Below are 72089 nucleotides of genomic sequence, written 5' to 3' on the forward strand. Positions count from 1 at the left end.
AAATGGGGTTAAAATAGTAAATTGACAAAAATAATAAATTCCTACTTCTACGTTGAAATGTCTTCCTGCTTCTAATAAACTCATACTTTTACGTTAATTTAAATTTCCACTTCTACTCTCTAACTCTCTACAAAATAAGATCACTCTTTTGTTAGTTTTAAAACTCCTCCAATCTACAAAACTCATCTCACGAATTCGTTTTTTTTTTTTTTTTTTTTTTGATTAGAAAAAGTAAAAATCTCAAATTATAATAAATGCAAATTATTAATCTTTACCCAAAAAATAGAAGAGTCTCACGCGCGTGTTCAAATTGTTTACTCTATTTTTTTTCCCATCAAATTGAATATATTTTATGTATTTGTTTAAATTGATTTCCTTAAGTTTAATCCAATTTAGAGAATTGTTATGGATTGTCAATTGATTTTTTTTTTTTTTTATAATGTTAGTTTGATTGTTAAGAAATTATATAAGAAATTGAGCTTTCATGTCAAATTAACTAAGAAATTAATTTTTTTAGTTTTGCGGTAACTCTTAGTCGATTAACTATGTTTTCTTAATTATATATTATAATTTGTTTTTAATTTTTAATTGCCGCTAAAGGGCTTGAATCAGGTTAGTGCCTCCATGGAAACATAACTTGCTCGGACCAATGATGCCGCATTTAACAAAAATATTATTTTTTAAATATATTATACTCTTTGTAATTGTTGTGCATCTTATTAATTTGTTATTATGTTTGCATAATAAAAGTTAGGTTTAGACGCCGTGGTTACGCCATGTGGCTTCACCAAATTATAGAAATTTTATTAAATTTTTAGACTTTTAAAGAACTAAAAAGGAATAGTATACTACCAGGACTCTAATTCATTTTTATCATTAAGTATTTTATCTCTTTAAAAAAAATAAAGAAATAATTAATCAAAAAAATATTTTATAGTAAGCGTAAAATAAAAACTTCTTCATGTAAGATTGTAGGTAAATTAATATTAGATTAATCAGGACTCTAATTCATTATTATCTCAAATTCATTGTTATCTTAAAGTAAGTGTATCTCTAAAAAAAATGAAATAAAAAACTGCAGATTAATATTAGATTAATCAGGACTTTAATTCATTCTTATCTCTAATTCATTGTTATCATAAAGTAAGTTGAATCACCTCTATTTCTTTTTGAAATCTCAATATTTGGAGTTGTCACCATTATACATCAATGAATCCGTGTTCCTATCACACGTAAGAGACTAAAATGTTTCTTTGTTAAATCTATTGCAGGTGGAGAAGAAAGCAGTGCTAGAAGATTTCCAGAATAGAAGAGTGTTGCAAAGGATTCAGCAGTGTCTAAAGATGCTAAGGTAGAGTAAGTGACTATTGTCAAATCTAACAGTTGAATTATCTGTTTCACTAGAGCCATACTTCATAAAATTTGTTGAACTACAATTAAATTATAGTGTTGTATCTCAAAAAAAAAAAAAAATTCAAACACATAGATGCATTGAATTTAATGTTCTTTGGGAAAGATAACTTTGTTTGTATCATATTGTTCAATACAATTATGTGTTTGAATTTAATTAGAGAACCTAAGACACATTATCTAAGGAAATGTATCTAAGTCTTAGATCAAACATAAGAAAATTACCCCTCAAAAAAAGAAAAATATAAGGAAATTAGCCTAAACAAAAGGCAACAAATACATAAAACGTATTTAATTGATACAATACTTAATATTGTAAAGGTTTGATCCAATTTAATTATTTTGTTGTCCAATATATATGTAAGTTGTCGTAGTAAATTCCAACTTATAGACTATTAAATTTACATACAATTTTGCAATCTATATGGTACTTTGTTTTTTTAACTCTGTTTATTTATTTATTTTATTATTATTATTATTTTTTTTTTAGGTTTGTCAAAATAGATTTCAAGCATCCTAAGAAAGGTTTGTAATCTAGATGTAAAACTTTGCAATTTTTTTTAATTAGAAAAAATGTTTTATTCCTCCAATAGTTCTATCTTTAAAAAGTGGCTAATTTTATGTTACTTTGTCTAAATATTTTAATCATTAATATTAGAACAAAGTTTAGCTACAAAACCATTTGTAGCCTAAGGCTACAAAGTGCTCTAATAAATTGACATGTGTAAAAAATGGCATGTGCATTGCACATGATTACTTAAGTAAACTTAACCCAACTAACCCTAGTTAACTACACCACCTATTAAAAAAATAAAAAAAATAAAAACTAAAATAGATACGTACTCTCTCTCTCTCTCTCTCTCTCTCTCTCTCTCTCTCTCTCTCTCTCTCTCTCTCTCTCTCTCTGCGACTTCTCTTCAAACCCAGAAACCAAATCTCTCTCACCACTGGTCACCCCTTAATCTCCATCTACCGTTACCACGTGACTCTCTCTCTCTTTCTATTGTTCCGTTCTGCATTTATTTTTCAATGCCATCAACTGTTTTTTCAATGCCAACAACTGTTTGAAACAATGTCTAAATCAACATGTTTTTATTTTTCATCGTTGTTATTGATTGAAAACCTTTTCAAAGTGATTATGACACATTTCGATGGATATTAAAGGTTTTGATTGGTTTAATGGATATTGTATTATTGTTGTAGAATGGGTCGTATAGTGGTTTCAAGGGTGCAGAAACTAAATTAATATCTGACTTTAGGAAGAAACTAAAATCATATGCGCTGAATATACACTGAAAAAAGTGAAAGAAAAATGGGCCATTGTTAAGGATGGGGAAGACTCAGCCTCTAAGTTAAAGGTGAAAGGTTTTCCTTTCCAGAAGTCCTGCACTATCTACAGAGGCAATGATATTATGGCTCAGGTACAAATAATTTATAAATGTTGCTAGCATTGAAAACTGAAGCCTCAATGATTCAGATTTGCTTTGTGTTCTGTGGAATTTACTGAAAATGCAACAAATATATATTGTTTTAAGCCTGATCAGTAACTTTGCAAAACCATATTTTGTTATTTACTAGAGGTTTAAGTACATGTTCAACGTGTGTGATTTGTGTATAGACTAAAAATTATTGAAGATTTTTAACAACAGCATACATTTGATGACTAGACAAAGAAATATGTACTTGGTACAAACTTAATAGATGAACTTTTAAACCATGCTTTTCTTTTGTGGCCTTAATTTATCTTGTTGATCTCTCGACTTGAACGGTTGAACTACATTACTCTTGCCAGGGAATTAGTTATATGTATAGGTTATAGAATGACATGATTTTTAGGTCTTGTTCATCTCTCAATAGATTCATCTAATTTCTCATGCATGATTTTTTTATTTCATTCCTTGAATTTATGTCTCATAGATTTGTTAAGAGCCACTAGCTACTGCAATGTAAGTGTTGAAGATTGGTTATATTTTTTTTCTCTTAATTTTATAATTACAATTTTATTCATTGTGGTTTTCAACATAAGGTCTCACTCTTATGTTTTGATGTAGGTACAAGTTGCGGCAGTTTATGCTAAAAGGAATAAATTTCAACTAACCATATTTCCTAGATCTGATGATCATGCTTTGGTTGTAGCATTAGTGGTAATATTTCTAGATTGAAGATAATAGAATGGTTGTAATATTTCTAGATTGAAGATAACACTTACGATAAAGCACCCTCCATAGTGCTATGTTTCAAGAATTAGACATGGTTGTATTTAAGCTACAACTTCAGCAATAAAAGGCAGCAAATATTTTCCATTTAAACTACTCTTTTCTCGTCTATTAATTTCTTGGAGGGTTGTCGCCTCGAATACAACTAATTCCTTTCAAACTCACTGGTTCACAGCACATAGCCTCTGGGGTATAGAACTAGACCAATTCTGATTAATCTACAAACAATAAATTGACAGATTCTAGAGGATCCACATAGCTATATGATAAAATAAATATAATTAATTAAATAAAAATCAAGCTTCCAATAATCTGCACCAAGTCATGTGCACATAAAGATAGCATTGTAATTTGTAGGGAAATCAATAAACAAAAACAGAGTTTTCTTGGTTTCCTATCAAGTTTAAACTAGGAATGCAGAAAAAGTGGTACCATTTTGCACCACATACTTTATCTCTCACAATAGCCAAAATAAATTTAGCCTAAACTGTAAATATACTTAACCTTTTTGTTTATAAACTTTATATCAAACAATAACTCAATGCATTTCAAATGGTACAATAGTAAGAAATAGTCATCAATCTGCCAATGGTTTGACAATAAAAAAACCAGCTTCAATCTGCCAATGGTCTAACAATAAAAAAATAATAAAAAGTTAACAATTTGCCAATGGTTCTGAAAAACCAGCTTTAATCTGCCAATGGTCTAACGATAAAAAAAAATACTAAAAAGTTAATAGTTTGCCAATGGTCTAACAATAAAAAATAGTCTTCAATCTGCTAATGATCTGACAAAAATATATAGTTTTCAATCTCTAACAAATAAATTTGCATAGTCTTGTCTAACGATAAAAAAAAATACTAAAAAGTTAATAGTTTGCCAATGGTCTAACAATAAAAAATAGTATTCAATCTACTAATGATCTGACAAAAATAAATAGTTTTCAATCTCTAACAAATAAATTTGCATAGTCTTCAATCTCCACCCAAAATTCTTGCACCCTAACTCCAGTTTATTTAGTGCTTTTGCCAATATGATGCTCTTCTTGGATAACATCAGAAGTAGCTATTGAAACCTGTAAATAATAGCAAAGAATAATTGACAAATTATAGTGGAATGTAACATATCTTACTTTATTTAGGCTTCCAAGTGATTCAACTTGTCTCGCCTCACAATCTTTTTTTTGTAAGCCACTAGCATGTTTTTTAGCATGTGTTGTTTTACTTCAAGATTTACCATTTTTCTTCTCTAATGCAGATTTCAACCTTCTCTTTGGACGCCCAACAGTAGGTTTTGTTTTAATCCTACATATGCTATCACCTTGTAAAACATCTATAGTAACATCACCATGGATCTCTATGCAACTTTCCATATTATTCGAATGACATTTTTTTCTAATCTCTTGCAATTCCTGTATCAATTTTTCAAAACTTCTTTGGTATGTTCATACATTATCTTATTCTCTGCTGCAAGTATAGAAATTTCACGAGCATTGTGACTCAAATAAGAGTAGTGTTTTCCTATTGACTCTTGAGCATTACTTTTAATATCAATGCCATGATGGTCCTTGATAGAACTAGCTTTTGCATCTTGCGTCCATCTTTTCAATACATAATGAACAGAAAGTCTCTTAACATTTTTATGTTCAAGAACTTTCAAAGCATGGGCACACAGAATTCCTACAAAGCTGAACTTCTTGCAACTACATTCCACCGAAGTATTTGAGGCTTCATATTTAACTAGGTGCTCTTGAATTCTTTGACTATATTTGACCTTGTATTCTGTGATAGTATCAGATTTATTAGCCTTGTAAATAGTACAATCAGCAATCTTCATATATTCATCTTGAAACATTTGAAACATTTCTGGGGAGTACAGCTCTACAACATGTCTCAACATCTCTACATTAGACTGTAAAATCAGTTTTGTTTGCCTCATTTTGAACTCTGCTTGTAATTCTTGATGTCTCTTATCAACCAAAACTCTAGAGTAATGTCCTAAAAAGCGCACAAAATCATGTTTTGGTTTCAAATATTTCTTCAACACATTGTTTATTGACTCACTACGTTGGGTGCTTTTCATATCGACAATGAACATGTGTCGACCATAGACAATAGCCCATTTTTCTTTCACATCAAATATGCTACACAACCATTTATTATCAGTAAGACTATATTCCTTAAGCATATAATCCCATGAAACAAGCCATTCATCTTCATCTTCATACTCATATAAAAAATCACTAAAATCTTTTGCAAATTGCTTAGATGAATGAAATACATGATGTAGATTCTTAGCAGCATTCTAATAAATATGCCATACACACAAACGATGATTAGATTTAGGAAATACCTCTGTTATTGCTTTAGCCATTGCAGCAAATTGATGGCGTAAATGCACTTTTAGTCCCTACATTTTGACGTTTTTCCATTTTAGTCCCTACATTTTATTTTTTCCACTTTTAGTCCCTAAAACCAATTTGCGCTTTCCGTTTTAGTCCTTAAAGCCTCATTCCGTCACCAATTAACGGGAAAACTAACGGGATTAATAAAATATTATTTTTTTTACACGCTGGTGAATAAAATAAGGAAGGAATGAGATTAATAACTCACGTGAGTGTCACGTGAAGCACTTATCCTGAATTTACCTTCCACTGGCGCGCAGGTAATGAGATAAGTCCAGCCCCCACATGTGTGTACTTACCCACCCCTCATCCCTGGTGCGCACCTTTTCTTCCAAATCAAACTTAATCCCTAGTGAAGTGAAGCGAAGTGAAGCTCTGCCTCTGCCGAAACGCCACCATCATCAAGCTAAGGAAAAATCACACTTCTCTCTCAAACCACCATCATCATCAACCATCTCAAGAAAAATCTCACTCCTTTCACGAAGCCCATCTCTGAAAGAGAGACACGAGAGACACTAACTTGATACCCACACGAGAGACACTTCTTTCTCAAAGCCCATCTCCGAAAAATCCCACTTGATACCCACACTGTGGTGCCTGGCAGTGGAGAAAATGAAAGCTTAGAGGCCTCTGTCTTTGTGAAAAGGTCTTCTCTCTGTCCTTATTTATAGCTTTACAAGAAGCTTGTTGGCTTTTTCCTAGTAGGGGCCACAAAGTTTTTGTATATTTTGGCTTTTTGACTGTTTGTTGGTCTTTGTCTGCATGTATTTGTTTGTGGTTTACATTGTGGTCCTTGTGTTCCCCGAGTATGACAAAAGTGCTTTCTCTGTTCCTTTTAGTATGACAAAATTATTGAAATGTTGTATTGTTAATTAAATATTTGATTAAGTGTTGTGTTGCCTTTTTGTATATTTTGGCTTTTTGACTGTTTGTTGGTCCTTATCTGCATGTGTTTGTTTGTGGTTTACTGTGTGGTCCTTGTGTTCCCCGTGTATGACAAAAGTGCTTTCTCTGTTTCTTTTAGTATGATTTTTACTTAAATATTTGATTAAGTGTTGTGTTGTCTGCATGCATAATAGAATATTTTATTAGGAATGAGTGTTGTTTTGTTAAATATAATATATATTTTGTTCTGTACCTAGCATTGTTTAATTGGTTTTGGTGTTATGTTGCATGCAGAATGGATAACCTATTTAGTATATCCGTGCATCATGGTGGCCATTTTACCGAGCATGGTCGAAAATATGTGGGAGGTGCAGTAGATATAGTTGATAATTGTGATCCTGATAGGTGGTCTAAGGTTGAGATAGAGAGTATATGTAGGGATTTTGGGTACACATCTATTAGCAGGCTGTGGTATAAAATGCCTGGAGTGGACCAAGAACTGGCAGACTTCCATTTGATTGTTGATGATAGTGATGCCATGTACCTGACAGAATTAGTGAGGAGTCATCAAGATATTCATGTGTATGTAGAGCACCCAATACATGAGCCTATATTAGTTGATGAAGGAGAGGATGCTAGTGAGGGTGTGCAGCCATTGGCATTGGAGCAAGACTTACAGGTTATTATGACAATGATGATGGCAGTGAAGATGATGGGGATGATTTTTATGATAGTGATAGTGATGACATGTATTTTAATGATCAAACTTTTAAAATGAGGATGAGTTTGAGGTTAATGTTGGTGTTCCTACTAAGGTGGCTGCTTCTCAAGCGGGTTCAAGAAGAGTAGGTAAAGAACCTATCACTGAGCATCCACCTGAGGTCATTCATATTAGTGATAGCAGTGATAGTGTGGGAAGTGATGGTGGGGGAAGTGGCCTAGAAGATGATGTAGAGTTGGACCATGGTGTTAGGGACTTTGTTGAGGATAGTAGTGACAGTTGGGATGGTAAGGATGATGCTGAAGTTAATGAACCAGGCCAAATGGGTGTTGGTATAATGAATTCTGATTATGAGAGTGAGGAATTGCACAGTCTTGTAGAATCATCATCTGATGATGAGTTTGGGTATGATAGTGATGATAAGTCTGAGGATGATAACAAGACACATGTGGGAGATGAAAGGGAACAGAAAAAAGAGCAAGTGAGGAAATTCCCTATGTTTAAGCCAGTGGCTAAGGCTGAGCATATTTATTTTGAGAAAGATATGCTATTTACTACACTTAAGCAATTCAAGGAAGCGATAACAGATTATGCAGTTTCTGGTGGATAGGGGATCAAATTTGTTAAAAATGATTTACAAAGGGTAAGAGCTGTCTGCCAAGAAGGGTGTAAGTTTTTTGCATATCTAACAAAAGTGCCAAGGGAGAGGAGCTACCAATTAAGGACTTTGACATTGGAACACACCTGCTCTAGAACTTATAAGAATCCTAGGTGTGCTTCATCATACATTGGGAAGAAGTTGATGAAGAAGGTGAAAAGACAGCCTGATATCAAGCTGAAAGACATCCAAGAGGCTGTCCATGACAAGTATACCCTAAACATAAGTGTAGGAAAAGCAGGTAGGGCTAGGGAAAAGGCTCGAGAATATGTTGATGAGGCTTATACACAACAGTACAACCAGCTGTGGGAGTACTGTGAGGAATTAAGAAGAGCTAGTCCTGGTAGTACCATACTTATGAAGGTACATACCTTCCATGATGGTGATTTAGCGGCTGAGATGGATTTAGTGTGTGGGGTGCCTTATTTTTAGAGGCTATACATATGTTTGGAGGGCTGCAAGAAGGGGTTTTTGTCTGGATGCAGGCCATTCATTGGTTTGGATGCCTGCCATTTGAAGAACAAGTCTGGGGGACAGTTGATTACTGCAGTATGTAGAGATCCTAATGAGGAGTATTTTCCACTTGCATATGCAGTGGTAGAGGCTGAAACCAAGGACTCTTGGACTTGGTTCATCAATTTGTTGCTTGCAGACATAGGTCAGGATAGGAGATGGGTGTTTATGTCAGACCAGCAAAAGGTGTGTAATTTATTCTCTATTTGGTTTTTTTTTTCTTCATTTATGCATTGTATTTATCTCTAAGACAAATTAAGGACATTGGTACTATTTGTGACAGGGGTTGGTGCATACTTTTATTGATAACTGGCCACAGTATGAGCATAAAATTTGTTGTAGGCACCTCTACAACAACTTTAGGAAGAACCATCCTGGTGTTTTGATTAGAGAATTCTTTTGGAGGGCAGCCAAAGCAACTTATAAAGAAGAGTTTGATAGGGTGATGGATGAATTGAAGGGCATTGATGTTGATGCACACGGCTGGTTGGATACTCATTCAACAACAAAATGGGCCAAACACATGTTTAGTGAGGATGCCTTGACTGACACTATAGTAAATAATATGTGTGAGAGTTTCAACAGTAGGATTCTTAAATTCAGGTCTAAGCCTATAATTAGCATGGTATGAGTCTTTGTGATTACCTACATTTAATTAGGTTCATTGTTTGGTACTGTTTTTAGTAGATTTTGCAATTAATATCACATGTTTTATTTTACTTGTATGTACTTGCAGCTTGAGTGTATCAGGCTGATTCTGCAGAAATTTGTTTGATTTCTGCAGCAAATTTCTGCTGCAATAAAAATTTCTATGTCTTTCGAACAAATTTCTGCAACAAATTTCTGCAGAAATTTGTTGGATTGCTGCAATCCAACAAGTTTCTGCACAAAATTTCTTGCTGCAATACCCATTTCTGCTGCAATCCAACAAGTTTCTGCACAAAATTTCTTGCTGCAATACCCATTTCTGCTGCAATCCAACAAGTTTCTGCATAAAATTTCTGCAATACAAATTGCTGCAGCAAATTTGTTGGGCTGCTGCAATACAAATTTCTGCTGCAATCCAACAAATTTCTGCAATACAAATTTCTGCAACAAATTTTGCTGCAATGCAACAAATTTCTGGAAAAAAATTTCTACAGCAAATTTTTGCAATAACAATTTCTGTAGCAAATTTCTACTGCATATTTCTGCAGTTCTACTGCATACAGTCACAGTTCTACTGCATATTTCTGCTACGCACAGTCACAGCTCACAACACACAGCACACAGTAACAACTCACAAATTTCTGTTGCATATTAATAGTACAAACACTTACAGCAAACACAGTAACAACTCACAATTTAGTAGATTTTGCAATTAATATCTAATGTTTTATTTTACTTGTATGTACTTGCAGCTTGAGTGTATCAGGCTGTATATCATGACTCGGTTTCAAGAGAACAGAGAGAAGATTCAGAGAGTAGAGTCAGATATTTGTGCCAAGGTTCTGAAAAGGTTGCACAAGGAAAAATTGGCAGCCAATAGGTGGGTAGCTTGTTGGGCAGGACAAACCCAATTTGAAGTAAAAAATGGTCTGCAAAGTTTCACCGTTGACTTGGCCACAGCACACTGTAGTTGTAGAAAATGGAATATAAGTGGCATACCTTGTGCTCATGCAATCAGCTGCATATTTTTTAACAGACAAGATGCTGAGCAGTATGTTCATCCATGTTACCATGTCTCTACATACAAGACTTGCTATGAACCAATCATAACACCAATCAATGGAGCCAATATGTGGAGACCTAGTGGTGTTACCCCAGTTCAGCCTCCCATCAAAAGAAGACCACCTGGCAGACCAAAGAAGAAGAGAGCAAGGGAATCTAATGAGCCAACAAGAAGTGCCGGCATCTCTAAGCAATGCAAGACCTGTGGTAAGTTAGGGCATAATAAAAGAAGTTGCAAGGGTGAGATTGGAGGGAACTCCACAAATAGAACCGGTTCATCTAAAAAGGTAATATATGTGAAATACAATTGTAGATGAGCTTGTCATAGTAATTTATTTGCCTGGCCCCAAAAACAAAACCAAAAAAAAAAATAAAATAAAATAATTCTGGCCGGTTGTCATTTACATTTTACAGTAAACTCATGCTTACATATGTGCTTTTCCATGACTCTCATTAGCCATTGCATGCCCTGTGACTTGTTCATAACACATCTGATATGCTTGTTAGAGAATGGCTTGCTTTGCTAGCCATTTATTAAAACAGATTTTTCTAATCCTATGAACACACAGCATTAATCCAACTATTAGTTGCTGTTTGTAGGCCAGCATGCATAGCTTCAGCTCCACTCCAGGTGCACCACCTCAGTTTAGAATGCATAGCCGAGCCACTCCAAGTGCACCACGCCAATCCAGCAAGCCCAGCTTCAGGCCAGGTGCACCATCTCATGCCAAGACAAGCTCAGCCACTCAATTTGCACCATCTCAGACCAGGATGCACCAATCCAGTCCAAATGTAACACCTCATGCCAGGACCAGAAGCACATATACCCAACAGCACAGCTCCACTGAAGCTGCACCACACTAGTCAGGCAGCACCACACAGAATGTACGTGCACATCAAAACTCCAGCAGCAGCAACCCAAAGCCAAGGCAGAAAAAGGCAAGGGTGGTCACATCAGAGACTGTAAAGGCTTCTAAGAATGCATCCAGATACATGGAAGCAATCAGTCATAGTGGGAGTCAATCATCATCTGTGCATGGTCCAAGAAAGTGAAGAGAGCACAAGTTCATTTTTTTGCTTGTTTTGTGTAGTTATGGTGATAGGATTAATTATGGAACATTGCCCTTTATTTTGTAGAAAGTGATAACCGTGACTGTGGTCTAGTGCTGATATTTGTAGAACTGACTGTGTTCTGATATTTTGTAGTGTTGCTGTAAGTGTTTGTATTTGTTTGACTGTGTTTGCTGTAAGTGTTTGTACAAACTGTGACTTAGTTGGCACAAGCTGAAAGTTGTGAGTTGTTACTGTGTTTGCTGTAAGTGTTTGTACTATTAATATGCAGCAGAAATTTGTGAGTTGTTACTGTGTGCTGTGTGCTGTGAGTTGTGACTGTGTGCAGCAGAAATATGCAGTAGAACTATGATTTTATGCAGTAGAACTGCAGAAATATGCAGTAGAAATTTGCTACAAAAATTGTTATTGCAAAAATTTGCTGCAGAAATTTGTTGCATTGCAGCAAAATTTGTTGCAGAAATTTGTATTGCAGAAATTTGTTGGATTGCAGCAAAAATTTGTATTGCGGCAACCCAACAAATTTGCTGCAGCAATTTTGTATTGCAGAAATTTTGTGCAGAAACTTGTTGGATTGCAACAGAAATGGGTATTGCAGCAAGAAATTTTGTGCAGAAACTTGTTGGATTGCAGCAGAAATTTGTATTGCAGCAATTCAACAAATTTCTGCAGAAATTCGTTGCAGAAATTTGTTCGAAAGACATAGAAATTTTTATTGCTGCAGAAAACAAACAAATTTCTGCAGAAATTTGCTGCAGACATTTGTTGGTAGAAATTTGCAAAAAGTTTGGTTCATCAAGTCTGGATAGTGTGCCTTAAGTCAATCTGTCAAAAGATTTTACCACCCTGAATATATTTGCAGTTTTGCACACCTGGCTCTGTGGCTGCCATGGAACATAGCAAAACAAGGCATGCCCAACAGTGGAACCAGAAGGGTCACCTGGCCTTTGTCTATCTATCCCTAATATTGGAGTCTGATGTTATATAAGTTGCAATATCCAAAAAGACAAAACAATATAATAAGATTTATAAACTTTTTGGATATAGCTTGGTCAAAACTCTTTAATTCATAATCTATTCTTTTTGTGGCTTTGGGATTGTTTTTTGTCACATTGGTAACATTTGGTAACATTGGTAACACATGAAATTTCTGATCTTTTAAGTAGCCTGTCTGTGCCAACATGCCTTGAATTGTCATCATTTACTCTCTTTGACTTTGAAATTATAAAATTTCATATTCACATCTCTTTTTTCCAATTGGTTATTTAACTTTGTATTTTTTATTTTATTAAACTGAAACCAGTATGAATACAGTTCATAAACACATTCCAGCAGCCCCACATTGATGAATACTAAACAAATGTCAAGCACACACAATTCCATATCATTCAATGTGGGGAAAAAGTTACAAAGGAGAGAATGGATCATTATTAATACTAGTCACAGACCCGCGCGTTGCGCGTGATTATTTTTTATGGCGATCTCATTATTATTATTATTATTTTGTAATTTGAACTAATTTAATGAAAAGTAATGCATTTCATAATCATATTTACCACAAAATAATTTTTTATTATTGTAGAATTGTTTTATTTAAAATTTGAAACTTTAATTCTACCATAGTTGGTTGACTAATTTTTACATCTCTAAATCAATTAAACACGTTTTGCATGCTACATGTAAACCTTCTTTTCCATAAGGGTTGAAATAATGTGCGTAACATTTTTTTTTCTATGGAAGTTAAAAAGAATAAAATTCACCTTGTCTTGATGTTTTCTAAAAATTAAATTTGGAGATTCTCTTTCAATAATTGTGAAAATTCCAAGCAATAATTCAGAAGGTAATACATGTTACATGTTCATACTTTGATTGTGTAATTGTATGATTGATTTGGGTTGTAATTTATAAGTTGAATATGGTAGTGTATATCCAAAAGGGCCTAACTATGTTGTTTAGGATATCGAATATAGTGTTGTGTGTGATTTATAGAGTAGCGACGGTTGTAGTAATTAAAAATTGGTTTTTCATTGTCTTTTAAGTTAATAAAAACCTTACATCTACTTTTTTTTTTTCAAAAAACCTTTACATATTTTTTTAACGTGAATCTTTATATATACCTTAATAAGTAAACCCTATACAGTTCATTTTCTTAGATGCATAAAAAAAAGACATCTATTCCATAGTAATAGTGGCAAATTAGTTTTTTCATGTTCTCATTTATAATGTTTCTTACTATTATCATATTTTACTGGCTATTGATTTTCATAATAGAGGCATTAAATGAGAGTTAAATTCTTCAAACCTTTCATTAGATTTTAAAAGTCATGGTGTCTGAAGAATATAAGCATTTAAGGACTTTTTTATATATTTTATTATTTATAAATAATGTTAAATGAAACGTCAAAAAAAAAAGATTTTGAAAATTTGCATCTTTATTTCTTATATATTTCTATTATTACTGAAGAATGTTTTCCTTTTAGTTTTGATAATAAATATGAATTTCTAGATTAGAGTTTGATTAGTTTCAAGTTTAAATTTTGTATGATTTTATTTAATTGTTGATTATATGATTTAATTAAGTGAATTTAACGATTTATTTATTTGCATTGTAAAGTTTATAATAACATTCGTAGGGTCATCTTTAATTAATTTTTTACTCCTTTAGCCGTCGGTCTCTTTGTTTTCCAATTAACGGTTACTAATTAATTTATTTAATTGACGTTTGATTTCTTTTACAAATCTCTTTCTCTCCCTCTTTGTTAACATCCTATTGTTTTCCCAAATTTGATGATAATTCTAATATACTAAATATGCATATTGTAACTGTGGGGCCCAATAATTTATGGGCCAGGCCCACTTGCCCGTGGGGAGTCTAAAGGCCCAAGCCGAAAAAAGGTAATGGCCCGGAGATGCAGCGAGCACAGTTTCGTCCTCGGCAGACCCAAAGCCCCATTGAGGGTAGGGGTAAAAAAAATATATATATATATAATAATAATAATAATAATAATAAAGGGATAAATATGGAAGGAGATCTAAAATATCTGGGGAGAATTATCCCTACACTACCCCTCCCAGATAAGGCTCTGCACCTAACAAGAGCTGTATTCTTCAGCTTTATCAACCATCCCCCACAATTCTGGGACTAGACTGATGGGACAAATATCAGTCTAATAAAAGATCGGCCCTACACGTGGACGAAGGACAGCGGACGTAAACTAGTATAAAAGAAAAAGTAAGTGAACCTAGAAGAGGACGCTGGATCCCACCTCCAAGAGAGGGAGGGGATCTGGGTGAGAACATCTCAACAACACCTGAGATTACAGAAAAAACCCATCGTCGGGTAACCGGGGTAAGACCCCAATGGTCCTCGGATCAAGTCCGAGGAGGCCCATCCCATAGGATCCGATGCCGTAGGGTTCAAATGTTCAGGCCCAAATCCTTTTTCTACATGAATTCCTCTAAAACCATGATCGGGCATCGCCCCGTGACCAACGGCTAAGCTTTTCAAGCCCACTCTCTACAAATCATATTGTGAGGGATCTTTCACGCGCGAGCCCAACATCCTTATTGGGCCGCCAAAGAATTGTGTCCTTACAATTGGCGCCGTCTGTGGGAAAGCTTGCGCGTTGGCGCAGGTGGCGGTGGAGTCAGCTCTCTAGCGAGCAGAAATTCCTAGGGCTTCCTCCGACTCCGGCGACATACAGTTGTTGCTCCGGCATAAGCTTCTACTAGGGGCTACGCCTTGCAGTGCCAAGGGCGCGGGCATCTCTAGGGGCTTCCGGCCTCAAGCCAACTTTCCCCGCCCTGGTATAGGGGCTTATGGTCGAAAAATAAACAAAAAAGAAAATCTGATAAGTTTTGGACAGAACCAAGGCCTTGCATGGTCCTCGGACTCAAGCCTATGGGGAAACCAAGTACAAAAAAGAAATCTTATAAGTTTTGGACAGAACCAAGGCTTGCATGGTCCTCGGACTCAGCCTATGCCTTGCAGAACCAAGGCCTTGCATGTCCTCGGACTCAAGCCTATGGGGAAACCAAGTACAAAAAAGAAATCTTATAAGTTTTGGACAGAACCAAGGCCTTGCATGGTCCTCGGACTCAAGCCTATGGGGAAACCAAGTACAAAAAAGGAAAATCTTATAAGTTTTGGACAGAACCAAGGCCTTGCATGGTCCTCGGACTCAAGCCTATGGGGAAACCAAGTACAAAAAAGAAATCTTATAAGTTTTGGACAGAACCAAGGCCTTGCATGGTCCTCGGACTCAAGCCTATGGGGAAACCAAGTACATAAAAGAAATCTTAAGTTTTGGACAGAACCAAGGCCTTGCATGGTCCTCGGACTCAAGCCTATGGGGAAACCAAGTACAAAAAAGAAATCTTACAAGTTTTGGACAGAACCAAGGCCTTGCATGGTCTCGGACTCAAGCCTATGGGGAAACCAAGTACAAAAAGAAATCTTACAAGTTTTGGTTTTGGACAGAACCAAGGCCTTGCATGGTCCTCGGACTGCCTATGGGGAAACCAAGTACAAAAAAGAAGAAATCTTATAAGTTTTGGACAGAACCAAGGCCTTGCATGGTCCTCGGACTCAAGCCTATGGGGAAACCAAGTACAAAAAAAGAAATCTTATAAGTTTTGGACAGAACCAAGGCCTTGCATGGTCCTCGGACTCAAGCCTATGGGGAAACCAAGTACAAAAAAGAAAATCTTATAAGTTTTGGACAGAACCAAGGCCTTGCATGGTCCTCGGACTCAAGCCTATGGGGAAACCAAGTACAAAAAAGAAAATCTTATAAGTTTTGGACAGAACCAAGGCCTTGCATGGTCCTCGGACTCAAGCCTATGGGGAAACCAAGTACAAAAAAGAAAATCTGATAAGTTTTGGACAGAACCAAGGCCTTGCATGGTCCTCGGACTCAAGCCTATGGGGAAACCAAGTACAAAAAAGAAAATCTGATAAGTTTTGGACAGAACCAAGGCCTTGCATGGTCCTCGGACTCAAGCCTATGGGGAAACCAAGTACAAAAAAAGAAAATCTGATAAGTTTTGGATAGAACCAAGGCCTTGCATGGTCCTCGGACTTAAGCCTATGGGGAAACCAAGTACAAAAAAAGAAATCTTATAAGTTTTGGACAGAACCAAGGCCTTGCATGGTCCTCGGACTCAAGCCTATGGGGAAACCAAGTACAAAAAAAAAGAAATCTAATAAGTTTTGAACAGAACCAAGGCCTTGCATGGTCCTCGGACTCAAGCCTATGGGGAAACCAAGTACAAAAAAAAGAAAATCTGATAAGTTTTGGACAGAACCAAGGCCTTGCATGGTCCTCGGACTCAAGCCTATGGGGAAACCAAGTACAAAAAAGAAATCTTATAAGTTTTGGACAGAACCAAGGCCTTGCATGGTCCTCGGACTCAAGCCTATGGGGAAACCAAGTACAAAAAAAAAGAAATCTTATAAGTTTTGGACAGAACCAAGGCCTTGCATGGTCCTCGGACTCAAGCCCGTGGGGAAACCAATTACTTAAAAGAAAAATCACGTTACATGAACCTTAGAATCTATCCGGGATCTACCCATTAACAGTTGGGTTAATCCCCATACTGAATGGATTCCCCAGTTTACCCTCGGATCCTCAGTACCAAAGGGACTGATGCTACATAAAGCGATATGTTACCAAAAACACGATTGAGGTCCCTCATTGCTCGGCTACCTCCTCGGATGAATTATTTAGGAGTTTATCGTTCTTGGACATTGGCCTAGCGTACATCGCGCAGCACTCAGCAGTTATCCCGGTTAGTTCCAAAAGTTTAATTTATTAAGGATTATCATTGTTATACTTGATAATATTTATGAGTTTAAACTAGTACGAATCTGTGTTAAGGCATTTTTCTGCCCGGAATATCATTAAGGGCAAGCTTAGATTTAATATTCATGCACAAAGTAGTTGTTGCAGAGAAGAAAAGTATGTATAAAGAGGTAAACACATCTTTTATTAAGGCAAAGGAGCAGTACAATGTACAATGACAAGCTGAAACAAGCTTACATCCAAGTTAACTACGTAAGTAAAAAAAAAAATATATACAAGAGAGTGAAGATAAAGCCGAGGAGGTGACTCAGAGGAGAGGTTGGCTACTGCTTCGAGACCTTATTCCTCCTCAATACTTTTGCACGCCCATAACTCAGGCAGCAAAAGAACCCAACTTGAGCCTGACACCGGTGAAGAAAAGGTGCAGGGAATCTGACCTCAGGCTAACACCATCTACAGAAAAGGTGCAGGGGGCCGGAAGTTGGGAAGCTCCCGCAAAAATTTGCCTGCTACAAGGCAGACGGCGCTGATGGCGGAAATTCCTTCTTCTGACATACCAAAAATCTGGCATGACCAGAACCTGCTTCGGATTTTGACTAAAAGAGGGAGGAATACCCTCTTCCTCCCGTCAAGACGGAGGACTGGCTTGAATCTGTGCCATCCTTGTCCATACCGTATCACCTTGAGGGTTCGGTGCCTCTGAAGCGTGCGGAGATCTTTCATCCCCATCCACGCCTCTAACATCTTGCTTTGAGGCAGTGGCACTAGAAAAGAGATCGTGGGTATGGAAGATATATGGTTCTGAAAGGAACAGGAGAGTTCATGTGCAAGTGAAGTGATCCCCTATCCTATTTGTACCCAGAACTGAACTGGTAGCATTTAATTCATGCAAGTTCCCAAGGAACGCTACGGATGAAGCAGACTTGGCTCAATTTCCAACTTCATCCTCAGCCGTAGGATTTGAAGATCCTCGAGAAGGCGCACCTCGAACACCGGGACACCAAAAAGTACCGCGTGACCCAAGAGTACGGAAATGCCTCTCAATTCCTGGGCCTAGTAAATTCGCGGCCCAGGCCCGTACAGCATAGGGGCCCAGGGACAGAACCAAGGCCTTGCATGGTCCTCGGACTCAAGCCTATGGGGAAACCAAGTACAAAAAAGAAAACCTTACAAGTTTTGGACAGAACCAAGGCCTTGCATGGTCCTCGGACTCAAGCCTATGGGGAAACCAAGTACAAAAAAGAAAACCTTACAAGTTTTGGACAGAACCAAGGCCTTGCATGGTCCTCGGACTCAAGCCTATGGGGAACTGCTCAAGATAGGGAAAGTCCCCAGCTCAAATACTGTAAAGTGTTAAGGCCGATCAAAGTGTTAAGATGATGGCGAGACACTCCACCATTCGGAAGCCTAAGGGGGCTGTTCACTTTGGCGGATGATATGTCTTTGAATAATTACTTCCTACACCACATAGAACATCCAGTTCTAATCTCGGCTTCGTTTCGGACAAGTATCGCTATTTACAGGTGCGCATTGATATGTCAATCAATTCTATTAACGTTATAGTGACATCTTTTTATTAGCAAGTATTTTGGCTTTAGTTATTATTGATTCAAATGGTATATTATTGCGCCGAGCAGCGCTTGCAAATTTGTAAAAACATAGACAGAACATGCGAAGTAAAATAACAACTTTTATTAATATGAAAAATCATTACAACGTACAAAGAGGGGCTCAAACAAGCCTATACAAAATGTGAACTGCCTAAGCAACGGTAACATCCGCAGTACAGATAAGTAAACAGTCAGGCGTCTTTTAAACTCGTCTTCAAAGTCTCTCCAATCTCTGCCTCGATGCTGCTCATATTATGATAAGAACCTTCTTTGGAAAAAAGATGAAAGGAGAAGGAAATAGTAAGGAAGAAATCAATGAAGAAGATGGAGGACATGAGTAAAGAAGGAGGAGAAGAAGAGAGAAGAGATGAAAAGAAAGAAAAGGAGCAAAAGAGGGAGAAGAGAAAGCACCAGAATGGATCTGGTGCTGGGAAGACTAAGAAAGGGAAGCGGAGAGGGCCACCAGTGAACGAAGAGAGGAAGAAGCAGAGACACTTAGTCCCTGCCTCGTTCCTGACTCCTAACACACTGGAGCCATATTAGGTATGCTCGTAAGAGAGCGGTTGGTTACGATGATGGGAATTCTCGGCTCAGTCACGCCGAAAATTTGACGTGATGAGCCCCTGCTTCGGATTTTGGCTGAAAGGAAGGGGGGACAAATCTTAAGTCTCCGCCATCCTTGCCCTGACCGAGTCATTTCGAGCTTTGTTAAGACAGGGCGTTTCTGGGAAGGGAATGGTTTTTTCATCGCTTACTGCTAAGGAGAGTGTATTTCAGGCTAAGGAATAATCGGAGAGTAAAAGTAAATTCCGGAAGGAATTTAAGGGGTTTTCAAATCTTAAAGGGATTCATCTGTGGGAGAAACGATTCTTGTTTCTCCTCTTTATATAGGGGACGAAGAGGGGAATACTTAATGTGTTCAGATCCTCGAGGAAGTCTGCAGACAAGAATACACCCGATCCGTTCCCCCATGCCATCCATAACCATTGAATCTGGGAAGTCTCGTGAAGGGAAGATATTAAAGACGCGCTTCGGATAACCAAACGGCCTAAACGCATCATGAAAAAATTAAGAGGAGCACCTTGTAGACCGGTACACTTCTTGGGCAGGTGAAGAGTCGCCAGCGTCAGTCAAAGACCGAATTAAGTGAGTCACAATAAGGGCCTGGTATTACCAAAACCCCCCATTCCAATCAGGATGTTGGACAGCAGGGTTTTGAGGGGCTATTGTGGGGCCTAATAATTTATGGGCCAGGCCCACTTGCCCGTGGGGAGTCTAAAGGCCCAAGCCCAAAAAAGGTAATGGCCCGGAGATGCAGCCGAGCACAGTTTCGTCCTCGGCAGACCCAAAGCCCCATTGAGGGTAGGGGTAAAAAAAAATATATATATAATAATAATAATAATAATAATAATAATAATAATAATAAAGGGATAAATATGGAAGGAGATCTAAAATATCTGGGGAGAATTATCCCTACACTACCCCTCCCAGATAAGGCTCTGCACCTAACAAGAGCTGTATTCTTCAGCTTTATCAACCATCCCCCACAATTCTGGGACTAGACTGATGGGACAAATATCAGTCTAATAAAAGATCGGCCCTACACGTGGACGAAGGACAGCGGACGTAAACTAGTATAAAAGAAAAAGTAAGTGAACCTAGAAGAGGATGCTGGATCCCACCTCCAAGAGAGGGAGGGGATCTGGGTGAGAACATCTCAACAACACCTGAGATTACAGAAAAAACCCATCGTCGGGTAACCGGGGTAAGACCCCAATGGTCCTCGGATCAAGTCCGAGGAGGCCCATCCCATAGGATCCGATGCCGTAGGGTTCAAATGTTCAGGCCCAAATCCTTTTTCTACATGAATTCCTCTAAAACCATGATCGGGCATCGCCCCGTGACCAACGGCTAAGCTTTTCAAGCCCACTCTCTACAAATCATATTGTGAGGGATCTTTCACGCGCGAGCCCAACATCCTTATTGGGCCGCCAAAGAATTGTGTCCTTACAGTAACGTTTATTTTTATTTTTATTTTACTCCATTTTGCTGCCATGAAGTTAGTACATCCATAACTATTAGTTTATTATTTTATGATATGTTTGGTTTGATATTATTATTATTATTATTATTATTATTATTATAAATTTAGTGTTTCTAAAATAGCATGTTTTTTGTATTCTCTTTTTCTATTAATGCATTGTAACTTTTTATGGGAATACTTTATAAGAAAAAATTTTATTCTTTTTATTTATTTATTTATTATTATTATTATTTTTATAAATTGAGTGTTTCTAAATTGATATTTGTTTTGTATTTCATTTTTCCATTGATGCATTGTAACATTTCATGGGAAGACTTTATAAGAACAATTTTTATTTATTGAATAAAATATTATACGTTTAATTTTAAAAAAAAATGAGACAAAATATAAATAATTATGATATGAAGGATGTTGCTAAATTTAAATGTTGAATAAAATAAGATGAGAATAAAATAATAAAAATGAAATGTATAGCAATAAACACCATATTATTTTAGTTATGCTATGTAATAAAATAATATTATATTTTTATATACTGTCTTTATAATGCAATAATATAACATTTAACAACCAATGTGAATAAAAAAGATAACAACATAAAATATAAAACTAAATCGTATCAAGCTGGATTACCTGTCAATTCCAATTTTAGCAAACTAACTGACTTCTAGTAGTCTAAAACTGATTTCTGCGATGCATTTGGTGGAGCTTTCAATACTGCATCAGTATGTTTTGATGGTCAACCTGTTACACTAAAATTAAAAATATATATATACCAAAAATTGAAGGAAAATATATATATATATATATAGAGAGAGAGAGAGAGAAAGAGAGAGAGAGAGGGCTTTTGTGTGTGGAAAAATAGAAATTATGCATGGAATAAGAGGGAGAATGAAAATTTTATAGCATGAGGATAAGAATAAGAAGAGTAAAAAATAAAGGAAGATAAAAAGATAGAATAATATTAATATTGAGAGTAGTGGGGATATGAAAAGTTGAAATGGAATGAGAAAGGTTGAAGAAAGTTAAGGTAGAGAGTAGTGGGAATATGAAAAGTTAAAATGGAATTGAAAATTTAATAATAAATAAGAATAATTAAAAATAAGATAAATTAAATATGATATTTTGATTGTAATATAATTGTAATATAATAGAGTTTTTAATTCACTTTAAATGTTAAAAAATTGATAATGACATAGCTGCTGATGTGGCTCAATAGAAGCGTAGCAACATTAAATGCTACGCTTCATCTTTTAGTAATATATTGATTTTACCATTGAACAACACAGTTAGAAAACAGGGGTATTCATTTCATTCCAGGAATGGTACCAAAAAAAAAGCCAGCAGGTGTTTCCATGCTAACTACCTAACCAAAAAATTTACACACTGCCAGCCCGCTAGCCCTATGCATTAGCATTTACAGGATATTGAAACTCCCCTATCTATGTAACATGCTAACCAAACATAAACACTTCCACACTACCCAGTTGCTGCCTAATCAAACTACCACTACTTGTCTAACGACCCATACAATTAAAGACACAAATCCCACATATCACCAATAAGAATGCCAAAGCCACAGTGTAAAACTTCTCTCTCCTTTAGCATCTTGCAACCTCGGCCTCTAGTCTGATAATCCGTTGCCTTTGCTCTGGGATGAGCACCTTACCACGTTCACATATCTCATCATCACGCCATTGGAAGAATTTGCACTTTCGCCCAACCTGAAATGCAAACCAATTTCTTTATCCATCAAGCTACTTAATGACCAATAAGGACTTTATAATACAATTGCCATGAAATTGAAAAGGAAAATATTCTCCACTTGCAACAATTGTCAAGGAAAATAATACAATTGTCAACAAAAGGAAAATATTCCCCAGCTAATTCTATAAACATTACCATACTAATGATAATTCTCCACTTGCACACTGGTTTCCTCTTTATAAGTACAAACATACCATTAAATTCTCCACTTGCTTAATAATTTGGCATGTTGCCAGCCCAAGTAAACATATAAAGTAGCTAGTCTTATCAGCAGAACCATTATCATACAATTGCCAATCTCTTAGATAAATAAACAGTATAATTCCTTGAATTTTCCCTAGCAATTAGCTACCAGGACACGGTTACAACATCTACTAGAAAACTCACAGATATATCAACACAATTCCCCACCATTTTTTACACCACCAAACAGCTTAGTAAAACAAGAAAAGAAAAAACCCAAAATTATTCCTTCCAAACCCAAGAAAACGAAATAAATGCAAAACACGAAAACCCCAATGCAAAACAGAATTCCTCCCTTTCTCTTAACCCCAATGAAATAAAAATAAAAATAAAAACATGAAAACCCCATGATTCAAAATCAATTTTCCTAGATTTTCCCTTGTTTTATCAGAAAATAATAGACATTGGAAAAAAAAAAAAAAAATCAAAAACAATGAAGAGGAAGTAAACCCCATCTCACTAAAATAGAGTAACATCAATAACCCACCAACAGTAACAAAGCTTGTAGTACCCAGTAGAAAAAACATGATTAATTAAAAAGAATACTCAAATATTGAAATACCCAGTAGTTTATACAGCCATAAAACCTTCTGCCAGGGTTTTCTGGTGTCCACGAAACCACTAACATTGGTTTTTCACCACAGTAGCACCTAAATGGAGCTCTCCTTCTCAAGCTTGAACTGGATGAAAAGCTTGCTTCCATCTGATCAGGGACTTCGAAATGGTTGAAGATCTTGAGATGGTTGAAGATGATGGTGGTTTGAGAGAGAAGTGTGATTTTTCCTTAGGTTGATGATGATGGCTGTTTCGGCAGAGGCAGAGCTTCACTTCACTTCACTTCACTAGGGATTTAGTCTGATTTAGGAGAAAGGTGCGCGCCATGGGTGGGTAAGTACACACGTGTGGGGGCTGGACGTGTCAAGTGCTGTGTGATTATCTCATTACCTGCACGCTAGTGGAAGGTAAATTCAGGATAAGTGCTTCATGTGACACTCACGTGAGTTATTAATCTCATTCCTTCCTTATTTTATTCACCAGCGTGTAAAAAAAATAATATTTTATTAATCCCGTCAGTTTCCCCGTTAATTGGTGACGGAATGAGGCTTTAAGGACTAAAACAGAAAGCGTAAATAGGTTTTAGGGACTAAAAGTGGAAAAAATAAAATGTAGGGACTAAAATGGAAAAACGTCAAAATGTAGGGACTAAAAGTGCATTTACGCCCAAATTGATCTGTAAGTATAGTTCTTGGCTGTTTTTCTGACATTGCAATTAAAATAGTTTCAAACAACCACTTAAATGACTCTATAGTCTTATCATAAAGTAAAGCTGCACCGAAGATAATTGATTGTTTGTGATGATTAATCCTAACGAATGGAGCAAAAGGACGATCATTTCTATTTGTTCGATAAGTTGTGTCAAAACAAATAATATCTCCAAAGTTCCCATAATCAACTATTGATCTAGCATCAGCCCAAAAAATGTTCATGATTTAACCATCATCATCATCTTGTATTGAATAAAAATAAGATGGATCTGCCAATTGCATCTTATGAAAGTACTCCATCATTGCAAGTCCATCTCCTTTCCTCAAAGCCATCTTTCTCTCATTATGTACATGATTCTTATAGTCAACATCCATAAACCCAAGATTTTCACGACCCCCAGCTTGCATGCTTAATAATTCAATGGTTTGTTTTATTGATATTCCAGACCTCTCTGCATCATTTGCAATGGCTTTTTGAGCAAGTGAAAATTTTCTCTTCGATCTTAACATATGTTTCATTGGCGAAGGAGCAAACTCATGATTATTAAGGCCGTGAAAAGAAACAACATGTAACATACCATCCTTCTGAAGATGATAGGTCATCTGTGCTAAACAACCTGTTTGTGAAATTGGACAACGATAAGATGCATTTTCGCGACGTTTGTCAAAAACTCGTTCACCCTCTTTTGAGCAACTAAATGTTCTCCTTATAATTTGCCCCACATTTCCTCGCTTTACAGAATGTTTCCGTACAGTAAAGCTGATTCGGTGAGCATAGTCTTGTAAAATTCATATGCACTATCATCACAATCAAATTTCATGCCAATTGCTGGAGTATTCCATTTGTTTGGACTTCCAAGAGTAATTTCTACTTTAGCCTTCTCTTGTTGATCAGGTATCCAACCAATGAATTGATCTTCCAACACAATTTCTTTGCTATATTTACTTGGAGTATTTGATTTGTTTGGGCTTCCATGAGTAGGTTCTACTTGAGCCTTATCTTATTGATCAGCTATGCAACCATTCAATTCATCTTCCAATAAAATGATTTGACTAGTATCCATAATCTATAGTCAAGAAACATATTCAAAATCAAATCAAAAAAAGGAAAAATTTTATAAACAATATTAAAAAAGTAGTATTCCAATATTCTGGACCCATTAAAGAATACTCTCAATGAATTACTTAAAAACATTACAATTTTAGAATGTCTAAGTCTAGAAGCCTATAAAGTTAACTTACCCTCAGTTGCTTATATTTTTTAAAATCAAGTCAATATGAACAAGAAAAACAAACTTTTTTAGATGAATCAAAGATAAATTCAAATTTAAATGAAAAAGGAATACAATTTCTACAACTCAGCTAAATTTAGTATCTCAAAAACTACAACAAAACCACAGTACAAGATAGCAAATAGCAGCACTATTACATATTAGAGAAGAAGAAATACACAATTTCATTTTTTTATAAGAAAATTGAACAAGATTTGGTAACTTATAAACTACAGCTAGCAAATCCTCTTCCATTTTTTAAGGAATCAAGGTTAGGAACAATAGCGAAACTCATTTACACCTAAATCTAGAAGCTGTGATGCACTTGGAACATATATACCTGTAACCTGAAACACTTGCACAAAACACATTAGACCCTCAAGGTAAAGCAAGTAATAAAAAGATAAGTATAACGTAACAAGTAAATTACGATCAAGTAAACATGATGTGAAACATATAAGCAACTTGATCATACACCAAAATAATCATAAAGAAATTACTACAATGATCACATAGCAAAGTAAATGATCATTCAAACATGCATTCAATGAAGCACAATAACATAAGGATGTATGCATGTCCAACACTCAACCGATGCAAGAACACTAAAGTAAAAAGCATTAGGTTTAAATTGCACCAAGGATACAAAATCCAACAAGAGCACAAGAGTGATGTACTAAAGAAAATGCAAAATATTAACTAAAGGTACTAAGCTACAAAATAAAGGTACATAAAGAAAAAACAAACAAAATAAAGTTTTCTTATAATCAAAGTCTTCTCCCCCTTAGTATATGCATCTCTCCTATGGTAATCTCTCCCCCTATGAATGTGCATGAGATAGAATTTTTCCCCCTAAGGATGTGCACAAGAGTCATTTAGAAATAACAAAACTCTCCAGAGTATACTCTCTCCCTTTTTTTCACGAATAGAAAAAGGGTCAAGGAGAAACGAGGGCAAGAGATAAAGGTACGAATAATGATAATGATACATGAGGGGTGTGAGATGAATGAAAAAATGAAACTCAAACCTAAGACAAAACAAAATGCTACAAAGTATAACGTAAACATGATATGTTAGGATGAAGAAACAAGGTATAGACCAATGCATGACAAGGGTAGCAAAGATGTGAGTAAAAGGTGGCTATATGCAATGCATGACCAAAGCATAAAAAGTCGACATGTGGGACAAGGTGTGTTAAATACACAACCAATGAATCAAACATGTTTATAATGAGGAAACATGAGAAACCCCAAAGTTTGTTACTCATCAAAGTCCAAAAAAGTGAGAAAATGCCTAAGAGGCATTTTATCAAACACCTAACGTGCACACTATGAACAACAATGTAAAACAATGCATGAAACATCATGAAATCCACCCTTAATACATATTCTTTTTGCTACAAGGGGCCAACATCCAAAACAAATCATCAAAAGAAACCAATCCCTTCCAAAAAAATTGACAAAAATTAAATTTCCCTAACCCCTATAATGAAAATCCCAACCAAGAGTACAAAACTCTTCAAAACATAATCTAAGAATCCAAATGTTAATGGAATGAAAAACCATTCAAATTGATTGGGTTTTGATGTAAAAATATTGAAAGAGGGGTTTAAAAGAGGATGGGAGAGGTTTAAAACAAGTTCCCCACGTAAAACACTTTAAAAAGCTGTTTCTGGAGTTTCGCGACTGGCAAGTCGCAAAAATTTTTGCGAGTCACAAGTGAGTCGTGAAAGCTTTTGGATGAACTCGTGACTGGGATTTCGTGATTGGGCGAGTCACCAAAACGAGTAGCCAAAACTCGTTACTCACGAAAGTAGCCAGAACAAGTAGCCAAAAATTCTAACACTTGTTTTTCAACATAGAACATGTTTAAACAATAAAAAACAAAGTAAGTACTAAACATGAACGCAAAGAGTGATAAAAATCACTTCCAAATACATATAAAATGATCAAAAATCTTTTTGGATTGATCAATATATAGTTGAGCACACACATCACATTTAAATAAGTACAATCGAACAAATGAATAAGGCATTCATTGAACATTAGGCATGTGTTGTGTGTGTGTGTATCAAATGTGAAATAATTCTTAGTCTAAAGTGAAACTTCAATGATCAATTCAATCAAGTCATACACAACTAGTACTAAGTCAAGTGGTCTATCTTAATTATAGAAATGAACATATATAACCTCCCACAAGAAAATGATTACATATCTTTGAAGCTTTTTATTTGGCTTCTTTACAATTCATAACATTTAATCATTTTTTATCTTTACATCTCTTTTTGAGATTGATGCCTGAAATTTTTGATATTGTAATTTGATGAACAAGCTTTTGGCTTTTGGGCATCATACATTTTTATTACAAGTTCCTTTTTCCTAATCGAATACTAGTATGTGCGACGGTTTTTACAGTTCATTATCTCTTTTTGAGATTTAACATTTATTGAGCTCTTTAAGCAAAAAATGAATTGAAAGAGATATAGGCACAAGTCTACGCATGTATCAAGATCAACAAAACTATTGACTAATTATTAATGACAAGTTTAAAGATCGATTTACAACAATCATACATAGATGTCAAGATTTTTCCCACAAAGATAGATGTGCATACATAACAAGCTAAACTCATAAATATACAAAGTCATTTGTATGAAGGTACTAGGCCAAACATTTTAATTACAAGTTGCTTTTCCTTTTTCCTAGTCGAATACTAGTATGTGCGACGGTTTTTGCAGCTCATTATCTCTTTTCAAAATTTAACATTTGTTGAGCTCTTTAAGCAAAAAATGAGTGGGAAGAGATACAGGCACAAGTCTACCCATGTATCAAGATCAACAAAACTATTGACTAATTATTCATAACAAGTTTGAAGATCGATTTACAACAATCACACATAGATATCAAGATTTTTCCCACAAAAATAGATGTACATACATAATAAGCTAAACTCATAAATGCACAAAGCATTTTGTACGAAGGTAATAAGCCAAACACACATGTGATATGTGCTCAAACATATACGATCAAATTTTTTGAATTTTTCACTTTTTATGTGGTTTTGGAATTTTTACTCACACGAAACTAAAACATAAAAGTAAGATCAAAACAAAACAATACATATAAAGAAATGCAAGATGCACAAAATGCATGAAGATATGACATTCAATGCATGAAGAGTCTTACAAAGATCGAAAGAATTAGATCAAGGACCAAAAAAGTAAAAGCTCAACCATAAGAACTCTTCCTCATCCAAACACAACGATTGTTTGGAATGAGTGTCTCATGAGAAGTGAGACGAGGGTTGGAAGAATGAGAACCGAAGATGCACATAGACAAGGAGTTAAGAGCATTAAACACTTTCTTTAACAACATGTTATTTTCACTCAAATCCAGTTTACTCTTTTTAGCACAGCTTCCAAAAAGCTCAAGTTTTTCTTTTCTTTTAATTCTTTTGAGAGCATGAAACTAAGAGTATTGAGGTCTTAAATGACCAAAGACACCACAATAGTGACAAAAAATGTGTTTAGGTCCACTAGGCTTTTTGGGAATGGATCTAACAACATGGTTTTGTTCTCTCTTCAACTTATGACATTGAGGTCTTATATGACCAATCACACCACAATGGTGACAAGTTGGAACAAATTTAGATCCATCCAAAACCTTAGGTGGAGACTTAAACAGAGGCTTTAACTTATGAGCCTTTCTCTTCACCTTTTGATTACTTTTGTATGAAGGAATGTACATCGATTTACCCTTAGAGGTAGAACACACATTATGCACAAAATCAGGTACCCCAACATGATTGCAACAAATACTTCCCTCCTTTTTAGCAATAGGTTCAGCAATCAAACACTTGGCATGCTTTTTAAGAGATTCATTTTCACATTGGTGAAAACCACATTTTTGTCCCTACATTTTCAGGTGATTCCCACTTTGGTCCCTAAATTTTATTTTCACCGCTTTTAGTCCCTAAAAAAAAAAATAAATAAATAAATAAATAAATCTCGAGGAAGAACAAATAATAATATAATATTTTAGCATTAAAATAATAATATAATATTTTATTTAGCATTTTAAAAATGCCATGTCATCTTTTAAAAACAAAAAATTAATTTATGAATTTTAACTAAATGGAAAAAATAGAAATAAAAACCAAAAATCATATAAATTGAGATCTAACTTTATCTTGAGGAAGAACAAACAAGAACAAATACCCAGAAAATTCAAAACCCATTACACAAATTCACTGGAAACCAACAAGTCACAACTCAACAAGAATATAACATAAATTTAAAAAACCCTTCCACCTTCCCAAAAACTAGACCCATTACACAGATTCATTAAAAACTCAATTCAACAAGAATTACCCAAAACGCACACATCCCATGATTCGAATTCAAGAACCCAACAAACTCCCTAACCCCAAAATTTAAAATGACTAGAACCCTGCATGGAAATTCCAAACCCCAACAATATAAATAATATCAAAAATTCACATTTTAATTCAAAACCCATTACAAGATTCACAGTAACCTCATACTCCATCAAGAATTACCCAAAAACGCACACACCCCAAACTTCAAATTCAAGAACCCAACAAACTCTCTAATCTCGAAATTTCAAATCAGAAAAGCCCCAATTCAACTTCAAAAAATCACATCCACATTTCCAAACCCCAAATCGAGAAAAAAAAAATCAAATTTTAACTGAAAACCCATTACACAGATTCAAAATTGAAAAATTAAAGAAAACCCATTACAGAAAACCTCGAAATGAACATACCCTTAAGTCTACAAGAGGCATCTTTGTTATACAGTGGCGCAAATGGACAACAAGGACAACAACCTAGTCCTTTTAATCTGTACGGGCTGGGGTTTCCTAAGGCCATCGCGAAATTGACCTCGTCGACGTGCTCCATCATCTCTCCAAACTCCTGAGCCTCCATCAATGTGGAGGTTGCCAGAATCGAGAAAGAACAAGAATCGTTAGCTTTCTTGGGCCTCTTGTTTAGCGGCCTCCTAGTGACATCGTTTGATTTGACTAGATGTTTTTGGGTTTTGAATTTTCTAGGTTTTTGTTCTTGTCTGGTCTTCCTCAAGATAAAGCTAGATCTCAATTTATATGATTTTTGGTTTTTTTTTTCTGCTTTTTCCTTCTTCTTTTTTCATTTAGTTAAAATTCATAATTTTTTTCTTAAAAGATGGCGTGACATTTTTAAAATGCTAAATAAGTTATTATATCATTATTTTAATGCTGACGTTAGCATTTAGTGTGTCAGCGATGCACTCCGTTTGCCACGTAGACTATTTCCATTTGTGAGATGATGGTAGGGACAAAAACGAGATCACTTTTTTATTTCAGGGACTAAAAGCGATGAAAATAAAATTTAGGAACCAAAGTAGGAATTACCTAAAAATGTAGGGACTAAAATGTGGTTTTCGCCTTTCACATTTTAGCTCATCAACAAGTTTGTTAGACAAAACAAGTTTAGCATCCAAGTCCATGTTTAAACATTCAACTCTTTCAGCTTTTCAAGAGAATTTTCAGCAAGTTTCTTATATTTATCAACCAATTTGTTGGATTCATTGAGCTTAGCAATCAAATCATCATTTTCACAAAATAACTCGCTCAAATTCTTATGAAACTTCTTAGTATTTTTCTTCAAGAGTTTGATGTTAGGAATATCAACAACACCTAAAGACTCACGTAACATGTCATCACAATTATGAGGATTAACACTCACAGAGGCATTTCCACAAACACGTGGCATGCTACATTCATCATCAACCAAAACATGCATAGAAGCATACAAAGCACTATCCATGGCAAATAAACACACGGGGTCAAGGATCACACTTAGGTATTTAAACCACAACAAGTGTACCTACTCTGATATCAAATGAAAGTTCAATTAGTGTATAAAACACCAATGAACGTTTAGACCCCTAATATCAAAATTACCAACACAAGCTTATACACAAACAATATATGTGCGGAAAGATGAATATAAGCTGAACCCAAATAGGTAAAACACTCTAAACCAAAATTAATCACAAACACAGCAATAATTAAAAGGTAAAGAGTAAGGGAAGAGAGATGCAAATATGAAGATAACATGGCGATGTGTTATCGAAGAGGAAATCGAAGAACTCGGAGAAAAACCTCTCCACCGCCCTCCAAGTGGTAAATGATCCGCTAGAAAATCAGTTGGGATACATGAATAGTAATAAACCCTCCAAGCCTAATCTACCCACTTCTTGCTCCAACAAGGTTACGCCGAACCTTGTCTTCTCTAGCTTATCGGATCCCGCGATAAGCTCCATATTGTATCCACCATCCTTAGCATCTTCCAATACTTCCCAAAGCTCCAAAAACACTCAACACTCTAAATAAGCGTGGGTGGTATAATTTCCTCTCAATGGGTATAACAATGGGAGAGGTAATGAGAAGAGACTACAAAGATTTCACTCTAAGAATGAGTAGCTCTCTCTTTCTAATGAGGTGGGTGTGTTGTAGAAACCTCTCTTAGGGTTTTTCTTTCTGAATAGCCACACTTACATTTCACGGGAATAAGGGTATTTACAGTAGGGCATGTGAGGAATGTGAAAAGTTAATTTTCATCCAAATAGGGCATTCTGGCCATGCGACTAGAATGAGTCGCGAGTTTGAGTTGTGAGATAACTTCCAGGTCAGACTGTACTTTTTGTCCTATAGTGCTCCAGCTGTCGTGACCCTTCAACTCCGTGCATGCTTCACATGTGTGCCACTTTGGCGACTTGCCAATTGCGAGATCCAGTTGCAAGACTCCTTTGAATGCACACATCTTGAGTTTTTTCACATTCTCTCACACACAACTCTTACATTATTCTCACCTAAATACAGAGTTTCTACATGTTGAATTACAAGCAAATTTGGAACGGAATAAAGCCAACACATGGTTAATTAAATTCAACCTTACAAGATGGATCTAAAAAGTCATGGGAAATGTAGGAATCAAAAAAAAATTCAATTTTCTGCATAAAACTAATTTCAATGCAAAATTGCAAGAGTTGAATTCAATTTATTGGGCAAATATTATTTGTCTCCACATCAATTCATTCAATATATATATATATAAGCAGACACCTCATGTGAGAAAGCATGAGGCTTTGCCAAGTGACACATTGTATGACATCCTTCTCATTTAGGCTTTCATCTCATCTAAATTTAGCATTTATGTCAAACTATTAAGTAATGGCAAATGCATTTATTTCAATGTATTAATAAAAATCAAAAAATTTGTATACATTATAACTTTACATGCTTTGAATTGATACGGATGAATTTAAAAAGTCATGGGAAATGTAGGAATATAATTCAAAGAATTTGTATACATATATAACTTTACATGCTTTGAATTGATATGGATGGATCTAAAAAGTCATGGGAAATGTAGGAATCAAAAAAACTTTTCATTTTTCTGCATAAAACTAACTTCAATGCAAAATTACAAGAGTCAAATTTAATGAATTGGGCAAATATTATTTTGTCTCCACATTTGTCCAACATAAATCTCCATTTCCAATGGACTTAAAAATTAAACTTCCATAATTTTCTCACAATATCTTTGCTTTTCTTTCTGAGAAGTTGGTTAATTTTCAAAATATTACGTTCGTCTTAAATTTTTTGTTTAGATGTTATGTATATGGATTTACTTATGTAGCATTGAAATTTATTTAGGCTTAGTTTTTCATATTATGTGCCAATTTATATTTTTGGTTTTCTGTATGATGTGTACGCTTGGTAAGGATCTATTTTTGGCTACTTTTAGTTCAATTAAAATTTGGAGGTTATATTGTGATATTATTGTATCACTATGGCATTATTTTTTCTATTGTTGTATCATGAAATTCTAGAAGTTTTTATAGCTAATTGCTATATAAAACATAAATAATACAAGAGAGACACCTAGGAACCAACAAGTTTGTCGGTGACAATTTCACTATGATCTAGTGACATTTCTTGGTTGCATGAATTAGAGGAATTTTCTCCCCAATGTATTTAGTTTGAATTTAGTTTTAGTAGAAAACCCAAGTGTGATTAATAATAATAGTATTCATAAAATCAATGGGTCATAAATAATTTCTTACAAAATTTATCGAAATGCACCACGCATCGCGCGGAATATCAACTAGTTGTAATTAAGCCAAATTATTTTTCAAAAGAAGTCTGAACATTGGGCCCACAACAAGGATTAATTTTTGTAAACGCCGGTCTCATGAGACCATTGTGTGGGGCCCACATGTCAGTGAGACAATAGTTTCATGAGACTAGTGCAAAACATACCGCCTCCATAACAAGGGAGCACCAAACTCATTAGCCAAAAAAAAGAGATTTTTGAAAAAGGTCTATTTAGGTTAAAGCTTAGGTCCAATTGTTTCTATTGTAGGTTAGGGGTAAATAATTATCAAGTGAAACTTAAATACATTGATCAATAAGCCACATAGTTATGCTATATTGCTATATTGACAAAATAAAAAAATACATGAACCTAAGATGTACATAACTACATATACCTAAAAAAAAGTATAGATAAATAATAAATTTTATCCAAATCCCTAAGGATGAATCGCACATAGGATGGATCAAAGCTATTCTTGGAATATCCACTTTTATTCTTAAGAGTTCATAGGTTCCCTGTGGGTGAACCCAACATACCCAATCTTGCATGTTGCTTTACAAAGTGAGACAAAATCTAGTATCACAATTTATCTCACAACTTTTTTGCCATAGTTGTTATGTTGCAAAGTGTGAGTGGTGAAAGAAAAATGATGGGTTTAGGTGTAACTAATAGACAACCACTCATAGTCTATCATGTCAGAGTTGTAACAAAAAGTTGTGAAAAAGTGTGTAGTCCTAGAACTACTCTCTAATTGAAGCTTAAATTAGATGATCAAGGACAAGCCACAAATGCTGCCATGCAATTGAACATACTCAAAAATCAAAAAGATGCATCCAATCCCTCACCCCCAACATCACATCACAAAACAAAAGCCCAAAAATACACCAAATTGCCGAAAACATGAACTTCCAATATTCCATATATATAATATTGCCTAGTAATTTTGCAATTCTTATTCATCATATTTTGCTAATCTTACATGCATGATATTCATATCAAGAATATCAGCTTAAGTCCCTATCCTTTATTGCTTTATATAACCCACTAACAATCATTCATACGCCTTATGCAGGTAGCCTTAAGTACGTGCTCGGAGATATAAAGACTTCAAGTCGATGCTGCAGTCAAATTTTTTGTGTGTAATTCCTTGATGTGCTCTAGCAATTTATCCTGAGGTGGCATACACTCTTTAATAAGTGGGATCCCAAGGAAATCTTGGAACCAAGAATCGAGTAAAGGCATGGTCTCTGCATCAATCAGCTTTATGCCTATGATTTCCCCAGCCATTTGAGCCGAGCGTCCAATCCAGCCAGCAGCAATATCCACAAAGCCTATTGTTTCACCCCCAAAAAAGCGCTTCCCCTCAAGACCACTTTCAAGAATCTTCAAATTCTCATGAGCTTCTTTGATAGCTCTCACTTGTTCCTCCCCCCTTTTGCTAAATGCAGCCATCAGTGCTGGCACACACTGAAAAGAGTAGACTGATTAATGTTTTTAGGGTTTGAATAAGAATTTGCTATTCTATGCTAGTTAGCTCAGATGGAAATTGCATGTTAGCATGTACTCATAAACCTGCACGAAAATCTTGTGCTTATTTTAAGATTGTTGTCTTGTAAGAAAAATCTCTATATAAGTCATCTAGTAATTGAATTACCAATAGTCATCCAACGGATGCATGCATTCTTTTTAATGAATAAGAGCATAATTTAAGAGCTATCCCCGATGATCAGGGCTGTGATAGTTGGTGTAACCAGCATAGTAGTTCATATAACTAAGCTCATGGAGAAGGTGGCTTCTTCTCTTACCTTATCATCAACGAATTTGGCCCAGAACCGTGCTTTGGCCCTTTCATATGGATCAATTGGAAGGAGAGGATTCTGCTTCCACACCTCATCAATATATTCAAGAATTATGAGTGACTCTGCCAAGGGTTTATCATCATGGACAAGGACTGGAATTTTTTTATAAACAGGGTTGTACTGCAAGAGCATGGGACTTTTGTTTTGGAGATCCTCTTCCACATACTGGTACTGGATCCCTTTCAGTTTCAAAGCCCACTTTACTTTAAGGGAATAAGGACTTACCCAGTTGCCTAGCAACTTCACAGAGTCTTCAGCCATTCTTAATTTCTACAAAGCAGGCATCTCATGGCAATTTATAGATGTACCTCTCCCACTGTCTAGAAATAAATTTTACTGAAAGTCTAAAAATAAACTTTGACGAGCTTTTTAAATAAATATTGACGTCTAGAATAATTTAGCCGCCTTGATGGACCTTTTTTTTTTTTTTTTTTTTTTTTTGAGCACATGTCAAATGAAAAGAAAAAAAAAAAAAAACAAAAAAAAGGCAGAGGGAAAACCAATCCCACCATGGATGATGACCAAAGAAAAAGAGAGAAATTATCAATCAATCAATATAATAAAAGTTGGGCATAGAAGCTGTAGTTGCACCAAGTGGCTACACTAAATTGCAGAATTTTTTTTTAAATTTTAAAAAAATTAATATAGTTTTTTTTTTTTGTACTTATCTTCTTCTCCTATAATTTCTAAATTGATAAAAATCTTAATTTGACTACAATCCAAACTCTTCATCTAATCCTTTTATTATTATAATTTATAAGTTGATAACAAATTTTAATTTGATTACAATTCAAACTCTTCATCTAATCTTTTTTTTTATTTAAATCAATATAATAAAAGTTGGGCATAGAAGCTGTAGTTGCGCTAAGTGGCTACATTAAATTGCAGAATTTTTTTTAGAATTTTAAAAAATTAATATAGTTTTTTTGTTACTTATCTTCTTCTCCTATAATTTCTAAATTGATAAAAATCTTAATTTGATTACAATCCAAACTCTTCATCTAATCATTTTATTATTATAATTTATAAGTTGATAACAAACTTTAATTTGATTACAATTCAAACTCTTCATCTAATCCTTTTTTTTAGTTAAATTATATTACTACGTGTAATAAAAAAATAAATAAAAAATATGCTCTCAAAGTGATAGAGAAAACAAACAGGTTTATTCGTTATTGTCTTAATTTATTGTGTGGGGATTTTCCTGCACACGTTGATTGTCCGTTTTTGCTGTCAGTACCAAGTATGGGGTTTGGGATTTTTTGGGTGCTTTGACCCTATGACATCCTAGTCCCACATCGACAAGAGAATCGCCCCACGCATGCCTTATAAGCCCTTGGAACAAGGCATGGTGTACCACTGTGTGGCCGAGTAGTACACCATGCCTTGCTCGAAGGGCTTATAAGGCATGCATGGGGTGCTTCTCTTGCCGATGTGGGACTAGGGTGTCACAGAGTCAAAACACCCCAAAAATCCCAAACCCCATACTTGATACTGTGTGCGGGAAAATCCCCACACATTTATAATTTCTGTTAATTTCTTAAACTCTTCTAAAACTTTTTTAAGGGGTTGGTTTAAAAAAATTGCGAAGTAATTTTCTAATTATAAACTACTATGCGCTAACTTCTAACTACCAAAACCCACAATTAAAATACTAATCCATATGAGATACCATTTCCAAATATTAATATCTTAGCTATTATATATTAACGCTAACTTATATATATATATATATATATATATATAAAAGAGGGGTTTTCTACCTCCTTGCAAAACAAATGGACTATAACAAGAATTAGCTAAACAGGGATAAGACTACACCACCTCTTTTCTACAATATATGTTAAATTCAAATCATTTTTCATGCATATTCACACGCTACATGAAGGAATTATAATAAGAATTAGCTAGATAGAGGTAATACTACACCACCCTTTTCTACAATATATGTTAAATTCAGATCATTTTTCATGCATATTTACACGCTACACAAAGGAATTAAAATAAGAATTAACTAGACAGGGGTAAGACTATACCACCTCTTTTCTACAATAAATATTAAATTTAGATCATTTTTCATGCATATACACACACATGTAGCATGCAATGCACAAGACTTTAAGTTTAAACTTAAACTTGGTATGGTGAAACTCACTTGAGTTTCAGTGCCTTCTTCCATGCTTTTAAGGACAAAAATTAAATTCTCATGTGAGTCTCTCTCTACTTCAAATTTTTAAATGTTTAATAATTTAGATTGTTCTTAATTATTGAATTGAGGTTTCACTTAAACATTATTTCAATTATTGTTTCAAATAGTTTTTAATTATTAAATTCATGGGGTTTCCATTTAAATATATATATATGATTAATTGAGCCTTAAAGTTCAATGTATTATTGAAAATCATTATATATATATATATATATATATTTTAGGTATCTCTACCATCTTCCATTCAATTATATATATATATATGCATATTATGATACCTTAGTTTCATACAACATGCATTCATTATATAACTTAAAAGTAAAATATTCATTTATTTTTATTATTTATTTTAAGTAAATTAATAAAAAAAAAAAGAGTTTTTCTAGACGGGGATAAGACTACACCACCTCTTTTCTACAATATATGTTAAATTCATATCATTTTTCATGCATATTCACAAGCTACACAAAGGAATTATAATAAGAATTAGTTAGATAGAGGCAAGACTACACCACCTCTTTTCTACAATATATGTTAAATTCAGATCATTTTTCATGCATATTCACACGCTACACAAAGGAATTATAATAAGAATTAACTAGGCAGGGGTAAGACTACACCACCTCTTTTCTACAATAAATATTAAATGTAGATCATTTTTCATGCATATACGCACACATGTAGCATGCAACGCACAAGACTTAAACTTGGTAGGGTGAAACTCACTCAAGTTTCAGTGCCTTCTTCCATGCTTTCAAGGACAAAAATTAAATTCTCATATGAGTCTCTCTCTACTTCAAATTTTTAAATGTTTAATAATTTAGATTGTTCTTAATTATTGAATTGAGGTTTCACTTAAACATTATTTCAATTATTGTTTCGAATAGTTTTTAATTATTAAATTCAAAAGTTTACCATTTAAATATATGTGATTAATTGAGCCTTAAAGTTCAATGTATTATTGAAAATCATTATATATATATATATATATATATTAGGTACATGTACCATCTTCCATTCAATTATATATATATATTTATGCATATTATAATACCTTAATTTCACACAACATGCATTCATTATGTAACTAAAAAGTAAAATATTCATTTATTTTTATTATTTATTTTAAGTAAATTAATAAAAATAATAATTTTTCTAGATAGGGATAAGACTAAACCACCTCTTTTCTACAATATATGTTAAATTCATATCATTTTTCATCATATTCACACGCTACATGAAAGAATTATAATAAGAATTAGCTAGATAGAGGTAAGACTACACTATCTCTTTTCTACAATATATGTTAAATTCAAATAATTTTTCATGCATATTCACACGCTACACAAAGGAATTATAATAAGAATTAACTAGACATGGGTAAGACTATACCACCTCTTTTCTACAATAAATATTAAATTTAGATCATTTTCATGCATTTACACACACATGTAGCATGCAACGCACAAGACTTAAATTTGGTAGGGTGAAACTCACTCGAGTTTCAGTGCCTTCTTCAATGCTTTTAAGGACAAAAATTAAATTCTCATGTGAGTCTCTCTACACTTTGAATTTTTAAATGTTTAATAATTTATATTGTTCTTAATTATTGAATTGAGGTTTCACTTAAACATTATTTCAATTATTGTTTCGGATAGTTTTTAATTATTAAATTCAAGAGTTTTCCATTTAAATATATGTGATTAATTGAGCCTTAAAGTTCAATGTATTATTGAAAATCATTATATATATATATATATATATATTTTTAGGTACCTCTACCATCTTCCATTCAATTATATATATATATATATATATGCATATTATAATACCTTAATTTCACACAACATGCATTCATTATGTAATTTAAAAGTAAAATATTCATTTATTTTAAGTAAATTAATAAAAAAATTATTTACATATAAATTTTGATTAAATCGTGCATCGCACGGGCATAATGCTAGTTATATATAATAAAAGTTGGGTTTAGACGCCATGATTGCGCTAAGTGACGACACCAAATTGCAAAAAAAAAATTTAGATTTTTAGATTTTAAAAAAAAAAAATATATATATATATATATAAGTAAGTTTTCTTGAACCATTATTTCTAAGTGGATAGAATTTTTCTTCAGCTACAATTTTTAAGTGGGTAAAAATCTTAATTTGATTAAAGTTAAATTACACTAGCTGTATTTTTAAGTAGATAAAAAAAAAAAAAATCATAACAATTAAAGGTATTCGTCTTTCACTTAAATGTGACTTAATCTGACGCGTATGTAGAGATGGTATGGCACTTTTCTGGAAAAAAAGACTAATTTAGGCTGTGTTTGTTTGGGCTTCAAATCACTTCTGAAAATATTTTTCTGTAAATGCGGGTGTTTGGGTGCGCAAGGAAAATTGGGTCAAACGGAAAATCATTTCTGTTAACCGTAAAATATGCCTTCTGACCCTGTAAAACCATTTCCGTTTGTATTTACCTTTAAATGAATTCGGCCTCAAGAAAATAGAAGAGAGAGAGAGAGAGAAACAGCATGGAGATCGCACCAGAAGCACGGTCTCGTCGCACCTAGCACCGGCGAGATCGCATCCCAGCACCAGCGAGATCGCACCCATCGGCGCCGCCACCAAAGCCCGATCGTCTCCACCCAAGCCCGATCCACCCAAAACCGATCTCGTCCTCGACCCACCCAAGACTGAGCTTGTTCTCGACACACCGGTGAAGCCTAGATCGTTGTCCTCAACCCACAGCCCTGCCGTCATGCATGCAACCACGATTTGGGTCAAATCGTCTACTCACGATCTCGTCGCCACCACCCATGACCGATCTCGTCATTTTTTCTCTCAATCTCGTCGTCACCGCCACCGCCTCTAGATCGACCCACCCATGACCGATCGCCTCTATCTTTTTCTCGATTTTCCTCTCTTTTTTCCTCAATCACTCACTCTTTCTTCCTCCCTCTCACAGTTTGATCGAGGATACAGTGTTTGATGAATGGTTTTTTGTTTTGAGTTTTGTTTTTTTAAGTTTATATATTGAAATTTTCTATTATAAAATTTGTTTGGGAGCTGAGAAAATGTGAAAAACTTGTAGAAAATAAGCATTTTCAGAATGAAACCAAACACCTAAAAATATTTTCCAAAGTAATTTTCATAATGCAACCAAACACTTAAAAATATTTTCCTTTCCCGAAAATAGCATTTTCGAAAAATATTTATTTTCCAGAAAATATTTTACATTGAACCAAACACAGCCTTAACAAAAAAACAAAAAAAGACCGACCTACAATGAAAAGTGTGGCTAAGGCCAACTATTAATGGACACGTTGATTTGTGTATATACTTCACGTGGCCCAACAATTGGCATATCACATTGTGGTTTAATTAGCTTTAGACTTTTTGTTCATATAAAATTTTTCAACGTGGAGTGTAGGTGTGTTTATATATATATATATATATATATATATCAAATATTTCATAATTAATACCTATTATATAGTTCTTTTGTGCTATTATTCTTTTCTTCTACCTACAATCTCTATTATTCTATTCTTCTACCTACAACATTACAAGTACATATTTGTTTACTCTATTTTTTTCCCATCAAATTGAATATATTTTGTGTATTTGTTTAAATTGATTTCCTTAAGTTTAATCTAATTTAGAGAATTGTTATGGATTGTCAATTGATTTTTTTTTTTTTATATAATGTTAGTTTGATTGTTAAGAAATTATATAAGAAATTGAGCTTTCATGTCTAATTAACTAAGAAATTAATTTTTTAGTTTTACGGTGACTCTTAGTTGGTTAACTATGTTTTTTTAATTATATATTATAATATGTTTTTAATTTTTAATTGCCGCTAAAGGGCTTGAATCAGGTTAGTGCCTCCATGGAACCATAACTTGCACAGACCAGTGAGGCTGCATTGCAATTTTTTTTTTTATTAACAAAAATATTATTTTTTAAATATATTATACTCTTGGAAATTGTTGTGCATCTTATTAATATGTTATTATGTTTGCATAATAAAAGTTGGGCTTAAACGACGTGATTACACCATGTGGCCTTACCAAATTGCAGAAATTTTATTAAATTTTTAGATTTTTAAAGAACTAAAAATAAATAGTATACTACTAGAACTCTAATTCATTTTTATCATTAAAGAGTTTATCTCTTTAAAAATAAAAATAAAGAAATAATTAATCAAAAAAATATTTTATAGTAAGCGTAAAATAAAAACTGCTTCATGTAAGATTGTATCTCTAAAAAAATTAATATTAGATTAATCAGGACTCTAATTCATTGTTATCTTATAGTAAGTGTATCTCTAAAAAAAAATGAAATAAAAAACTACAGATTAATATTAGATTAATCAAGACTCTAATTCATTCTTATCTCTAATTCATTGTTATCATAAAGTAAGTTGAATCACCTCTATTTCTTTTTAAAATCCCAATATTTGGAGTTGTCACCATTATACATCAATGAATTCGTGTTCCTATCACACATAAGAGACTAAAATGTTTCTTTGTTAAATCTGTTGCAAGTGGAGAAGAAAGAAGTGCTGGAAGATTTCTGGAATAGAAGAGTGTTGAAAAGGATTCAGCAGTGTCTAAAGATGCTAAGGTAGACTAAGTGACTATTGTCAAATCTAACAGTTGAATTATCTATTTCACTAGAGCCATACTTCATAAAATTTGTTGAACTACAATTAAATTATAGTGTTGTTTCTCAGAAGAAAAAAAAAAAATTCAAACACATAGATGCATTGAATTTAATGTCCTTTAGGAAAGATAACCTTGTTTGTATCATATTGTTCCATACAATTATGTGATTGAATTTAATTAGAGAACCTAAGACACATTATCTAAGGAAATGTATCTAAGTCTTAGATCAAACATAAGGAAATTACCCCCTCAGAAAAAGAAAAACATAAGGAAATTAGCCTAAACAAATGGCAACAAATACATAAAATGTATTTAATCGATACAATACGTAATATTGTAAAGGTTTGATCCAATTTAATTATTTTGTTGTCCAATATATATATAAGTTGTCGTAGTAAATTCCAATCATAGACTATTAAATTTACATAAAATTTTGCAATCTATATGGTACTTTGTTTTTTTTAACTCTGTTTAATTTTCTTCTAGAATTTTGTTTTTAGGTTTGTCAAAAAAGATTTCAAGCATCCTAAGAAAGGTTTGTAATCTAGATGTAGAACTTTGCAATTTTTTTTTTTAATTAGAACAAAGGTTTTATTCCTCCAATAGTTCTATCTTTAAAAAGTTGCCAATTTTATGTTACTTTGTCTAAATATTTTAATCGTCAATATTATTGTTAACAATAATGCAAATCACTTATATTGTAGAATCATTAGATATAAAATTCATATGCAAATAGTTTGATACATGTAACTACAAATGATATTATAGCACAATTGGTATGTTAGAAGATAATTTTGTATTAAGGTGCTATTATTTTAGATAATTTTGTATTAAGCTGCTATCATTTTATATTTGATGGTTGTTATACCAATGTAATTTATTCCTTTCGTTATAATAATTACTTATTTGGTTATAATAATTATATATGTTTGATAAATTTTAACATAAAACCATGCAACGCACGAGCCTTCAACTAGTATATATAAAAGCAAAGACTACATGTGGGAAAACATAAGGTTCTACCAAGTGGCACATTGTTTGATATCCTTTTGATTTAGCCTTCCAACTCATCTAAATTTAGCATTTATGTCAAACTATTAAGTAATGACAAACGCATTTATTTCAATGTATTAGTAAAATTCAAAGAATTCGTATACATTTATAACTTTACATGTTTTGAATTGATATGGATGGATTTAAAAAGTCTTGAGAAATGTAGGAATAAAATTCAAAGAATTTGTATACATTTATTACTTTACATGCTTTGAATTGATACAGATGGATCTAAAAAGTCATGAGAAATGTAGGAATCAAAAAAAAAAATTTCAATTTTCTGCATAAGACTAACTTCAATGCAAAATTGCAAGAGTCAAATTCAATTTATTGGGCAAATATTATTTGTCTCCACATCAATTCATTCAATATATATATAAAAGCAGAGACCTCATATGGGAAAGTATGAGGTTTTGCCAAGTGACACATTATATGACATCCTTCTCATTTAGGCGTCCATCTCATCTAAATTTAGCATTTATGTCAAACTATTAAGTAATGGCAAATGCATTTATTTTAATGTATTAATAAAATTCAAAGAATTTGTATACATTTATAACTTTACATGTTTTGAATTGATATGGATGGATTTAAAAAGTCATGGGAAATGTAGGAATAAAATTCAAAGAATTTGTATACATTTATATCTTTACATACTTTGAATTGATACAAATGTGAAAGTTCAATTAGCGTATATAACACCAATGAACGTTTAGACCCCTAATATCAAAATCAAGGATGTCAATACCGTAGTATAGCCATGGGCCTAGTCTTTCTGCTATCGTGCTCTCACGAGTGCTTTTGATGGATCAACTGTAGTATCTGATATTGGGCTTGGGTCACCCATTCATTGCTATAAGGGATCTGTAACTGCTTCAATTTGTGCTTGAACGGATACTTACTCCCATTTTCACCTTTCACCCTAGAACCCCTTTCACTAAAAAATGCAATGATCTACGACCATCTTTGCTCTGGCATAGATGTCAAGTGAAAGTTATGCCTACGCCAGTCTTGCCCGTAGCTCGGAACCAACCACGCCCTACCGACCAAATCCATAGTCGTACTTATGCTAGTCGTACTGAGCTTGATGATTGGTCAGATATATTGGCCTCACTTAAGCTTGAGGAGGTAGCCGCTGTAGGCCAACTCAAAGTGAGCGTGCCCGATCGTATACGAGAGGGACTTGATAAGGATCCCATAGCCAAGGGCCTAATGGACTTAGCACTAGAAGGCTAAGTAAGCTCCGCCCTACTTTCAACCTGTTTCCAGCGTCCTTTGCAGATAGATAAACTTCTTTCCCGGGTGCACCTTGTCTACACAATACCACACCACATAGTTGTTCGACCTTGAAGCAAGCATCAGTCTCTGGGTTTCTTGGATGTTAAAGATGTTGTTCTACAGTATCTGTAGCGATAGGTCTCCCCCTTCGAGAGACAATTGATAGATGAACCCTACTTGTGGAGACATCCCCATACCCATGGGAAGAATGGAACATCTCGGGCATCAGCGATATAGTGGACAGCTTGGATAGAATCGGTAGCCACTAACACACGGTTGAGCTGCAAATCAATAGCAATCTTAAGGCCCTTCTCAATAGCCTCAAGCTCATGAAAGATAACCATAGAAGGTTCCCTCGCACTAGCGTTGGCCACTAAGGGTACTCCTCTGTAATCGCGGATTAAGGGACCCCCCAGTAGAGTGAAAAAGGAAAAAGCTCTACGTACTTAGAAGGTTGTTCAATTACCGAAGGCCATACTGGTTTGGCCACCGGTACGATATATTTCGGATACCGGTCAATACCGGTGTACCGTTTGGGGTTTACCGCTATTTTTTATATTTATAAATAAATATATATATATATATATATATATATATGTGTATGTATGTGTCTGTGTATATATATATATTATAATAAATATAAAAGTTTACCATAAAATATTTCTTCAATTCAGAACTAACTATTCATGGTTTTAGACTTTAGTATCAATTAAAAGGGAAAAATAAAATAAAAAAATAAAATAGAAAGCTTAAAAGTTACCATTGCATACTAAGAAAACAAATAATACTAATAAGTTAATGCAAATAAGTTACCATTCTGTCCTAACAAAAATTCAAAAATTACAAAACCTAAAATAAAAAAATAAAAAAAACTTTTTTCTGTACCGGCCGGTACGCCTGGTACCGGCCGGTATTGCCCGAAATTGGCTGATACGGCCGGTATTTTTTCCGGTACGAAACAGGGGGGTCGAGTGTACCGAATTGCTGGCCGGTACGGTATATTCTGATCGTACCGGCCGGTACGGTACGGAATCAACAACCATGATCAAAATTATCAACACAAGCTTATACACAAACAACATATGTGCGGAAAGATGAATATAAGCTGAACCCAAATTGGTAAAACACTCTAAATCAAAATTAATCACAAACATAGCAGTAATTAAAAGGTAAAGAGTAAGGGAAGAGAGATGCAAACACAAAAATAACACGACGAAGTGTTATCGAAGAGGAAACCGAATAACTCAGCAAAAAACCTCTCCGTCGTCCTTCAAACGGTAAATGATCCATTAGAAAATCAGTTAGGATACATGAATAGTAATAGACCCTCCAAGATTAATCTACCTAATGCACCTAAACCCTCCAAGCTTCTTACTCCAACAGGGTTACGCCGAACCTTGTCTTCTCTAGCTTACTGGATTCCACAATAAGCTCCATATTGCATCTGCCATCCTTGGCATTTTTCAATACTTCCCAAAACTCCAAAAACACTCAACACTCTAAATGGGTATAGGTAGCATTTAGGTACAAATCTTCTCTCAATGGGTACAACAATGGGAGAGAGAATGAGAAGAGACTACAAAGATTTCTATTTAAGAATGAGTAGCTCTCTCTCTAATGAGGTGGGTGTGTTGTAGAAACCTCTCTTAGGGTTTTTCTTTCTGAATAGCCACACTTACTTTTCGTGGGAATAAGGGTATTTACAATAGGGTATGTGAGAAATGTGAAAAGTCAGTTTTCATCCTAACAAGGCATTTTGGCGACCTGGCCTCGCGACTGGAATGAGTCACGAGTTTGAGTCTCAAGATAACTTCCAAGTCAGTCTATACTTTTTGTCCTGTAGTGCTCTAGTTGTCGTGACCCTTCAGCTCCCTGCATGCTTCATATGTGTGCCACTTTGGCGACTTGCCAATCACAAGATCTAGTCGCAAGACTCCTTTGAATGCACACATCTTGAGTTTCTTCACACTCTCTCACACACAACCCTTACATAATTCCCACTTAAATACAAAATTTCTACATGCTGAATTACAAGCAAATTTGGCACGGAATAAAACCAACACATGGTTGATTAAATTCAACTTTACAATCTCCCCATTTGGCTATTCCGTGGCAAAACACCCTAAAACAGACTCTAGACTTAAACGTGAGTTTAGGAACAATGGCAAAACTCACTCACACTTAAATCTAGAAGCTGTGATGCACTTGGAATATATATACCTGTAATCTGAAATACTTGCACAAAACACATTAGACTCTCAAGATAAAGTAAGTAATAAAAAGACAAGTATAATGTAACAAGTAAATATAATGTGAAACATATAAGCAACTTGATCATACACCAAAACAGTCATAAAGAAATGACTACAATGATCACATAGCAAAACAAATGATCATTCGAACATGCATTCAATGAAGCACAATAGCATAAGGATGTATGCATGTCCAACACTCAACTGATGCAAGAACACTAAAGCAAGAAGCATTAGGTTTAAATTGCATCAAGGATACAAAATCCAACAAGCGCATAAGAGTGATGTTGTGAGAGACCGCACCCCCGGCCCATTTTTATAAGATGTTGGGCCAAACCCACGTGAATGGGTGGAGTTGTGTTATTGCCTCTCAAAATGGAGGTTCGACTAGTTATATTTTTCCCTTTAAATTAAGGGTTTTACAATGGAGTCGCCACTTATTTAATTATTGGAAAAATAAGAAAACCATGAATGAAAATTCTTCATTTTATTAATTTGAAATTGAATTTACATTGATCATAAGAAAATTACATGGCTTTGGTCCTAGATACAATCTAAGATAAAGTACATGGCTTTGTTTCCTAGTTACAATCTAAAAATCAAAAATTACATAGATAAGTATTTGATCTACTAACCCTTGATCTAAGCTCGGAGGCTATGTTACAAGATGGGAAGGTGTTAGGCACCCACCTTGCCCGGTGAAACCGGTCTTCTAGACTATGGTGGCCAACATTCATATCAAATCATCCAATATGTCAATCAATTTGTATGTTGAATTTAATGTGTGTGCATGTGATAAACCCTAATTCAATTTATTAAGCATGACATTTGAATTGAAAAATAAACTCTAGTGAATGTGTGTGGATAGTGATAACCTAGATTCAAGGATTTGAAAGAATTACTAAACAAACATGTTTTTCATATTTTTGATGTGGATTTAAGATTAAATGTAGTGATATGCATGAACATGTGATGAACAACTAAGAACATGTAAAGAACACATAAAAACAATTAAGAACATTCAAACATATTCAAGAGAATTATCATGCTTTAATCTTAAATTCTCATCATGACAATATAAGCAAACAATTAGGGAAGGGGATTATACCTTCATGCAAGATCCATATGATGGAGGAGGGGATTCTTGATGGAGGTCCTAAGGGTGGAGGAAAAGAAGAGCTAGGAGAGGGAGAGTGAGTCTCACTCAATACCTTGAGTCTCAGGAAGACCAAGATATGACAAGACTACTCAACTTCACTAGAACTCAAGAGAAGAGAAGAGAGGGGGATTTTTTGTGTCCTTTGGAATGAAGGAGAGAGGGGGTTTATATAGTAGTGATGGAGGAAATATGAATGGAAGGCCATTTAATGAGAGTTGACAAGGAATCATGAACCTAGACCTCATTTTAGCCTTTGGGGAAATCTGGTGCATTAAATGGAAAGATTGGTGGGAGTGAGGAGCAAGCCAAAATTCGGTTTTCTCGCAGCTGCTGTCACAGTCTATAGAGCCAACTTTGAAAAATCATATCTGCCTCAATTCTGATCGGAATTGTCTCATTCTTGTGCTCAAATTGAAGCCCTGGATGTCTAGTTTCTGGAAAAATAACCTCATTCACAGATTCAAAATATTCTGAGAGATATTAATGAAATGGTAAGCAGAGGTCATTTGTTAGAAAATGGTTTCAGCATAATTAACATTAATAGGTCCCCAAATTAGCTCCCAATTAATATTAAATGGCTCCAATCACTCCCATTTCAGACTTAATTGGCTCTAAATTTACTCTAATTAAAAGATAATTGCACAAATTACTCATTGAATAATTAATGTTTAACTATCTAGTTAATTAGGTGTATGCAACTCTACCATAAAATATAGTCCTAACCAATCAAATTATGACACATCATCGATCTCAAATTGATTATATTTATAACCAATTGAAATCAATTGTTCATAATCACATATAGTCAGACTTAATTTGTAATAGTGCATCTCAGCCATTAAAACTTGATTTGTTGATAACTTTCAATCTAATGGTCCAATTAGGGCTCATGACCAATCGATTTGATCGTTACAACATCAAGATCATTTTGGTGAAATGAGATTAAGGATCTAATGACCAGAATCAAGATGCATATTTCCAATGTGAAATTACCCTTTTATCCTCAATGTGAGGTTAAATACGGGTTGCAAAATAGGGTGTCAACAGATGTACTAAAGAAAATGCAAAATATTAACTAAAAGTACTAAGCTACAAAATAAAGGTACATAAAGAAAAAACAAACAAAACAAAGTTTTCTTATAATCAAAGTCTTCTCCCTCTTGATATATGCATCTCCTTTATGGTAATCTCTCCCCTTATGAATGTGCATGAGATAGAATTTCTCCCCCTAATGATGTGCACAAGAGTTATATAGAAATGACAAAACTCTCCAGCATACTCTTTAGAGTATACTCTCTCCCTTTTTGTCATGAATAGACGAAGGGTTAAGGAGAAATAAGGGCAAGAAATTAAGGTACGAACAATGATAATGATGCATGAGGGGTGCGAGATGAATGAAAAAATGAAGCTCAAACCTAAGACAAAACAAAATGCTACAAAGTATAAAGTAAACATCACATGCTTGGATGAAGAAATAAGGTATAGATCAATGCATGGCAAGGGTAGCAAATGTGTGTGTAAGAGGTGGCTATGTGCAATGCATGACCAAAGCATGGAAAGTGTACATGTGAGGTAAGGTGTGTTAAATACACAATCAATGAACCAAACATGTTTCTAATGACAAAATATGAGAAACCCCAAAGTTTGGTACTCATCAAAGTCCAAACAAGTGAGAAAATGCCTAAGAGGCATTTTATCAAATACCTAACGTACACACTATGAACAATAATGTAAAACAATGCATGAACATCATGAAATCCACCCTTAATACATGTTCTTTTTACCGCATGAGACCAGCATCCAAAGCAAATTGTCAAAAGAAACCAATCTCATATAAAACATTGACAAAAATTAAGTTTCCCCAACTCCTATAATGAAAATCTCAACCAAGAGCACAAAACTCTCCAAAACATAATCTAAGAATCCAAATCAATGAAAATAGTTTAAAATTACCTTAAAAATATTAATGGAATGAAAAACCATTCAAATTAATTGGGTTTTGATGTAAAAATTTTGAAAAAGGGGTTTAAGAGAGGATGGAGAGGAGAGGTTTAAAACAGGTTTCCCACGAAAAACACTTTAAAAAGCTATTTCTGGAAGTTTCGGGACTAGCGAGTCGCGCGATGAGTTGCAAAAATTTTTGCGAGTCGCGAAAACTTCTAGATGAACTCGTGACTGGGGTTTCGTGACTGGGCAAGTCGCCAAAACGAGTAGCCAAAACTTGCCACTCACGAGAGAAGCCAGAATGAGTAGCCAAAAATTCTGACACCTGTTTTTCAACACAAAACATGTTTAAACAATGAAAAACAAAGTAAGTACTAAACATGAACGCAAGAGTGATAAAAATCACTTCCAAATACATATAAAATGATCAAAAATATTTTTGGATTGATCCATATATAGTTGAGCACACACACATGACATTTAAACAAATACAATCGAACAAATGAATAAGGCATTCATTGAACATTAGGCATGTGTTGTGTATGTGTATCAAATGTGGAATAGTCCTTAGTCTAAAGTGAAGTTTCAATGATCAATTCAATCAAGTCATACACAACTAGTACTAAGTCAAGTAGTCTATCTCAATTATAGAAATGAACATATATAAACTTCCATAAGAAAATGATTACATATCTTTGAAGCTTTTCATTTGGCTTCTTTACAATTTGTAACATTTGATCATTTTTTATCTTTATATCTCTTTTTGAGATCGATGCCTGAAATTTTTGATATTTTAATTTGATGAACAAGCTTTTGACTTTTGGGCACCATACATTTTCATTACAAGTCCCTTTCCCTTTTTCCTAGTCAAATACTAGTATGTGCGACGGCTTTTGTAGCTCATTATCTCTTTTCGAGATTTAACATTGTTGAGCTCTTTAAGCAAAAAATGAGTGGGAAGAGATATAGGCACAAGTCTATGCATGTATCAAGATCAACAAAACTATTGACTAATTATTCATTATAAATTTGAAGATCGATTTACAACAATTACACATAGATGTCAAGATTTTTCCCACAAAGATAAATGTGCATACATAACAAGCTAAGCTCATAAATGCACAAAGCCATTTGTACAAAGGTACTAGGCCAAACACACATGTGATATATGATCAAACATATACGATCAAACTTTTTGAATTTTTCACATTTTATGTGGTTTTGTAATTTTTACTCACACAAACTAAAACATAAAAGTAAGATCAAAACTAAACAATGCATATAAAGAAATGCAAGATGCACAAAATGCATGAAGATATGACATTTAATGCATAAAGGGTCATACAACGATCGAAAAAATTAGATTAAGGACCAAAAAAGCAAAAGTTCAACCATAGGAACTCTTCCTCATCCAAACACAACGATTGTTTGAAATGAGTGTCTCATGAGAAGTGAGATGAGGGTTGGAAGAATAAGAACCGAAGATGACAAGGAGTTATGAGCATTAAACACTTTCTTTAACATGTTATTTTCACTCAAATCCGATTTACTCTTTTTAGCATAGCTTCTAAGAAGCTAAAATTTTTATTTTTTTTTAATTCTTTTGAGAGCATAAAACTTAGAGCATTGAGGTCTTAAATGACCAAAGACACCACAATGGTGACAAATAATGTGTTTAGGTCCACTAGGCTTTTTGGGAATGGATCTAACAACATGATTTTGTTCTCTCTTCAACTTATGACATTGAGGTCTTATATGACCAACCACACTACAATTGTGACAAGTTGGAACAAACTTAGATCCATCCAAAATCTTATGTTGAGACCTAAACAGAGGCTTTAACTTAAGAGCTTTTCTCTCCACCTTTTGATTTCTTTTATATGGAAGAATGTACACCGATTTGCTCTTAGAGGTAGAACACACATTATGCAAAAAATTGGGTACCACAACATGATTACAACAAATCTTTTCACCCTTTTTAGCAATAGGTTCAGCAATCAAACACTTGGCATGTATCTTAAGAGATTCATTTTCACATTGGTGAAAACCACATTTTTGTTCCTACATTTTCAGGCGATTCCCATTTTGGTTCCTAAATTTTATTTTCACCGCTTTTAGTCCCTGAAATCAAAAAAATGATCTCATTTTTGTCCCTACCGTCATCTCACGAACAGAAATAATCTATGTGGCAAATGGAGTGCATCGCTAACACACTAAATGCTGACGTCAGCATTAAAATAATAATATAATATTTTATTTAGCATTTTAAAAATGCCACGTCATCTTTTAAAAACAAAAAACATAATTTATGAATTTTAACTAAATGGGGAAAAAAAGAGAGGAAAAAACATAAATAAAAACCAAAAATCATATAAGTTGAGATCTAACTTTATCTTGAGGAAGAACAAACAAGAACAAATACCCAGAAAATTCAAAACCCATTACACAAATTCACTGGAAACCGACAAGTCACAACTCAACAAGAATATAACATAAATTCAAAAAACCCTTCCACCTTCCCAAAAACCAGATCCATTACACAGATTCATTAAAAACTCAATTCAACAAGAATTACCCAAAACACACACATCCCATGATTCAAATTCAAGAACCCAACAAACTCCCTAACCCCAAAATTTAAAATTACCAAAACCCCACATGGAAATTCCAAACCCCAACAATATAAATAATATCAAAAATTCACATTTTAATTCAAAACCCATTACAAGATTCACGATAACCTCATACTCCATCAAGAATTACCCAAAAACGCATGCACCCCAAACTTCAAATTCAAGAACCCAACAAACTCTCTAACCCCGAAATTCAAAATCAGCAAAGCCCCACATTCAAATTCAAAAATCACATCCACATTTCCAAACCCCAAATCGAAAAAAAAAAAAAAAAATCAAATCAAATCAAATTTTAACTGAAAACCCATTACACAGATTCAAAATTGAAAAATTAAAGAAAACCCATTACAGAAAACCTCAAAATGAACATACCTTTGAGTCTGCAAGAGGCGTCTCTGCTATACAGTGGCGCAAATGGACAACAAGGACAACAAGCTAGCCCTTTCAATCCGTACGGGTTGGGGTTTCCTAAGGTCATCGAAAGCGAAATTGACCTCATCAACGTGCTCCATCATCTCTCCAAACTCTTGAACCTCCATCAATGTGGAGGTTGCTGGAATCGAGAAAGAACAAGAACCATTAGCTTTCTTGGGCTTCTTGTTTAGTGGCCTCCTAACGACATCGTTTGATTTGACTAGATGTTTTTGGGTTTTGAATTTTCTGGGTTTTTGTTCTTGTCTGTTCTTCCTCAAGATAAAGCTAGATCTCAATTTATATGATTTTTTGTTTTTATTTCTGTTTTTTCCTTTTTTTTCATTTAGTTAAAATTCATAAATTAATTTTTTTTTTTTTTTTTTAAAAGATGACATGGAATTTTTAAAATGCTAAATAAAATATTATATTATTATTTTAATGCTGACGTCAGCATTTAGTGTGTCAGCATTGCACTTCGTTTGCCACGTAAAGTATTTCCGTTTGTGAGATGACGGTAGGGACAAAAACAAAATCATTTTTTTGATTTTAAGGACTAAAAGTGATAAAAATAAAATTTAGGGACCAAAGTGAGAATCACCTGAAAATGTAGGGACGAAAATGTAGTTTTTGCCTTTTTACATTTTAGCTCATCAACAAGTTTGTTAGACAAAACAAGTTTAGCATCCAAGTCCATATTTAAACATTCAAACTCTTTCAGCTTTTCAAGAGAATTTTTAGCAAGTTTCTTATATTTATCAACCAATTTGTTGGATTCATTAAACTTAGCAATCAAATCATCTTTTTCACAAAAAAACTCACTCAAATTCTTATGAAACTTCTTAGTCTTTTTCTTCAAGAGTTTGATGTTAGGAATATCAACAACACCCAAAGACTCATGTAACATGTCATCACAATTATGAGAATTAACACTTATAGAGGTATTTTCACAAACACGTGGCATGCTACATTCATCATCAACCAAAACATGCATAAAAGCATACAAAGTACTATCTGTGGCAAATAAACACACGGGGTCAAGGATCACACTTAGGTATTTAAACCATAACAAGTGTACCTGCTCTGATACCAAATGAAATTTCAATTAGCGTATAAAACACCAATCAATGTTTAGACCCCTAATATCAAAATAACCAAAACAAGCTTATACACAAACAATATATGTGCGGAAAGATGAATATAAGCTGAACCCAAATAGGTAAAACACTCTAAACCAAAATTAATTACAAACACAGCAGTAATTAAAAGGTAAAAAGTAAGGGAGGACAGATACAAACACAAAGATAACACGGCGATGTGTTATCGAAAAGGAAATCAAAGAACTCGGCAAAAAATCTCTCCGCCGCCCTCCAAGCGGTAAATGATCCACTAGAAAATTAGTTGGGATACATGAATAGTAATAGACCCTCCAAGCTTAATCTACCCACTTCTTGCTCCAACAGGGTTACGCCGAATCTTGTCTTCTCTAGCTTACCAGATCCCGCAATAAGCTCCATATTGCATCCGTCATTCTTAGCATCTTCCAATGCTTCCCAAAGCTCCAAAAACACTTAACACTCTAAATGGGTGTGGGTAGTATTTGGGTACAAATTTCTTCTCAATGGGTATAACAATGGGAGAGGGAATGAGAAGAGACTACAAAGATTTCTATCTAAGAATGAATAGCTCTCTCTCTAATGAGGTGGGTGTGTTGTAGAAACCTCTCTTAGGGTTTTTCTTTCTGAATAGCCACACTTACATTTCGTGGGAATAAGGATATTTACAGTAGGGTATGTGAGGAATGTGAAAAGTCAGTTTTCATCCAAACAGGGCATTTTGGTGACTTGGCCTCGCAACTGGAATGAGTTGTGAGATAACTTTCAGGCCAAACTGTATTTTTTATGATGTAGTGCTCCAACTGTCGTAACCCTTCAACTCCCTGCATGCTTCACACGTGTGCCACTTTGGCAACTTGCCAGTCGCGAGATCCAGTCGCGAGACTCCTTTAAATGCGCACATCTTGAGTTTCTTCACACTCTCTCACACACAACCTTTACATTATTCCCACCTAAATACAGAGCTTCTACATGATGAATTACAAACAAATTTGGCACTGAATAAAGCCAACACATGGTTGATTAAATTCAACCTTACAAGATGGATCTAAAAAGTCATGGGAAATGTAGGAATCAAAAAAACTTTTCAATTTTCTGCGTAAGACTAATTTCATTGCAAAATTGCAAGAGTTGAGTTCAATTTATTGGGCAAATATTATTTGTCTCCACGTCAATTCATTCAATATATATAAGCAGACACCTCATGTGAGAAAGCATGAGGCTTTGCCAAGTAGCACATTGTACGACATCCTTCTCATTTAGGATTCCACCTTATCTCATCTAAATTTAGCATTTATGTCAAACTATTAAATAATAACAAATGCATTTATTTCAATGTATTAATAAAAATCAAAGAATTTGTATACAATATAACTTTACATGCTTTGAATTGATACGGATGAATTTAAAAAGTCATGGGAAATGAAAGAATATAATTCAAAGAATTTGTATATATATATATATATATATAACTTTACATGCTTTAAATTGATACGGATGGATCTAAAAAATTATGGGAAATGTAGGAATCAAAAAAAAATTCAATTTTCTACATAAGACTAACTTCAATGCAAAATTACAAGAGTCGAATTCAATGAATTGGGCAAATATTATTTTGTCTCCACATTTGTCCAACATAAATCTCCATTTCCAATGGACTTAAAAATTAAACTTCCAAAATTTTCTCACAATATCTTTGTTTTTCTTTTTGAGAAGTAGGTTAATTTTCAAAATATTACATTCGTCTTAAATATTTTGTTTAGATGTTATGTATATGGTTTTACTTATGTAGCATTGTAATTTATTTAGGCTTATTTTTTTCATATTATGTGCCAATTTATATTTTTGGTTTTCTATATGATGCATACACTTGGTAAGGATCTATTTTTGGCTACTTTTAGTTCAATTAAAACTTGGAGGTTAAATTGTGATATTATTGCATCACTATGGCATTATTTTTTCTATTGTTGTATCATGAAATTCTAGAAGTTTTTATAGCTAATTGATATATAAAACATAAATAATACAAGAGAGACACATAGGAACCAACAGGTTTGTAGGTGACAATTTAACTATAATCTAGTGACATTTCTTGGTTGCATGAATTAGAGGAATTTTCTCCCCAATGTATTTAGTTTGAATTTAGTTTTAGTAGAAAATCTCATAGATTAAGTGTGACTAACAATAATAGTATTCATAAAATCAATGGGTCATAAATAGTTTCTTACAAAATTTATCAAAATGCACCGCGCATCGCACGGGATATCGACTAGTTGTAATTAAGCCAAATTATTTTTGCAAAAGAAGTCTGAACATTGGGCCCACAACAAGGATTAATTTTTGTAAACGCCAATCTCATGAGACCATTGTGTGGGGCCCACAAGTCAGTGAGACAATAGTTTCATGAGACTAGTGCAAAACATACCACCTCCATAACAAGAGAGCACCAAACTCATTAGCCAAAAAAAAAAAAAAAAAAGATATTTTTGAAAAAGGTCTTTTTTTTTTTCTTTTTTTTGAGAAAATTGAAAAAGGTCTATTTAGGTTAAAGCTTAGGTCCAGTTGTTTCTATTGTAGGTTAGGGGTAAATAATTATCAAGTGAAACTTAAATACATATTCAGCAAAAAAAAAAAAACTTAAATACATCGATCAATAAGCCACATAGTTATACTATATTGCTATATTGACAAAATAAAAAAAATACATGAACCTAAGATGTACATAACTACATATACCTAAAAAAAACTATAGATAAATAATAAATTTTATCCAAATCCCTATGGATGAATCACACTTAGGATGGATCGAAGCTATTCTTGGAATATCCACTTTTATTCTTAAGAGTTCATAGGTTCCCTGTGGGTGAACCCAACATACCCAGTCTTGCATGTTGCTTTACTAAGTGAGACAAAATCTAGTATCATAATTTATCTCACAACTTTTTTGCCGTAATTGTTATGTTGCAAAGTGTGAGTGGTGAAAGAAAAATGGTGGGTTTAGGTGTAACTAATAGACAACCACTCATAGTCTGTCATGTCAAAGTTGTAACAAAAAGTTGTGAAAAAGTGTGTAGTTCTAGAACTACTCACTAATTGAAACTTAAATTAGATGATCAAGGACAAGCCACATTTGTTGCCATGCAATTGAACACACTCAAGAATCAAAAAGATGCATCCAATCCCTCACCCCCAACATCACATCACAAAACAAAAGCACAAAAATACACCATATTGCCGAAAACATGTACTTCCAATATTGCATATATATAATATTGCCTAGTAATTTTGCAATTCTTATTCATCATATTTTGCTAAGTCCATATTCTTTATTGTTTTATATAACCCACTAACTATCATTCATACGTCTTATGCAGGTAGCCTTAAGTACGTGCTCGGAGATATAAAGACTTCAAGTCGATGCTGCAGTCAAAATTTTTTGTGTAATTCCTTGATGTGCTCTAGCAATTTATCCTGAGGTGGCATACATTCTTTAATAAGAGGGATCCCAAGAAAATCTTGGAACCAAGAATCGAGTAAAGGCATGGTCTCTGCATCAATCAGCTTTATGCCTATGATTTCCCCAGTCATTTGAGCCCAGCATCCAAGCCAGCCAGCAGCAATATCCACAAAGCCTATTGTTTCACCACCAAAAAAGCGCTTCCCCTCAAGACCACTTTCAAGAATCTTGAAATTCTCATGAGCTTCTTTGACAGCTCTCTCTTGTTCCTCCCCCTTTTTGGTAAATGCAGCCATCAGTGCTGGCACACACTGAAAAGAGTAGACTGATTAATGTTTTTTAGAGTTTGAAATAAGAATTGGCTATTCTATGCTAGTTAGCTTAGATGGAAATTGCATGTTAGCATGTACTCATAAACCTGCATGAAAATCTTGTGCTTATTTTAAGATTGTTGTCTTGTAAGAAAAATTTCTATATAAGTCATCTAGTATTTGAATTACCAATAGTCATCCAACGGATGCATGCATTCTTTTTAATGAATAAGAGCATAATTTAAGAGCTATCCCCAATGATCAGGGCTGTGATAGTTGGTGTAACCAGCATGGTAGTTCATATAAATAAGCTCATGGAGAAGGTGGCTTCTTCTCTTACCTTATCATCAACGAATTTGGCCCAGAACCGTGCTTTGGCCCTTTCATATGGATCTATTGGAAGGAGAGGATTCTGCTTCCACACCTCATCAATATATTCAAGAATTATGAGTGACTCTGCCAAGGGTTTATCATCATGGACAAGGACTGGAATTTTTTTATAGACAGGGTTGTACTGCAAGAGCATGGGACTTTTGTTTTGGAGATCCTCTTCCACATACTGGTACTGGATCCCTTTCAGTTTCAAAGCCCACTTAACTTTTAGGGAATAAGGACTTACCCAATAGCCTAGCAACTTCACAGAGTCTTCAGCCATTCTTAATTTCCACAGTACAGGTGTCTATCATCTCATGGCAATTTATAGATGTACCTCTCCCAAGGTCTAGAAATAAATTTTACTTAAAGTCTAAAAATAAATTTTGACTCGCAATGTTTGTTATTAAATAAATATTGACGTCCAGAATAATTTAGCCGCCTTGATGGACTTCTTTTTCTTCCTTTATTTTTTTTTTTCTGAGCACATGACAAATGAAAAGAAAAAAAGAGAAGACAGAGGGAAAATCAATCCCACCATGGATGATGACAACAGAAAAAGAGAGAAATTGTAATTAAGTCAGATTATTTTTGCAAAAGAAGTCTGAACAGTAGGCCCACAACAAGAATTTTAATTTTTGTAAACATGCCGGTCTCATGCGACCATTGTGTGGAGCCAACATATCAGTAAGACAATAATTTCATGACTCGTGCAAAAAATACCACCTCCATAACAAGGGAGCACCAAACCCATTAGCCAAAAAAAAAGAAAGATATTTTTTAAAAAATGTCTCTTTAGATTAAAGCTTAGGTCCAGTTGTTTCTGTTGTAGGTTAGGGGTAAATAATTATCAAGTGAAACTTAAATACTTCGATCAATAAGCCACATAGTTATACTATATTGCTATATAGCCTATATTGACCACACAAAATAAAAAATAAAAAAACTATGTGAATCTAAGATGTACATAACTACATATACCTAAAAAAAACTATAGATAAATTTTATCCAGATCCCTATGGATGAATCCAAGTAGGATGGATTAGAACTATTCTTGGAATATCTACTTCTATTCTTAAGAGTTCATAGGTTCCCTATGGGTGAACCCAACATACCCAGTCTTGCATGTTGCTTTACTAAGTGAGACAAAATCTAGTACCACAGTTTATCTCACAACTTTTTGGCCATAATTGTTATGTTGCAAAGTGTGAGTGGTGAAAGAAAAATTGTGAGTTCATATGTAAATAATAGACAACCACTCACAGTCTATCATGTCAAAGTTGTAACTAAAAGTTGTAAAAAAGTGTGTAGTCCTAAAACCACTCAATAATTGAAGCTTAAATTAGATGATAAAGGACAAGCCACATATGTTGCCATGCAATTGAACATACTCAAAAATCAAAAAGATGCATCCAATCCCTCACCCCCAACATCACATCACATCACAAAACAAAAGCACAAAAATACACCAAATTGCCGAAAACATGTACTCCAGTATTGCATATATATAATATTGCCTAGTAATTTTGCAATTCTTATTCATCAGATTTTGCTAATCTTACATGCATGATATTCATATCAAGAATATCAGCCTTAGTCCATATCCTTTATAGTTTTATATGATTCACTAACAATCATTCATACACCATATGCAGGTAGCCTTAAGTATGTGCTCAGAGATATAAAGACTTCAAGTCGATGCAGCAGTCAAAATTTTGTGGAATTCCTTGTTGTGCTCTAGCAATTTATCCTGAGGTGGCATACATTCTTTAATAAAAGGGACCTCAAGGAAATCTTTGAACCAAGCATCAAGTAAAGGCATGGTCTTTGCATCAATCAGCTTTATGCCTATGATTTCCCCAGTCATTTGAGCCCAGCATCCAATCCAGCCAGCAGCAATATCCACAAAGCCTATTGTTTCACCCCCAAAAAAACGCTTCCCCTCAAGACCACTTTCAAGAGTCTTTAAATTCTCACGAGCTTCTTTTGCAGCTTTCTCTTTTTCCTCCCCCTTCTTGCTAAATGCAGCCATCACTGCTGGCCCACACTGAAAAGAGTAGACTGATTAATTTTTTTAGAGTTTGAAATAAAGAATTGGTTATTCTATGGTTGTTAGCTTAGATGGAAATTGCATGTTAGAGCGTTTGCGTCAATGCAAAATAGAAAAAGATATCGATTTTACACATTCAACCTCCAAAATCACCCACATTAGTCAAGCTAAAAATGTGTAAATATGCAAAATTGTTATAGTAACGGTGTAAATTTACACTAACACTATTCATTTTGTATATAATTTTTTATTATTTTGTTATGTATCCCGAGGCCGAAGGAATAAAGTAAATGGTAGTTATTATATATGAAAAAAGATAAACAATTAAAAAAAATCATGAAAATTTGATATTTTAATGTAATGTAATGTAGTGTAAAATAGATAATCTGATGTTGAGTGTTTTGAAAAGTGAGTATGTAAAAAATAAATAAAATAAAATAAATAAATAAATAAAAAGAAGTTCTTCTGCTACGAAATTTTTTGCTTGAGTTAATGTGAATGTTCTTAGAATGTAATCATAGAGCTGCATGAAAATCTTATGCTTATTTTAAGAAGTAAGAAAAATCTCCATATAAGTCATCTAATATTTGAATTACCAATAGTCCTCCAACTGATGCATGCTTTCTTTTCAATGAATAAGAGCATAATTTAAGAGCTATCCCCAATATTCAGGGGTGTGGTAGTTGGTGTGTAACCAGCATAGTAGTTCATATAACTAAGCTCATAGAGAAGGTGGCTTCTTCTCTTACCTTGTCTTCGGCAAATTTGGCCCAAACCGTGCTTTGGCCCTTTCATATGGATCTGTTGGGAGGAGAGGATTATGCTTCCACACCTCATCAATATATTCAAGAATTACGAGTGACTCTGCCAAGGGTTTATCATCATGGACAAGGACTGGAACTTTTTTATAAACAGGGTTGTACTGCAAGAGCATGGGACTTTTGTTTGGGAGATCCTCTTCCACATACTGGTACTGGATCCCTTTCAGTTTCAAAGCCCACTTAACTCTAAGGGCAAAAGGACTTGCCCAATAGCCTAGCAACTTCACAGAGTCTTCAGCCATTCTTAATTTCTACTAAGCAGATGTCTACATTATCTCATGGCAATTTATAGATGTACCTCTCCCAATGTCTAGAAATAAATTTTGACTCGCAATGTTTGTTTTAAATAAATATTGACGTCTTGAATAATTTAGCCGCCTGTATAGAAATAAATTTTGACACAGCAATGATTGTTTTTAAAGTTATACAGTGGCTAAAAGAAGACCCATATGCACCACCTATTGTTCCTTTAATTGATGATTGTAGAAACCTTATCGGGCAAGAGTAGACTATCCACCTTTTGTTTTTAAATAAATATTGACGTCTAGAATAATTTAGCCGCCTTGATGGACTTTTTTTTTTTTTCTGAGCATATGACAAATGAAAAGATAACAAAAGAAGACAGGGAAAACCAATCCCACCATGGATGATGACAAAAGAAAAAGAGAGAACTTGTAATGAAGTCGGTTTTTTTTTTTTTTTTTTTGGCAAAAGAAGTCTGAACATTAGGCCCAAAACAAGGATAAATTTTGTGTAAGCAGGTCTCATGAGACCACCACAAGAGCATAAGGGAGCACTAAACCCATTGGCCGAATAAAATAAATAAGTCTATTTAGGTTAACACCTAAAAAGGCCTTAAGCACATGAGAAAACATTCATTCCAGATGGGGTGTAAAGCCCTCCAATATAAACACTCCACATGAACATTTTACTAAACAAAGAATTGCACTTGCCGCACACAATTACTCCTTAAAACTCCATTTCATAACATTTTTTTTAAAAAAAAAAAGAAAAAAACCATTTTTCAGCTCCATGATATAAAACAAAAAAAAAAAAAACAAAAAACAAAACAAAACAAAATAAAATGCTCCAGCCACCACAGGTGCTACCGTCAAAGATTCTGCCAGTGCAAACTGATACAACTAGAGGAAGATAAGATTATGGATAGGTTAATTAATCGAGTGAGGAAAATAAATGATTGTATGTGGTAAGATTTATTCTTTAATTTGCATTAAGCTGATATGGCACAATATAATTGAAGGATGTAAAACCTGAGTTTTATACCCCATCTTAATAGAATTTGCACTTTTAAGTACATTGATCAATAAGCCACATAGTCATGCCATATTGCTATATTGACAAAAAAACTACATGAACCTAAGATGTATATACACCTTAAAAAACTATGCATAATAAGTTTTATCCAAATCTCTATGGATGAATCCCACGTAGCAAAATAAGGATGAATGAATCAGAGCTATTCTTGTAATATCCACTTCCATAGATTCCCATGGCTATGGGTGGCGAACCCAACGTACCCAGTTCTGCACATTGCCTTACTAATTGAACCTTAAATTAGATAATCAAGGGACAAGCCACATATCACAAATGTTGCCATGGAATTGAACATACTAAAAAATCGAAAAGATGCATCCAATCCCTCACCCCAATATCACACCACAAAACAAAAGCACAAAAATACACCAATTACCGAACACAATTACTTCCTGTGGGTCAGAACTAAATTGCAAAGAGGACAAAAAAGATCTCCTATTCTATTATTGAATATAGCAAAAAGCAACATTCCTGTAAACTGTAAAGTAACATATAAAAGAAGTTTACAACAATTAGTGAGTCAGTTAACTGATAATTTGGCTTAGTTGTGCCCGCCTCATAGTCAGATGACAAAGCCTTGGGAGACTGAAAATGCTGCCTTCTTGACAAAAAAATTGTGCATGCAATATCAGCAACTCACAGTGTTTCCCAAGACCAAATTCCCACCATTTTATAAGAACAAAAATTGTGCTTTCTTCTCCTGATTATTCCACAGGACGTACATGGAATGGAACCAATGCAATATTTTAAGCCTAAATTACTGTAAAGAGGCCAGCGAACGTGCAACATTTTGAGAAATTCGATCATGTATTGGCTCCTGCATGAAAAAAGCAAAATTATGGTTTTATTTATGACAAATATTTTTAAAAAAATGCACCTATTTATGACATATAACAATAATAATATATGTCATTAATTTACCTCCATCAATGGCATCTCGAATTTTGATTTTGTTATTGTCTCGTACAAGAAAATGTATCTGTCAACATAAAAAAATGTTAAGTGTTCCCAACATAAATGAATGAGAGATACACACCATTTGAATACAAAAAGTTTGAAAGTTAGTACACAATCTTAAAGAGTGAATCTACACACGCATTATTGAAAATAAGTCTCAATTATAAACATGATGATCAGCTTTCTTGTAACAAAAATGACTACCTATTTGATGGTGTAACATATTCATTACCAATAAAAGACCAGGCAGTACAAACAGCTGCCCACATGTGCAATAAACACAAAGGTGAGCTTCCTTATAGGCCAGAAAAATACACAAGATGTGCTAATCACCACCTCGTAAGTTTCCTTAAACAGGTCTTGTTCAACTAAAATCACCTAAAAAAATCATTTATTTAGGCAAGAAAACCAATATTATCTTGATTTCATTGGTTCCTTTGCAGATCATAACAAAGGTTCTCCATGTAGATCATTTTACAAGTACATTTGTGAGTTTACTTGAATCTCTTTAAGAGTTTCAAAAGCCTCCAGCATGGGCTGACCAAGAAGGTTATTAGGGTTATGAGCAATGAGCACAGAGATTATGTTCAGCTCAAGTTTCCCTCACAGGCTACATGATTGCTTATTTAACACAACATAACATATCACTTTCCATTTACATACAGCTAACATCCAAGGCATCAGTAGCTCATGGTCACTAGGGCACAGAGAAGGAATTAAATGCCTAATTCTTACGGATCAAACAAATCAAAACAAATACCCTAAAATTAAGAGGGAGAGTGGAGAGAGGCTATATGAACCAGAATATAATTACAACAATAAATTAAATATAAAAAAATCATAGAGAGATGAGAACAAAATTATAGAATATAAATACTGGAGAGAGACAGTATAGCTGGTGTTATTAATGGCCACAATGGCTTCATTCCTACGGACATTAACCATATGTTATTGGCTAATTTTATCATTATTTATTTATTTGTAAAAGCATAACACTTGAAGTCCGGGGAAATAGCAGAAAATACATACCGCCAAGCAAGTTCACAAACAAGATCTGCAGGGGCATCAGGGAGGACCTAAATATTGTATCACCAGTGACATTAGATGCTTATGCATATGCACAAAACTCAAGAAGCAATTTCAATAGGACTTGAGAATATGAAATACCTCATCTTCATATGGATTGCAATGATCTTTGAACCACAACCGCAGGAACTCCTATATTAAATTTTAATCCACCATTAGTAGTCTATGAGACATACAGAGTCCTACCAGACTGAAAAGGTCACATGTTGTGCATGACACATGTATACATCCGTGAAACCTTACATTAACACACGCACAAGTTATTATGCTACAGAGATAACTAGCAAACATCACATAACAAATAACAAACCTTATCAACATTTTCAGGTTCAAGACCATTCTGAAAGCGTTCATCATAAGAATTGGCAATCCAATATCTGCTTGAATCGGGAGTATGCACCTAGAATTTCAAAACAAGAAATGTAATCCAATCACAATAATATTACTTTGTGTGAGTATGAGGGTGCATGTGTAAGAGAGAAAGAGAGATCAGTGCTTCAAAGAAGATGACAAACCTCATCAATTAAAACAACTGAACCATCATTTGCCTTTCCAAATTCATATTTAGTGTCTACCAGTATCAAGCCATGTTCCAAAGCAATGTGCTGCAATATTAACCAAATGATCAAGCAGGTTAATTTCACAATTATAAAAAGGGCACATAACAACCACATTGTAAGGCCAAATACAAATAAATATGATTTATAGTGTGATTAATGCAGTCCCATGATATGAACCATTACATCTCAATGAGATCATGACCACAAAAATTAGCAATAAAAGCTAACCAACAAAGCTTATCTACCTGTCCATATTCAAACAAGCTCAATGCTTTCCTACTTGCTTCATCATAATCAGCTTGAGTCATCAGTCCACGTTTAACTATCTGTGAGACAAATGCATCACATGAGCCACCCAAGCTGGCTAGAGAAATCATTGTAAGCAAATTAGTGAAGCTTGCTGAAATATATGATACCAAGGTCATTCCGTCACAAGATACCAAAAAATAGACAAAATAACAAAAACCACCTATATTTAGCCATAAGAATGTTGTGATGTGCTTTCCAAATTGCTTCACTACCAACAGGATTAATAATCATAAATCATTAGCTATTCAACTGAATGAATCAGAAAACAGTTCGCTATAAATTTTTGGTCCAAATCTTGATCTTTTGAGTTTTGACTTTCAAAGTTTACTTATCATATCAGCCTGACAGCTAATAGCTCTTTTTGTCTTGCCAAGATTGGTTGCGGGTACTTTTTTTGGTTGGTGGAATTGGCTTGGAAAGCATCCGTCTAGCATTTGGAATTCAGCTCCTTTATGCTTAATGTGGTGTCTTTGGAGGGAGCAAAATAGGAGGACATTTGAGGACATGGATGGTTCGGATGACCAGCTATTGGCTTCACTTAGTGGCTCTCTGTTTGACTAGTCTAGGGCTTGGGACTCACCTCTAGTGATTCTCTCCCTAGTTTTCTTAGCTCTCTCCTATGTCTTTAGTATCTTTTCTTTTCTTTCTTCCTTTTTCTCTTTCTTTTCCCTTTGTATTTTCTCTCTGCCTTATGTATTTTTTGCATAAGGTAGTGTTATTGAATATATATCATTATTACTTATCAAAAAAAAAAAAAAGTTATTTCACTTGATTCTTTCTTTGTTTTCCGTCAAAACCATGGTAGTTGTGACTATAAATTGTACATAATAACAGAAACATAAGAGACTGATTATATCAAAGAGATCAAACCTCATCTGAAGTTACAGGGACATCATGATCAACTGCCTTAGTTGTTGGTGTGAGTATATTTTCAGGAAGCTTTTGGCTTTTTACCAAGCCTTAACACATATTAAGAGACCATCAGATAGGGAATGAAAATAATAAGATAAAAAAAGATAGTGAAACATTGATTGATATCGCACCATCTGGGAGAACATTGCCACAGTAATTTCGGACACCTTTCTTGTAGACTGTCCATAATGATGTGTCAGTACTTCCAGTCACATAGCCTCTAACTGCAAATTAGAAGCATATTTGGTGTCAATTGAAGAGTTGATGGTCTAACAAACAAATGGGAAAAGGATGGCTAGTTGGCTACAAGAAACCATGTCTTTAAAAGTATGCCATACTGAAAAAAGATGTGGTATCTTGTGTAACAGTTGGATACAACACCCCTCTCACATAGGATGGGTCCCATGCTTGTGAGTCCATGTCCAAGCGAGACGGCTGTTGTATCATGTAACAACATCTGTTGTTACATTGTGGGAAGGCTTATCGGCTGTGGTGTTTTGTTTTTAGGATTTTTGGGATCTCTTGGGTTCCCTCTTGTATGGTGAGAGATTTTCTATTTAGTTGGTGGAATTGGCTGGGGAAGAATTCATCCTCCATTTGGAACCTAGTTCCGCTGTGTTTGATGTAGTGTATTTGGAGGGAACGCAATCGGCGGAGGTTTGAGGATTTAGATAGATCTGAGGACCAATTGCTTGCTCTCTTCTTTGGTTCCCTTTTTGATTGGGCTAGGGCTTGGGGACTCACATCTAGTGACTCTATTCCTTTATTCCTTAGCTCTCTTCTTCTTTGTATTTTTTGACTTTTTATGTTTTTGCTTTTTCTTCTCTTTTGTAATTCTGTTCTGCTGGTGCTTTTTTGCATCTAGTAGTTTTTTTAATATACTTTTTCTTACCTATCAAAAATGAAAAAAGTATTAACAGACCAACAATATACTTTCCATGCAACCAGGATTGGGAAAATGATTTATTAAAAAAACAAAACCAACCAACAATCAAGAAGATCAAGTTTAATAGATAGTTTTCTGAAATAAGACCAATTGAGATTAGATTGATCATTTAGGACCTCATTACAACAAATTATCGGCCATAGTTATTGTTTAATATTCGCCGTAGGGGGAGGGGGGTGGATTATACCCACCTCTCTTGAGGTTTTACAAAATGATACTCCCATCAAATTACAAACGAAAATGACACTCCTAGGTTTTTTGTAGTGCAACAGATAAGTGCACCCTCTCACACAGTGACTTCCCTAACAGATTTTTTTTTTTTTTTTTATATATAAATTTTTCTACTCATTCATATAAACCTCAAAGGGGGAGTGTTGTTCATCTAAAAACCTCAAGGAATGTCATCTTGTCCATTGTTTGGGTATGCTGAATAATTTTTAAAACTGAAATATTCCGTTAGGAAAGCCATAGTGTGTGAGAGAGAATACAATTATCAGTTACATTTATACAAACCTCAAGGAGTGTCACACCTTCAAGAATTTTGGAGATAATATTTCATAAAACCTCAATTGCATTGGTGTAGTTTACACCCAACAAATAAAATGTTAGCAAGCCAAAAGAAAATATAGACCAGTATGCTTCTAATAACTCACCAACAAATTCAACAGGAAAAACAGAACATTTCTTTGCAATTGTAACATTTTTATCCGGTGAAGACACAACTGCATTCGAAGTTATGTGTCGAGTTTTGTCAAACCACCACAAACTCGTCTCGTTCAGAACCTAAAAAAAATAAGAATGTCTTTTACTAACACTCTTGCTAACCTCAATTTAATTTTTTTTTCCCATAAGTAAAAATCCAACTAAAACCAGTAAATAAAAATAAAAACCTGGCCCTTGAAGGGAATGGAAGCAAGAATTCTGTCAAAAGCGCTTTGCCTATCAGTAGTGACAAGAACAAGATAGTCCCCACTATCATAAATATCTCTAACCTAAACACACACACACACACAACAAACAGTACAGTGAGTGAATTTCTGGATTATGATACAATAGAATGAAGTTTTGGTGTCAGAGTTGAAAAGGGTTTACCTTGCCTCTGGTTTTGGATTTGAGGCCAGGGACAGTGAGGTGGAGATTGGTTTCAGAGAGACAATTAGACAAGGAGCTTTTGATTGACCCAAAAAGCTCATCTTTGCGACTACTACTGATGAGAGAGTCCAATGAGAGTGGTGGGTGGTCTTGGTTTTGGCTTGGCATCACTGAGGCAGAGATTGTTGTGAGTTTTTGGAATCTGGGTCTTGTTTTGAAGGTAAAGATTGAAGGGAAAGATGGCTTCTTTATTGAGATTTTGGGGTTGATCAGGGTTTTGGGTGGGTTTAAGCTAGACATACACTGAGACATTTTTTTTTTCTCTCCTCCTTCAGTGTTTGTTACCTTTCAAGAGCGACAATCAGATCAGGACAACCGCCTCCGTCGCCGTCGCTGATGGAAGTTTTCGCTTCCGGCCACCGTGTCCTTCACACTGGAGTTCCTCTTCGTCGCAAAGTGGGTCAGTGATCAGTGGCGAGCCTGGCGGTCTCTGTCTCTCGGTCTCTCTCTCTCTCTCTCTCTCTCTCTCTCTATCTTTTTTCTTCTTTTCTTTTCTTTTTTTTCCTGAATTTGGTTTGGGTTGTAAAACTGTGGGGTGGGTTAATTGGGTTTTTTGGGTTTGTCTGGTCGACTGGGCTCTTAGGGGAGGCCGGAGGGGGCTAAATTTTTTGAAGATAGAGAGAGAGAGGCCCAATCCTAAAAAATGTCAAAATATAGCTAATAAATTCTTTTCTTCTTTTTTTTCTTTATATGTTATCTGATATTGGTGTTTTGATACCATTTTTAAGTGTGATGAGGTTGGAGTTTGATTTTTTTTTTCTTTTTTTTCTTTTATTTTAATAGAATACTAACTATTTTAACACACATGAGAAGAAAGTTGAAGATCTTAAAGAAACTGACAGTAATGTGTATCCATAAACTGTCATTCCAATCTTCTAGATACATTACTTTATTATGTGCCAAGGGTCTTCAAAGCAGCTGGCACTATTTTTTTTTTTTTTTTGAATTTTCCTCCTTCACTTCAAATTTATAATTAATAAATGATATTTTATTATGCATCAATTATAATATACAAACACCATATCAACGCGCATCCTGACATGATGATTACTCCACGAGTATAAGTGCTTGCGAGATGTGAGAGAACAAAATTTAGAGTTCAAGTCTTTAAAAGAGAGTTTCACACACATAAACTTAAATTAAGCTAGACTATAATTCTATCTTACCACATTGACAATTAAAACAAAAAACGGCATCGATAATTACCTAACACAAAGAAGTTGCAACTTTGATTTTCATTTGTGTTTGCCAAATTTTGTTGAACAAGTCTGTCCCAAGGATTACATAGATGAAACTCACTTATTTCTCAAACAAAAAAAAAGAAAAAAAAAATGAAACTCACCTTTATATGTGATGTGTGTGTCTATATATATATAGACACACACATAAAACCCCTTTTCATATAGAGGTGTATAGCTAACCTGCCGATTAACAAATTATATTGGATTGGTAGGTTGGATTGGATTGTCAAACAAAGTTTTACAGTGGGTCGGAGTGGGTACAGATCAGCAGATTCATAAATCCGCTTAGCCTAACCCGACCCACCTAGGACTGTCCACCAACCCGAAAACCCGACCAACCTGCCTAAACCCAAACTGCCAACCGCCCAAACCGACCACTCCGACAGTCAGTGGCGGGTTGCCGCCCATGAAACCTAGCACCTTCAGGTCAGTTAGTGGGTTTCCTCCCCAAAACCCGAGCCACTCAACCTAATCATAAAACTAAAAAATTATGGAGATATTCGAAGGTTTTCTAACAAAAACCAGCAATATTTGGAGTTTTTCGACGAAGAATTACTTGAAATCCCACCAGATTTGACGAGATCTAGTTGGGATCTCTTCGAGATATAATCAAGATCTAGCGAGATCTCGATGAGATCTGACGAGATCTCGTTGTGATTTGGCCAGATCTAGATGGATTCGACCAAATAACAGCACCAACGACGAAACTCGAAACCGACCGGTACAACCCAAAACTTGATGAGACCCGAACCAGACAATCTGACTAGCATTCCGAGTCGGTTTCGGGTTTCGTTTTCACCTACCCGAAAGTTTCGGGTTGAGTCCGGGTTAGGCACAAACCCAACCTGTGGATAGCCCTAGACCCACCTATATTTAAAATATATTATATAATATTATTGTTTACTCTTTTGTTGTTTATCAATTGAGTTAGGAGATCTGGCGAGATCTCGACGAATTCAGCCAAATAACGGCACCAACAACAAAACTCGAAACCAACCGGTACAACCCAAAACCTGACGAGACCTGAACCAAACGATCCGACTAGCATTTCGAGTCAGTTTTAGGTTTCATTTTCACCCACCCAAAAGTTTCGGGTCAAGTCTGGGTCTAGCACAAACCTGACCTGGCCCACCCCGTGGACAACCCTAGACCCACCTATATTTAAAATATATATTATATAATATTATTGTTTACTCTTTTGTTTGTTTATCAATTGAGTTGGGAGATTTGGCAAGATCTCATTGTGATCTGGCTAGATCTCAATGAATTCAGCCAAATAACGGCACCAGCAACAAAACTCGAAACCAACTGGTACAACCTAAAACCCAACAAGACCCAAACCGAACGATTCGACTAGCACTCCGGGATAATTTCGGGTTTCATTTTCACCCACCTTAAACTTTTGGGTCGAGTCTGGGTCGGGCACAAACTCGACCCGTGGACAACCCTAGACCCACCTATATTTAAAGTATATATTATATAATATTATTGTTTACTTTTTTGTTGTTTATCAACTGAGTTAGGAATTGGGATAGAATTATATGATATCCTACTAACTTTGAATCATTAATAAAATAGTTTGCGTTGGTTTAGTGCTATGCTTAGGTTTGTTAGATTATTAATTTGCTCTTGTTTGTATTAGTTTTGTTCTAATGCTCAATAAAAAAAAAAAAATCCAACCCATGGGTCCAACCCGATCTAGGTGGGTTGAATTGGGTTGGATTTTTTTTTAACTTGACCATGGTAGACCAAATTAGAAAAACTCCTCAACCCAACCCATATACACTCCTACTACTTCATATATGTGTTACTCGCTAATTGTTGTAAATGCCTTATTTGGTAGGAAGGAATTAAAGTCGTCAAAATTTGTTACGTGCTTTTGTTCCTTTTTTTGTGTTTTATTTTTATGGTAATGCCAAGATTACTACCTTTTTTTGTTAAAATACCTTATTTTTTTCTTTTGTTTTCTTTTTTCATAAACTAATGTAGCATCCTATGTGGAGAATGTCGCGCCATTTATTTAACACTTAGATTACTGCATTATTAATTTACTTTTGTATAACAAATAATAAAAATAGACCCTTTGTTTATCATTTCCTTTGATAAAAACCTACAAGCAAACATCCCCAATATGTCGGCGCCATCACTACCACCAAAAACCCATAATCAACTGGAATCCATGTAGAATCCAACAATTTATGGTAGATCCATTCAAAAAAACCAAACCTACTACCCTATATGCC

At 34.5% G+C, this 72089-nt stretch overlaps 4 protein-coding genes and 1 pseudogene across 5 annotated transcripts; all 5 read right to left on the bottom strand.

Annotated features, from left to right (window-relative positions):
- Nucleotides 1-5042: 5042 nt before the first annotated feature.
- LOC115961311 (protein FAR1-RELATED SEQUENCE 5-like) lies at nucleotides 5043-5999 on the bottom strand. The gene is made up of 2 exons (XM_031080309.1): nucleotides 5979-5999; nucleotides 5043-5930 (listed from the first exon to the last, which is right to left on the bottom strand). The coding sequence occupies exons 1-2, from the start codon at nucleotides 5997-5999 to the stop codon at nucleotides 5043-5045; spliced, it is 909 nt and encodes a 302-aa protein (XP_030936169.1).
- A 28677-nt stretch (nucleotides 6000-34676) lies between these two features.
- Nucleotides 34677-35940, bottom strand: LOC115960788 (glutathione transferase GST 23-like). The gene is made up of 2 exons (XM_031079780.1): nucleotides 35561-35940; nucleotides 34677-35222 (listed from the first exon to the last, which is right to left on the bottom strand). The coding sequence occupies exons 1-2, from the start codon at nucleotides 35873-35875 to the stop codon at nucleotides 34863-34865; spliced, it is 675 nt and encodes a 224-aa protein (XP_030935640.1). The 5' UTR covers nucleotides 35876-35940; the 3' UTR covers nucleotides 34677-34862.
- A 21607-nt stretch (nucleotides 35941-57547) lies between these two features.
- LOC115960090 (glutathione transferase GST 23-like) lies at nucleotides 57548-58789 on the bottom strand. The gene is made up of 2 exons (XM_031078787.1): nucleotides 58446-58789; nucleotides 57548-58105 (listed from the first exon to the last, which is right to left on the bottom strand). The coding sequence occupies exons 1-2, from the start codon at nucleotides 58758-58760 to the stop codon at nucleotides 57764-57766; spliced, it is 657 nt and encodes a 218-aa protein (XP_030934647.1). The 5' UTR covers nucleotides 58761-58789; the 3' UTR covers nucleotides 57548-57763.
- Nucleotides 58790-59950: 1161 nt separating this feature from the next.
- On the bottom strand, nucleotides 59951-61764 carry LOC115960088 (annotated as a pseudogene).
- Nucleotides 61765-62950: 1186 nt separating this feature from the next.
- LOC115960091 (phosphoribosylaminoimidazole-succinocarboxamide synthase, chloroplastic) lies at nucleotides 62951-69113 on the bottom strand. 2 transcript variants are annotated; one of them, XM_031078788.1, is made up of 12 exons: nucleotides 68546-68857; nucleotides 68344-68445; nucleotides 68107-68236; nucleotides 66639-66731; nucleotides 66466-66554; nucleotides 65532-65612; nucleotides 65242-65331; nucleotides 65037-65126; nucleotides 64808-64858; nucleotides 64670-64716; nucleotides 63605-63662; nucleotides 62951-63500 (listed from the first exon to the last, which is right to left on the bottom strand). In XM_031078788.1, the coding sequence occupies exons 1-12, from the start codon at nucleotides 68855-68857 to the stop codon at nucleotides 63441-63443; spliced, it is 1203 nt and encodes a 400-aa protein (XP_030934648.1). In that variant the 3' UTR covers nucleotides 62951-63440. The 2 variants fall into 2 exon arrangements, with proteins under 2 accessions (XP_030934648.1, XP_030934649.1); XM_031078789.1 differs by lacking the exons at nucleotides 66466-66554; nucleotides 66639-66731 and having other exon boundaries at nucleotides 65532-65650; nucleotides 68546-69113.
- Nucleotides 69114-72089: the final 2976 nt, after the last annotated feature.

The sequence above is a fragment of the Quercus lobata genome, chromosome 9 (assembly GCF_001633185.2).
Source record: "Quercus lobata isolate SW786 chromosome 9, ValleyOak3.0 Primary Assembly, whole genome shotgun sequence".
Classification (NCBI taxonomy): Eukaryota; Viridiplantae; Streptophyta; class Magnoliopsida; order Fagales; family Fagaceae; genus Quercus; species Quercus lobata.

Bases quoted from the DNA above. Each gene is read 5' to 3' on its own strand.
- LOC115961311 (XM_031080309.1), bottom strand. From the start codon at position 5,999: ATGGCTAAAGCAATAACAGAG. The intron at 5,931-5,978 runs GTATTTCCTAAA...CATATTTATTAG, and splicing joins TGGCTAAAGCAATAACAGAG to AATGCTGCTAAGAATCTACA.
- LOC115960788 (XM_031079780.1), bottom strand. From the start codon at position 35,875: ATGGCTGAAGACTCTGTGAAGTTGCTAGGCAACTGGGTAAGTCCTTAT. The intron at 35,223-35,560 runs GTAAGAGAAGAA...TACTCTTTTCAG, and splicing joins CCAAATTCGTTGATGATAAG to TGTGTGCCAGCACTGATGGC.
- LOC115960090 (XM_031078787.1), bottom strand. From the start codon at position 58,760: ATGGCTGAAGACTCTGTGAAGTTGCTAGGCTATTGGGTAAGTCCTTAT. The intron at 58,106-58,445 runs GTAAGAGAAGAA...TACTCTTTTCAG, and splicing joins CCAAATTCGTTGATGATAAG to TGTGTGCCAGCACTGATGGC.
- LOC115960091 (XM_031078788.1), bottom strand. From the start codon at position 68,857: ATGTCTCAGTGTATGTCTAGCTTAAACCCACCCAAAACCCTGATCAAC. The intron at 68,446-68,545 runs GTAAACCCTTTT...GTGTGTGTTTAG, and splicing joins AATCCAAAACCAGAGGCAAG to GTTAGAGATATTTATGATAG. The intron at 68,237-68,343 runs GTTTTTATTTTT...TATTTTTTTTAG, and splicing joins CCATTCCCTTCAAGGGCCAG to GTTCTGAACGAGACGAGTTT.